Source organism: Schistocerca serialis, chromosome 3 (assembly GCF_023864345.2).
Source record: "Schistocerca serialis cubense isolate TAMUIC-IGC-003099 chromosome 3, iqSchSeri2.2, whole genome shotgun sequence".
NCBI lineage: Eukaryota > Metazoa > Arthropoda > Insecta > Orthoptera > Acrididae > Schistocerca > Schistocerca serialis.
In genome coordinates this window covers 971,129,989-971,202,077 of record NC_064640.1, presented here as the reverse complement: position 1 = coordinate 971,202,077, position 72,089 = coordinate 971,129,989, and positions in this window count along the sequence as shown.

Sequence of the window (72,089 nt, the reverse complement as noted above, 5' to 3'; positions counted from 1 at the left end):
GAGCAACAGACGGGAGTAACTATGACTCTCTTAAGGTAGCCAAATGCCTCGTCAACAGGCGAAATACATCGGCAAACTCGAAGAAAGCCCACCAGGAGTAATGTGACAGTCTATAGGTTGACAGATAATGGCGTATCGCTTCAGGGGAACTGGCTAGCGGAACCTTGAAAATGTGACTGTGGTAAAACGGGGAGCAACTAACAGGAGTAACTATGACTCTCTTAAGGTAGCCAAATGCCTCGTCAACAGGCGAAATACATCGGCAAACTCGAAGATGCTCCCACCAGGAGTACTGTGACAGTCTATAGGTTGACAGATAATGGCGTATCGCTTCAGGGGAACTGGCTAGCGGAACCTTGAAAATGTGACTGTGGTAAAACGGGGAGCAACTAACAGGAGTAACTATGACTCTCTTAAGGTAGCCAAATGCCTCGTCAACAGGCGAAATATATCGGCAAACTCGAGAAGCTCCCACCAGGAGTACTGTGACAGTCTATAGGTTGACAGATAATGGCGTATCGCTTCAGGGGAACTGGCTCGTGGAACGTTGAAAATGTGACTGTGGTAAAACGGGGAGCAACTGACAGGAGTAACTATGACTCTCTTAAGGTAGCCAAATGCCTCGTCAACAGGCGAAATACATCGGCAATCTCGAGAAGCTCCCACCAGGAGTACTGTGACAGTCTATAGGTTGACAGATAATGGCGTATCGCATCAGGGGAACTGGCTAGTGGAACCTTGAAAATGTGACTGTGGTAAAATGGGGAGCAACTGACAGGAGTACTATGACTCTCTTAAGGTAGCCAAATGCCTCGTCAACAGGCGAAATACATCGGCAAACTCGAGAAGCTCCCATCAGGAGTGCTGTGAAAGTCTTTAGGTTGACAGATAATGGCGTATCGCTTCAGGGGAACTGGCTAGTGGAACCTTGAAAATGTGACTGTGGTAAAACGGGGAGCAACTAACAGGAGTAACTATGACTCTCTTAAGGTAGCCAAATGCCTCGTCAACACGCGAAATACATCGGCAAACTCGAGAAGCTCCCACCAGGAGTACTGTGACAGTCTATAGGTTGACAGATAATGGCGTATCGCTTCAGGGGAACTGGCTAGTGGAACCTTGAAAATGTGACTGTGGTAAAACGGGGAGCAACTGACAGGAGTAACTATGACTCTCTTAAGGTAACCAAATGCCTCGTCAACCGGAGAAATACATCGGCAAACTCGAGAAGCTCCCATCAGGAGTGCTGTGAAAGTCTTTAGGTTGACAGATAATGGCGTATCGCTTCAGGGGAACTGGCTAGTGGAACCTTGAAAATGTGACTGTGGTAAAACGGGGAGCAACTGACGGGAGTAACTATGACTCTCTTAAGGTAGCCAAATGCCTCGTCAACAGGCGAAATACATCGGCAAACTCGAAGAAAGCCCACCAGGAGTAATGTGACAGTCTATAGGTTGACAGATAATGGCGTATCGCTTCAGGGGAACTGGCTAGCGGAACCTTGAAAATGTGACTGTGGTAAAACGGGGAGCAACTAACAGGAGTAACTATGACTCTCTTAAGGTAGCCAAATGCCTCGTCAACAGGCGAAATACATCGGCAAACTCGAAGATGCTCCCACCAGGAGTACTGTGACAGTCTATAGGTTGACAGATAATGGCGTATCGCTTCAGGGGAACTGGCTAGCGGAACCTTGAAAATGTGACTGTGGTAAAACGGGGAGCAACTAACAGGAGTAACTATGACTCTCTTAAGGTAGCCAAATGCCTCGTCAACAGGCGAAATATATCGGCAAACTCGAGAAGCTCCCACCAGGAGTACTGTGACAGTCTATAGGTTGACAGATAATGGCGTATCGCTTCAGGGGAACTGGCTCGTGGAACGTTGAAAATGTGACTGTGGTAAAACGGGGAGCAACTGACAGGAGTAACTATGACTCTCTTAAGGTAGCCAAATGCCTCGTCAACAGGCGAAATACATCGGCAAACTCGAGAAGCTCACGGCAGGAGTACTGTGAAAGACATTAGGTTGACAGACAATGGCGTATCGCGTCAGGTGAACTGGCTAGAGGAAGCTTGAAAATGTGACTGTGGTAAAACGGGGAGCAACTGACAGGAGTAACTATGACTCTCTTAAGGTAGCCAAATGCCTCGTCAACAGGCGAAATATATCGGCAAACTCGAGAAGCTCCCACCAGGAGTACTGTGACAGTCTATAGGTTGACAGATAATGGCGTATCGCTTCAGGGGAACTGGCTCGTGGAACGTTGAAAATGTGACTGTGGTAAAACGGGGAGCAACTGACAGGAGTAACTATGACTCTCTTAAGGTAACCAAATGCCTCGTCAACAGGCGAAATACATCGGCAAACTCGAGAAGCTCACGGCAGGAGTACTGTGAAAGACATTAGGTTGACAGACAATGGCGTATCGCGTCAGGTGAACTGGATAGAGGAAGCTTGAAAATGTGACTGTGGTAAAACGGGGAGCAACAGACGGGAGTAACTATGACTCTCTTAAGGTAGCCAAATGCCTCGTCAACAGGCGAAATACATCGGCAAACTCGAAGAAAGCCCACCAGGAGTAATGTGACAGTCTATAGGTTGACAGATAATGGCGTATCGCTTCAGGGGAACTGGCTAGCGGAACCTTGAAAATGTGACTGTGGTAAAACGGGGAGCAACTAACAGGAGTAACTATGACTCTCTTAAGGTAGCCAAATGCCTCGTCAACAGGCGAAATACATCGGCAAACTCGAAGATGCTCCCACCAGGAGTACTGTGACAGTCTATAGGTTGACAGATAATGGCGTATCGCTTCAGGGGAACTGGCTAGCGGAACCTTGAAAATGTGACTGTGGTAAAACGGGGAGCAACTAACAGGAGTAACTATGACTCTCTTAAGGTAGCCAAATGCCTCGTCAACAGGCGAAATACATCGGCAAACTCGAGAAGCTCCCATCAGGAGTGCTGTGAAAGTCTTTAGGTTGACAGATAATGGCGTATCGCTTCAGGGGAACTGGCTAGTGGAACCTTGAAAATGTGACTGTGGTAAAACGGGGAGCAACTAACAGGAGTAACTATGACTCTCTTAAGGTAGCCAAATGCCTCGTCAACACGCGAAATACATCGGCAAACTCGAGAAGCTCCCACCAGGAGTACTGTGACAGTCTATAGGTTGACAGATAATGGCGTATCGCTTCAGGGGAACTGGCTAGTGGAACCTTGAAAATGTGACTGTGGTAAAACGGGGAGCAACTGACAGGAGTAACTATGACTCTCTTAAGGTAACCAAATGCCTCGTCAACCGGAGAAATACATCGGCAAACTCGAGAAGCTCCCATCAGGAGTGCTGTGAAAGTCTTTAGGTTGACAGATAATGGCGTATCGCTTCAGGGGAACTGGCTAGTGGAACCTTGAAAATGTGACTGTGGTAAAACGGGGAGCAACTGACGGGAGTAACTATGACTCTCTTAAGGTAGCCAAATGCCTCGTCAACAGGCGAAATACATCGGCAAACTCGAAGAAAGCCCACCAGGAGTAATGTGACAGTCTATAGGTTGACAGATAATGGCGTATCGCTTCAGGGGAACTGGCTAGCGGAACCTTGAAAATGTGACTGTGGTAAAACGGGGAGCAACTAACAGGAGTAACTATGACTCTCTTAAGGTAGCCAAATGCCTCGTCAACAGGCGAAATACATCGGCAAACTCGAAGATGCTCCCACCAGGAGTACTGTGACAGTCTATAGGTTGACAGATAATGGCGTATCGCTTCAGGGGAACTGGCTAGCGGAACCTTGAAAATGTGACTGTGGTAAAACGGGGAGCAACTAACAGGAGTAACTATGACTCTCTTAAGGTAGCCAAATGCCTCGTCAACAGGCGAAATATATCGGCAAACTCGAGAAGCTCCCACCAGGAGTACTGTGACAGTCTATAGGTTGACAGATAATGGCGTATCGCTTCAGGGGAACTGGCTCGTGGAACGTTGAAAATGTGACTGTGGTAAAACGGGGAGCAACTGACAGGAGTAACTATGACTCTCTTAAGGTAGCCAAATGCCTCGTGAACAGGCGAAATACATCGGCAATCTCGAGAAGCTCCCACCAGGAGTACTGTGACAGTCTATAGGTTGACAGATAATGGCGTATCGCTTCAGGGGAACTGGCTAGTGGAACCTTGAAAATGTGACTGTGGTAAAATGGGGAGCAACTGACAGGAGTACTATGACTCTCTTAAGGTAGCCAAATGCCTCGTCAACAGGCGAAATACATCGGCAAACTCGAGAAGCTCACGGCAGGAGTACTGTGAAAGACATTAGGTTGACAGACAATGGCGTATCGCGTCAGGTGAACTGGCTAGAGGAAGCTTGAAAATGTGACTGTGGTAAAACGGGGAGCAACTGACAGGAGTAACTATGACTCTCTTAAGGTAACCAAATGCCTCGTCAACAGGCGAAATACATCGGCAAACTCGAGAAGCTCACGGCAGGAGTACTGTGAAAGACATTAGGTTGACAGACAATGGCGTATCGCGTCAGGTGAACTGGATAGAGGAAGCTTGAAAATGTGACTGTGGTAAAACGGGGAGCAACTGACAGGAGTAACTATGACTCTCTTAAGGCAGCCAAATGCCTCGTCAACCGGAGAAATACATCGGCAAACTCGAGAAGCTCCCACCAGGAGTACTGTGAAAGACATTAGGTTGACAGACAATGGCGTATCGCGTCAGGTGAACTGGCTAGAGGAAGCTTGAAAATGTGACTTAGGTAAAACGGGGAGCAACTGATAGGAGTAACTATGACTCTCTTAAGGTAGCCAAATGCCTCGTCAACCGGAGAAATACATCGGCAAACTCGAAGAAGCTCCCATCAGGAGTGCTGTGAAAGTCTTTAGGTTGACAGATAATGGCGTATCGCTTCAGGGGAACTGGCTCGTGGAACGTTGAAAATGTGACTGTGGTAAAACGGGGAGCAACTGACAGGAGTAACTATGACTCTCTTAAGGTAACCAAATGCCTCGTCAACAGGCGAAATACATCGGCAAACTCGAGAAGCTCACGGCAGGAGTACTGTGAAAGACATTAGGTTGACAGACAATGGCGTATCGCGTCAGGTGAACTGGATAGAGGAAGCTTGAAAATGTGACTGTGGTAAAACGGGGAGCAACAGACGGGAGTAACTATGACTCTCTTAAGGTAGCCAAATGCCTCGTCAACAGGCGAAATACATCGGCAAACTCGAAGAAAGCCCACCAGGAGTAATGTGACAGTCTATAGGTTGACAGATAATGGCGTATCGCTTCAGGGGAACTGGCTAGCGGAACCTTGAAAATGTGACTGTGGTAAAACGGGGAGCAACTAACAGGAGTAACTATGACTCTCTTAAGGTAGCCAAATGCCTCGTCAACAGGCGAAATACATCGGCAAACTCGAAGATGCTCCCACCAGGAGTACTGTGACAGTCTATAGGTTGACAGATAATGGCGTATCGCTTCAGGGGAACTGGCTAGCGGAACCTTGAAAATGTGACTGTGGTAAAACGGGGAGCAACTAACAGGAGTAACTATGACTCTCTTAAGGTAGCCAAATGCCTCGTCAACAGGCGAAATACATCGGCAAACTCGAGAAGCTCCCATCAGGAGTGCTGTGAAAGTCTTTAGGTTGACAGATAATGGCGTATCGCTTCAGGGGAACTGGCTAGTGGAACCTTGAAAATGTGACTGTGGTAAAACGGGGAGCAACTAACAGGAGTAACTATGACTCTCTTAAGGTAGCCAAATGCCTCGTCAACACGCGAAATACATCGGCAAACTCGAGAAGCTCCCACCAGGAGTACTGTGACAGTCTATAGGTTGACAGATAATGGCGTATCGCTTCAGGGGAACTGGCTAGTGGAACCTTGAAAATGTGACTGTGGTAAAACGGGGAGCAACTGACAGGAGTAACTATGACTCTCTTAAGGTAACCAAATGCCTCGTCAACCGGAGAAATACATCGGCAAACTCGAGAAGCTCCCATCAGGAGTGCTGTGAAAGTCTTTAGGTTGACAGATAATGGCGTATCGCTTCAGGGGAACTGGCTAGTGGAACCTTGAAAATGTGACTGTGGTAAAACGGGGAGCAACTGACGGGAGTAACTATGACTCTCTTAAGGTAGCCAAATGCCTCGTCAACAGGCGAAATACATCGGCAAACTCGAAGAAAGCCCACCAGGAGTAATGTGACAGTCTATAGGTTGACAGATAATGGCGTATCGCTTCAGGGGAACTGGCTAGCGGAACCTTGAAAATGTGACTGTGGTAAAACGGGGAGCAACTAACAGGAGTAACTATGACTCTCTTAAGGTAGCCAAATGCCTCGTCAACAGGCGAAATACATCGGCAAACTCGAAGATGCTCCCACCAGGAGTACTGTGACAGTCTATAGGTTGACAGATAATGGCGTATCGCTTCAGGGGAACTGGCTAGCGGAACCTTGAAAATGTGACTGTGGTAAAACGGGGAGCAACTAACAGGAGTAACTATGACTCTCTTAAGGTAGCCAAATGCCTCGTCAACAGGCGAAATATATCGGCAAACTCGAGAAGCTCCCACCAGGAGTACTGTGACAGTCTATAGGTTGACAGATAATGGCGTATCGCTTCAGGGGAACTGGCTCGTGGAACGTTGAAAATGTGACTGTGGTAAAACGGGGAGCAACTGACAGGAGTAACTATGACTCTCTTAAGGTAGCCAAATGCCTCGTGAACAGGCGAAATACATCGGCAATCTCGAGAAGCTCCCACCAGGAGTACTGTGACAGTCTATAGGTTGACAGATAATGGCGTATCGCTTCAGGGGAACTGGCTAGTGGAACCTTGAAAATGTGACTGTGGTAAAATGGGGAGCAACTGACAGGAGTACTATGACTCTCTTAAGGTAGCCAAATGCCTCGTCAACAGGCGAAATACATCGGCAAACTCGAGAAGCTCACGGCAGGAGTACTGTGAAAGACATTAGGTTGACAGACAATGGCGTATCGCGTCAGGTGAACTGGCTAGAGGAAGCTTGAAAATGTGACTGTGGTAAAACGGGGAGCAACTGACAGGAGTAACTATGACTCTCTTAAGGTAACCAAATGCCTCGTCAACAGGCGAAATACATCGGCAAACTCGAGAAGCTCACGGCAGGAGTACTGTGAAAGACATTAGGTTGACAGACAATGGCGTATCGCGTCAGGTGAACTGGATAGAGGAAGCTTGAAAATGTGACTGTGGTAAAACGGGGAGCAACTGACAGGAGTAACTATGACTCTCTTAAGGCAGCCAAATGCCTCGTCAACCGGAGAAATACATCGGCAAACTCGAGAAGCTCCCACCAGGAGTACTGTGAAAGACATTAGGTTGACAGACAATGGCGTATCGCGTCAGGTGAACTGGCTAGAGGAAGCTTGAAAATGTGACTTAGGTAAAACGGGGAGCAACTGATAGGAGTAACTATGACTCTCTTAAGGTAGCCAAATGCCTCGTCAACCGGAGAAATACATCGGCAAACTCGAAGAAGCTCCCATCAGGAGTGCTGTGAAAGTCTTTAGGTTGACAGATAATGGCGTATCGCTTCAGTGGAACTGGCTAGTGGAACCTTGAAAATGTGACTGTGGTAAAACGGGGAGCAACTGACAGGAGTAACTATGACTCTCTTAAGGTAGCCAAATGCCTCGTCAACAGGCGAAATATATCGGCAAACTCGAGAAGCTCCCACAAGGAGTACTGTGACAGTCTATAGGGTGACAGATAATGGCGTATCGCTTCAGGGGAACTGGCTAGTGGAACCTTGAAAATGTGACTGTGGTAAAACGGGGAGCAACTGACAGGAGTAACTATGTCTCTCTTAAGGTAACCAAATGCCTCGTCAACCGGAGAAATACATCGGCAAACTCGAGAAGCTCCCATCAGGAGTGCTGTGAAAGTCTTTAGGTTGACAGATAATGGCGTATCGCTTCAGGGGAACTGGCTAGTGGAACCTTGAAAATGTGACTGTGGTAAAACGGGGAGCAACTGACGGGAGTAACTATGACTCTCTTAAGGTAGCCAAATGCCTCGTCAACAGGCGAAATACATCGGCAAACTCGAAGAAAGCCCACCAGGAGTAATGTGACAGTCTATAGGTTGACAGATAATGGCGTATCGCTTCAGGGGAACTGGCTAGCGGAACCTTGAAAATGTGACTGTGGTAAAACGGGGAGCAACTAACAGGAGTAACTATGACTCTCTTAAGGTAGCCAAATGCCTCGTCAACAGGCGAAATACATCGGCAAACTCGAAGATGCTCCCACCAGGAGTACTGTGACAGTCTATAGGTTGACAGATAATGGCGTATCGCTTCAGGGGAACTGGCTAGCGGAACCTTGAAAATGTGACTGTGGTAAAACGGGGAGCAACTAACAGGAGTAACTATGACTCTCTTAAGGTAGCCAAATGCCTCGTCAACAGGCGAAATATATCGGCAAACTCGAGAAGCTCCCACCAGGAGTACTGTGACAGTCTATAGGTTGACAGATAATGGCGTATCGCTTCAGGGGAACTGGCTCGTGGAACGTTGAAAATGTGACTGTGGTAAAACGGGGAGCAACTGACAGGAGTAACTATGACTCTCTTAAGGTACCCAAATGCCTCGTGAACAGGCGAAATACATCGGCAATCTCGAGAAGCTCCCACCAGGAGTACTGTGACAGTCTATAGGTTGACAGATAATGGCGTATCGCTTCAGGGGAACTGGCTAGTGGAACCTTGAAAATGTGACTGTGGTAAAACGGGGAGCAACTGACGGGAGTAACTATGACTCTCTTAAGGTAGCCAAATGCCTCGTCAACAGGCGAAATACATCGGCAAACTCGAAGAAAGCCCACCAGGAGTAATGTGACAGTCTATAGGTTGACAGATAATGGCGTATCGCTTCAGGGTAACTGGCTAGCGGAACCTTGAAAATGTGACTGTGGTAAAACGGGGAGCAACTAACAGGAGTAACTATGACTCTCTTAAGGTAGCCAAATGCCTCGTCAACAGGCGAAATATATCGGCAAACTCGAGAAGCTCCCACCAGGAGTACTGTGACAGTCTATAGGTTGACAGATAATGGCGTATCGCTTCAGGGGAACTGGCTCGTGGAACGTTGAAAATGTGACTGTGGTAAAACGGGGAGCAACTGACAGGAGTAACTATGACTCTCTTAAGGTACCCAAATGCCTCGTGAACAGGCGAAATACATCGGCAATCTCGAGAAGCTCCCACCAGGAGTACTGTGACAGTCTATAGGTTGACAGATAATGGCGTATCGCTTCAGGGGAACTGGCTAGTGGAACCTTAAAAATGTGACTGTGGTAAAATGGGGAGCAACTGACAGGAGTACTATGACTCTCTTAAGGTAGCCAAATGCCTCGTCAACAGGCGAAATACATCGGCAAACTCGAGAAGCTCACGGCAGGAGTACTGTGAAAGACATTAGGTTGACAGACAATGGCGTATCGCGTCAGGTGAACTGGCTAGAGGAAGCTTGAAAATGTGACTGTGGTAAAACGGGGAGCAACTGACAGGAGTAACTATGACTCTCTTAAGGTAACCAAATGCCTCGTCAACAGGCGAAATACATCGGCAAACTCGAGAAGCTCACGGCAGGAGTACTGTGAAAGACATTACGTTGACAGACAATGGCGTATCGCGTCAGGTGAACTGGATAGAGGAAGCTTGAAAATGTGACTGTGGTAAAACGGGGAGCAACTGACAGGAGTAACTATGACTCTCTTAAGGCAGCCAAATGCCTCGTCAACCGGAGAAATACATCGGCAAACTCGAGAAGCTCCCATCAGGAGTACTGTGAAAGACATTAGGTTGACAGACAATGGCGTATCGCGTCAGGTGAACTGGCTAGAGGAAGCTTGAAAATGTGACTTAGGTAAAACGGGGAGCAACTGATAGGAGTAACTATGACTCTCTTAAGGTAGCCAAATGCCTCGTCAACCGGAGAAATACATCGGCAAACTCGAAGAAGCTCCCATCAGGAGTGCTGTGAAAGTCTTTAGGTTGACAGATAATGGCGTATCGCTTCAGTGGAACTGGCTAGTGGAACCTTGAAAATGTGACTGTGGTAAAACGGGGAGCAACTGACAGGAGTAACTATGACTCTCTTAAGGTAGCCAAATGCCTCGTCAACAGGCGAAATATATCGGCAAACTCGAGAAGCTCCCACCAGGAGTACTGTGACAGTCTATAGGTTGACAGATAATGGCGTATCGCTTCAGGGGAACTGGCTAGTGGAACCTTGAAAATGTGACTGTGGTAAAACGGGGAGCAACTGACAGGAGTAACTATGACTCTCTTAAGGCAGCCAAATGCCTCGTCATCCGGAGAAATACATCGGCAAACTCGAGAAGCTCCCACCAGGAGTACTGTGAAAGACATTAGGTTGACAGACAATGGCGTATCGCGTCAGGTGAACTGGCTAGAGGAAGCTTGAAAATGTGACTTAGGTAAAACGGGGAGCAACTGATAGGAGTAACTATGACTCTCTTAAGGTAGCCAAATGCCTCGTCAACCGGAGAAATACATCGGCAAACTCGAAGAAGCTCCCATCAGGAGTGCTGTGAAAGTCTTTAGGTTGACAGATAATGGCGTATCGCTTCAGTGGAACTGGCTAGTGGAACCTTGAAAATGTGACTGTGGTAAAACGGGGAGCAACTGACAGGAGTAACTATGACTCTCTTAAGGTAGCCAAATGCCTCGTCAACAGGCGAAATATATCGGCAAACCCGAGAAGCTCCCACCAGGAGTACTGTGACAGTCTATAGGGTGACAGATAATGGCGTATCGCTTCAGGGGAACTGGCTAGTGGAACCTTGAAAATGTGACTGTGGTAAAACGGGGAGCAACTGACAGGAGTAACTATGACTCTCTTAAGGTAACCAAATGCCTCGTCAACCGGAGAAATACATCGGCAAACTCGAGAAGCTCCCATCAGGAGTGCTGTGAAAGTCTTTAGGTTGACAGATAATGGCGTATCGCTTCAGGGGAACTGGCTAGTGGAACCTTGAGAATGTGACTGTGGTAAAACGGGGAGCAACTGACGGGAGTAACTATGACTCTCTTAAGGTAGCCAAATGCCTCGTCAACACGCGAAATACATCGGCAAACTCGAGAAGCTCCCACCAGGAGTACTGTGACAGTCTATAGGTTGACAGATAATGGCGTATCGCTTCAGGGGAACTGGCTAGTGGAACCTTGAAAATGTGACTGTGGTAAAACGGGGAGCAACTGACAGGAGTAACTATGACTCTCTTAAGGTAACCAAATGCCTCGTCAACCGGAGAAATACATCGGCAAACTCGAGAAGCTCCCATCAGGAGTGCTGTGAAAGTCTTTAGGTTGACAGATAATGGCGTATCGCTTCAGGGGAACTGGCTAGTGGAACCTTGAAAATGTGACTGTGGTAAAACGGGGAGCAACTGACGGGAGTAACTATGACTCTCTTAAGGTAGCCAAATGCCTCGTCAACACGCGAAATACATCGGCAAACTCGAGAAGCTCCCACCAGGAGTACTGTGACAGTCTATAGGTTGACAGATAATGGCGTATCGCTTCAGGGGAACTGGCTAGTGGAACCTTGAAAATGTGACTGTGGTAAAACGGGGAGCAACTGACAGGAGTAATTATGACTCCCTTAAGGTAACCAAATGCTCGTCAACCGGAGAAATACATCGGCAAACTCGAGAAACTCCCATCAGGAGTGCTGTGAAAGTCTTTAGGTTGACAGATAATGGCGTATCGCTTCAGGGGAACTGGCTAGTGGAACCTTGAAAATGTGACTGTGGTAAAACGGGGAGCAACTGACGGGAGTAACTATGACTCTCTTAAGGTAGCCAAATGCCTCGTCAACACGCGAAATACATCGGCAAACTCGAGAAGCTCCCACCAGGAGTACTGTGACAGTCTATAGGTTGACAGATAATGGCGTATCGCTTCAGGGGAACTGGCTAGTGGAACCTTGAAAATGTGACTGTGGTAAAACGGGGAGCAACTGACAGGAGTAACTATGACTCTCTTAAGGTAACCAAATGCCTCGTGAACAGGCGAAATACATCGGCAATCTCGAGAAGCTCCCACCAGGAGTACTGTGACAGTCTATAGGTTGACAGATAATGGCGTATCGCTTCAGGGGAACTGGCTAGTGGAACCTTAAAAATGTGACTGTGGTAAAATGGGGAGCAACTGACAGGAGTACTATGACTCTCTTAAGGTAGCCAAATGCCTCGTCAACAGGCGAAATACATCGGCAAACTCGAGAAGCTCACGGCAGGAGTACTGTGAAAGACATTAGGTTGACAGACAATGGCGTATCGCGTCAGGTGAACTGGCTAGAGGAAGCTTGAAAATGTGACTGTGGTAAAACGGGGAGCAACTGACAGGAGTAACTATGACTCTCTTAAGGTAACCAAATGCCTCGTCAACAGGCGAAATACATCGGCAAACTCGAGAAGCTCACGGCAGGAGTACTGTGAAAGACATTACGTTGACAGACAATGGCGTATCGCGTCAGGTGAACTGGATAGAGGAAGCTTGAAAATGTGACTGTGGTAAAACGGGGAGCAACTGACAGGAGTAACTATGACTCTCTTAAGGCAGCCAAATGCCTCGTCAACCGGAGAAATACATCGGCAAACTCGAGAAGCTCCCATCAGGAGTACTGTGAAAGACATTAGGTTGACAGACAATGGCGTATCGCGTCAGGTGAACTGGCTAGAGGAAGCTTGAAAATGTGACTTAGGTAAAACGGGGAGCAACTGATAGGAGTAACTATGACTCTCTTAAGGTAGCCAAATGCCTCGTCAACCGGAGAAATACATCGGCAAACTCGAAGAAGCTCCCATCAGGAGTGCTGTGAAAGTCTTTAGGTTGACAGATAATGGCGTATCGCTTCAGTGGAACTGGCTAGTGGAACCTTGAAAATGTGACTGTGGTAAAACGGGGAGCAACTGACAGGAGTAACTATGACTCTCTTAAGGTAGCCAAATGCCTCGTCAACAGGCGAAATATATCGGCAAACTCGAGAAGCTCCCACCAGGAGTACTGTGACAGTCTATAGGTTGACAGATAATGGCGTATCGCTTCAGGGGAACTGGCTAGTGGAACCTTGAAAATGTGACTGTGGTAAAACGGGGAGCAACTGACAGGAGTAACTATGACTCTCTTAAGGCAGCCAAATGCCTCGTCAACCGGAGAAATACATCGGCAAACTCGAGAAGCTCCCACCAGGAGTACTGTGAAAGACATTAGGTTGACAGACAATGGCGTATCGCGTCAGGTGAACTGGCTAGAGGAAGCTTGAAAATGTGACTTAGGTAAAACGGGGAGCAACTGATAGGAGTAACTATGACTCTCTTAAGGTAGCCAAATGCCTCGTCAACCGGAGAAATACATCGGCAAACTCGAAGAAGCTCCCATCAGGAGTGCTGTGAAAGTCTTTAGGTTGACAGATAATGGCGTATCGCTTCAGTGGAACTGTCTAGTGGAACCTTGAAAATGTGACTGTGGTAAAACGGGGAGCAACTGACAGGAGTAACTATGACTCTCTTAAGGTAGCCAAATGCCTCGTCAACAGGCGAAATATATCGGCAAACCCGAGAAGCTCCCACCAGGAGTACTGTGACAGTCTATAGGGTGACAGATAATGGCGTATCGCTTCAGGGGAACTGGCTAGTGGAACCTTGAAAATGTGACTGTGGTAAAACGGGGAGCAACTGACAGGAGTAACTATGACTCTCTTAAGGTAACCAAATGCCTCGTCAACCGGAGAAATACATCGGCAAACTCGAGAAGCTCCCATCAGGAGTGCTGTGAAAGTCTTTAGGTTGACAGATAATGGCGTATCGCTTCAGGGGAACTGGCTAGTGGAACCTTGAGAATGTGACTGTGGTAAAACGGGGAGCAACTGACGGGAGTAACTATGACTCTCTTAAGGTAGCCAAATGCCTCGTCAACACGCGAAATACATCGGCAAACTCGAGAAGCTCCCACCAGGAGTACTGTGACAGTCTATAGGTTGACAGATAATGGCGTATCGCTTCAGGGGAACTGGCTAGTGGAACCTTGAAAATGTGACTGTGGTAAAACGGGGAGCAACTGACAGGAGTAACTATGACTCTCTTAAGGTAACCAAATGCCTCGTCAACCGGAGAAATACATCGGCAAACTCGAGAAGCTCCCATCAGGAGTGCTGTGAAAGTCTTTAGGTTGACAGATAATGGCGTATCGCTTCAGGGGAACTGGCTAGTGGAACCTTGAAAATGTGACTGTGGTAAAACGGGGAGCAACTGACGGGAGTAACTATGACTCTCTTAAGGTAGCCAAATGCCTCGTCAACACGCGAAATACATCGGCAAACTCGAGAAGCTCCCACCAGGAGTACTGTGACAGTCTATAGGTTGACAGATAATGGCGTATCGCTTCAGGGGAACTGGCTAGTGGAACCTTGAAAATGTGACTGTGGTAAAACGGGGAGCAACTGACAGGAGTAATTATGACTCCCTTAAGGTAACCAAATGCCTCGTCAACCGGAGAAATACATCGGCAAACTCGAGAAACTCCCATCAGGAGTGCTGTGAAAGTCTTTAGGTTGACAGATAATGGCGTATCGCTTCAGGGGAACTGGCTAGTGGAACCTTGAAAATGTGACTGTGGTAAAACGGGGAGCAACTGACGGGAGTAACTATGACTCTCTTAAGGTAGCCAAATGCCTCGTCAACACGCGAAATACATCGGCAAACTCGAGAAGCTCCCACCAGGAGTACTGTGACAGTCTATAGGTTGACAGATAATGGCGTATCGCTTCAGGGGAACTGGCTAGTGGAACCTTGAAAATGTGACTGTGGTAAAACGGGGAGCAACTGACAGGAGTAACTATGACTCTCTTAAGGTAACCAAATGCCTCGTCAACCGGAGAAATACATCGGCAAACTCGAGAAGCTCCCATCAGGAGTGCTGTGAAAGTCTTTAGGTTGACAGATAATGGCGTATCGCTTCAGGGGAACTGGCTAGTGGAACCTTGAAAATGTGACTGTGGTAAAACGGGGAGCAACTGACGGGAGTAACTATGACTCTCTTAAGGTAGTCAAATGCCTCGTCAACACGCGAAATACATCGGCAAACTCGAGAAGCTCCCACCAGGAGTACTGTGACAGTCTATAGGTTGACAGATAATGGCGTATCGCTTCAGGGGAACTGGCTAGTGGAACCTTGAAAATGTGACTGTGGTAAAACGGGGAGCAACTGACGGGAGTAACTATGACTCTCTTAAGGTAGCCAAATGCCTCGTCAACAGGCGAAATACATCGGCAAACTCGAAGAAAGCCCACCAGGAGTAATGTGACAGTCTATAGGTTGACAGATAATGGCGTATCGCTTCAGGGGAACTGGCTAGCGGAACCTTGAAAATGTGACTGTGGTAAAACGGGGAGCAACTAACAGGAGTAACTATGACTCTCTTAAGGTAGCCAAATGCCTCGTCAACAGGCGAAATATATCGGCAAACTCGAGAAGCTCCCACCAGGAGTACTGTGACAGTCTATAGGTTGACAGATAATGGCGTATCGCTTCAGGGGAACTGGCTCGTGGAACGTTGAAAATGTGACTGTGGTAAAACGGGGAGCAACTGACAGGAGTAACTATGACTCTCTTAAGGTACCCAAATGCCTCGTGAACAGGCGAAATACATCGGCAATCTCGAGAAGCTCCCACCAGGAGTACTGTGACAGTCTATAGGTTGACAGATAATGGCGTATCGCTTCAGGGGAACTGGCTAGTGGAACCTTAAAAATGTGACTGTGGTAAAATGGGGAGCAACTGACAGGAGTACTATGACTCTCTTAAGGTAGCCAAATGCCTCGTCAACAGGCGAAATACATCGGCAAACTCGAGAAGCTCACGGCAGGAGTACTGTGAAAGACATTAGGTTGACAGACAATGGCGTATCGCGTCAGGTGAACTGGCTAGAGGAAGCTTGAAAATGTGACTGTGGTAAAACGGGGAGCAACTGACAGGAGTAACTATGACTCTCTTAAGGTAACCAAATGCCTCGTCAACAGGCGAAATACATCGGCAAACTCGAGAAGCTCACGGCAGGAGTACTGTGAAAGACATTAGGTTGACAGACAATGGCGTATCGCGTCAGGTGAACTGGATAGAGGAAGCTTGAAAATGTGACTGTGGTAAAACGGGGAGCAACTGACAGGAGTAACTATGACTCTCTTAAGGCAGCCAAATGCCTCGTCAACCGGAGAAATACATCGGCAAACTCGAGAAGCTCCCATCAGGAGTACTGTGAAAGACATTAGGTTGACAGACAATGGCGTATCGCGTCAGGTGAACTGGCTAGAGGAAGCTTGAAAATGTGACTTAGGTAAAACGGGGAGCAACTGATAGGAGTAACTATGACTCTCTTAGGGTAGCCAAATGCCTCGTCAACCGGAGAAATACATCGGCAAACTCGAAGAAGCTCCCATCAGGAGTGCTGTGAAAGTCTTTAGGTTGACAGATAATGGCGTATCGCTTCAGTGGAACTGGCTAGTGGAACCTTGAAAATGTGACTGTGGTAAAACGGGGAGCAACTGACAGGAGTAACTATGACTCTCTTAAGGTAGCCAAATGCCTCGTCAACAGGCGAAATATATCGGCAAACTCGAGAAGCTCCCACCAGGAGTACTGTGACAGTCTATAGGTTGACAGATAATGGCGTATCGCTTCAGGGGAACTGGCTAGTGGAACCTTGAAAATGTGACTGTGGTAAAACGGGGAGCAACTGACAGGAGTAACTATGACTCTCTTAAGGCAGCCAAATGCCTCGTCAACCGGAGAAATACATCGGCAAACTCGAGAAGCTCCCACCAGGAGTACTGTGAAAGACATTAGGTTGACAGACAATGGCGTATCGCGTCAGGTGAACTGGCTAGAGGAAGCTTGAAAATGTGACTTAGGTAAAACGGGGAGCAACTGATAGGAGTAACTATGACTCTCTTAAGGTAGCCAAATGCCTCGTCAACCGGAGAAATACATCGGCAAACTCGAAGAAGCTCCCATCAGGAGTGCTGTGAAAGTCTTTAGGTTGACAGATAATGGCGTATCGCTTCAGTGGAACTGGCTAGTGGAACCTTGAAAATGTGACTGTGGTAAAACGGGGAGCAACTGACAGGAGTAACTATGACTCTCTTAAGGTAGCCAAATGCCTCGTCAACAGGCGAAATATATCGGCAAACCCGAGAAGCTCCCACCAGGAGTACTGTGACAGTCTATAGGGTGACAGATAATGGCGTATCGCTTCAGGGGAACTGGCTAGTGTAACCTTGAAAATGTGACTGTGGTAAAACGGGGAGCAACTGACAGGAGTAACTATGACTCTCTTAAGGTAACCAAATGCCTCGTCAACCGGAGAAATACATCGGCAAACTCGAGAAGCTCCCATCAGGAGTGCTGTGAAAGTCTTTAGGTTGACAGATAATGGCGTATCGCTTCAGGGGAACTGGCTAGTGGAACCTTGAGAATGTGACTGTGGTAAAACGGGGAGCAACTGACGGGAGTAACTATGACTCTCTTAAGGTAGCCAAATGCCTCGTCAACACGCGAAATACATCGGCAAACTCGAGAAGCTCCCACCAGGAGTACTGTGACAGTCTATAGGTTGACAGATAATGGCGTATCGCTTCAGGGGAACTGGCTAGTGGAACCTTGAAAATGTGACTGTGGTAAAACGGGGAGCAACTGACAGGAGTAACTATGACTCTCTTAAGGTAACCAAATGCCTCGTCAACCGGAGAAATACATCGGCAAACTCGAGAAGCTCCCATCAGGAGTGCTGTGAAAGTCTTTAGGTTGACAGATAATGGCGTATCGCTTCAGGGGAACTGGCTAGTGGAACCTTGAAAATGTGACTGTGGTAAAACGGGGAGCAACTGACGGGAGTAACTATGACTCTCTTAAGGTAGCCAAATGCCTCGTCAACACGCGAAATACATCGGCAAACTCGAGAAGCTCCCACCAGGAGTACTGTGACAGTCTATAGGTTGGCAGATAATGGCGTATCGCTTCAGGGGAACTGGCTAGTGGAACCTTGAAAATGTGACTGTGGTAAAACGGGGAGCAACTGACAGGAGTAATTATGACTCCCTTAAGGTAACCAAATGCCTCGTCAACCGGAGAAATACATCGGCAAACTCGAGAAACTCCCATCAGGAGTGCTGTGAAAGTCTTTAGGTTGACAGATAATGGCGTATCGCTTCAGGGGAACTGGCTAGTGGAACCTTGAAAATGTGACTGTGGTAAAACGGGGAGCAACTGACGGGAGTAACTATGACTCTCTTAAGGTAGCCAAATGCCTCGTCAACACGCGAAATACATCGGCAAACTCGAGAAGCTCCCACCAGGAGTACTGTGACAGTCTATAGGTTGACAGATAATGGCGTATCGCTTCAGGGGAACTGGCTAGTGGAACCTTGAAAATGTGACTGTGGTAAAACGGGGAGCAACTGACAGGAGTAACTATGACTCTCTTAAGGTAACCAAATGCCTCGTCAACCGGAGAAATACATCGGCAAACTCGAGAAGCTCCCATCAGGAGTGCTGTGAAAGTCTTTAGGTTGACAGATAATGGCGTATCGCTTCAGGGGAACTGGCTAGTGGAACCTTGAAAATGTGACTGTGGTAAAACGGGGAGCAACTGACGGGAGTAACTATGACTCTCTTAAGGTAGTCAAATGCCTCGTCAACACGCGAAATACATCGGCAAACTCGAGAAGCTCCCACCAGGAGTACTGTGACAGTCTATAGGTTGACAGATAATGGCGTATCGCTTCAGGGGAACTGGCTAGTGGAACCTTGAAAATGTGACTGTGGTAAAACGGGGAGCAACTGACAGGAGTAACTATGACTCTCTTAAGGTAACCAAATGCCTCGTCAACCGGAGAAATACATCGGCAAACTCGAGAAGCTCCCATCAGGAGTGCTGTGAAAGTCTTTAGGTTGACAGATAATGGCGTATCGCTTCAGGGGAACTGGCTAGTGGAACCTTGAGAATGTGACTGTGGTAAAACGGGGAGCAACTGACGGGAGTAACTATGACTCTCTTAAGGTAGCCAAATGCCACGTCAACACGCGAAATACATCGGCAAACTCGAGAAGCTCCCACCAGGAGTACTGTGACAGTCTATAGGTTGACAGATAATGGCGTATCGCTTCAGGGGAACTGGCTAGTGGAACCTTGAAAATGTGACTGTGGTAAAACGGGGAGCAACTGACAGGAGTAACTATGACTCTCTTAAGGTAACCAAATGCCTCGTCAACCGGAGAAATACATCGGCAAACTCGAGAAGCTCCCATCAGGAGTGCTGTGAAAGTCTTTAGGTTGACAGATAATGGCGTATCGCTTCAGGGGAACTGGCTAGTGGAACCTTGAAAATGTGACTGTGGTAAAACGGGGAGCAACTGACGGGAGTAACTATGACTCTCTTAAGGTAGCCAAATGCCTCGTCAACACGCGAAATACATCGGCAAACTCGAGAAGCTCCCACCAGGAGTACTGTGACAGTCTATAGGTTGACAGATAATGGCGTATCGCTTCAGGGGAACTGGCTAGTGGAACCTTGAAAATGTGACTGTGGTAAAACGGGGAGCAACTGACAGGAGTAACTATGACTCTCTTAAGGCAGCCAAATGCCTCGTCAACCGGAGAAATACATCGGCAAACTCGAGAAGCTCCCACCAGGAGTACTGTGAAAGACATTAGGTTGACAGACAATGGCGTATCGCGTCAGGTGAACTGGCTAGAGGAAGCTTGAAAATGTGACTTAGGTAAAACGGGGAGCAACTGATAGGAGTAACTATGACTCTCTTAAGGTAGCCAAATGCCTCGTCAACCGGAGAAATACATCGGCAAACTCGAAGAAGCTCCCATCAGGAGTGCTGTGAAAGTCTTTAGGTTGACAGATAATGGCGTATCGCTTCAGTGGAACTGGCTAGTGGAACCTTGAAAATGTGACTGTGGTAAAACGGGGAGCAACTGACAGGAGTAACTATGACTCTCTTAAGGTAGCCAAATGCCTCGTCAACAGGCGAAATATATCGGCAAACCCGAGAAGCTCCCACCAGGAGTACTGTGACAGTCTATAGGGTGACAGATAATGGCGTATCGCTTCAGGGGAACTGGCTAGTGGAACCTTGAAAATGTGACTGTGGTAAAACGGGGAGCAACTGACAGGAGTAACTATGACTCTCTTAAGGTAACCAAATGCCTCGTCAACCGGAGAAATACATCGGCAAACTCGAGAAGCTCCCATCAGGAGTGCTGTGAAAGTCTTTAGGTTGACAGATAATGGCGTATCGCTTCAGGGGAACTGGCTAGTGGAACCTTGAAAATGTGACTGTGGTAAAATGGGGAGCAACTGACAGGAGTACTATGACTCTCTTAAGGTAGCCAAATGCCTCGTCAACAGGCGAAATACATCGGCAAACTCGAGAAGCTCACGGCAGGAGTACTGTGAAAGACATTAGGTTGACAGACAATGGCGTATCGCGTCAGGTGAACTGGCTAGAGGAAGCTTGAAAATGTGACTGTGGTAAAACGGGGAGCAACTGACAGGAGTAACTATGACTCTCTTAAGGTAACCAAATGCCTCGTCAACAGGCGAAATACATCGGCAAACTCGAGAAGCTCACGGCAGGAGTACTGTGAAAGACATTAGGTTGACAGACAATTGCGTATCGCGTCAGGTGAACTGGATAGAGGAAGCTTGAAAATGTGACTGTGGTAAAACGGGGAGCAACTGACAGGGGTAACTATGACTCTCTTAAGGCAGCCAAATGCCTCGTCAACCGGAGAAATACATCGGCAAACTCGAGAAGCTCCCACCAGGAGTACTGTGAAAGACATTAGGTTGACAGACAATGGCGTATCGCGTCAGGTGAACTGGCTAGTGGAACCTTGAAAATGTGACTGTGGTAAAACGGGGAGCAACTGACGGGAGTAACTATGACTCTCTTAAGGTAGCCAAATGCCTCGTCAACACGCGAAATACATCGGCAAACTCGAGAAGCTCCCACCAGGAGTACTGTGACAGTCTATAGGTTGACAGATAATGGCGTATCGCTTCAGGGGAACTGGCTAGTGGAACCTTGAAAATGTGACTGTGGTAAAACGGGGAGCAACTGACAGGAGTAACTATGACTCTCTTAAGGTAACCAAATGCCTCGTCAACCGGAGAAATACGTCGGCAAACTCGAGAAGCTCCCATCAGGAGTGCTGTGAAAGTCTTTAGGTTGACAGATAATGGCGTATCGCTTCAGGGGAACTGGCTAGTGGAACCTTGAAAATGTGACTGTGGTAAAACGGGGAGCAACTGACGGGAGTAACTATGACTCTCTTAAGGTAGCCAAATGCCTCGTCAACACGCGAAATACATCGGCAAACTCGAGAAGCTCCCACCAGGAGTACTGTGACAGTCTATAGGTTGACAGATAATGGCGTATCGCTTCAGGGGAACTGGCTAGTGGAACCTTGAAAATGTGACTGTGGTAAAACGGGGAGCAACTGACAGGAGTAACTATGACTCTCTTAAGGCAGCCAAATGCCTCGTCAACCGGAGAAATACATCGGCAAACTCGAGAAGCTCCCACCAGGAGTACTGTGAAAGACATTAGGTTGACAGACAATGGCGTATCGCGTCAGGTGAACTGGCTAGAGGAAGCTTGAAAATGTGACTTAGGTAAAACGGGGAGCAACTGATAGGAGTAACTATGACTCTCTTAAGGTAGCCAAATGCCTCGTCAACCGGAGAAATACATCGGCAAACTCGAAGAAGCTCCCATCAGGAGTGCTGTGAAAGTCTTTAGGTTGACAGATAATGGCGTATCGCTTCAGTGGAACTGGCTAGTGGAACCTTGAAAATGTGACTGTGGTAAAACGGGGAGCAACTGACAGGAGTAACTATGACTCTCTTAAGGTAGCCAAATGCCTCGTCAACAGGCGAAATATATCGGCAAACCCGAGAAGCTCCCACCAGGAGTACTGTGACAGTCTATAGGGTGACAGATAATGGCGTATCGCTTCAGGGGAACTGGCTAGTGGAACCTTGAAAATGTGACTGTGGTAAAACGGGGAGCAACTGACAGGAGTAACTATGACTCTCTTAAGGTAACCAAATGCCTCGTCAACCGGAGAAATACATCGGCAAACTCGAGAAGCTCCCATCAGGAGTGCTGTGAAAGTCTTTAGGTTGACAGATAATGGCGTATCGCTTCAGGGGAACTGGCTAGTGGAACCTTGAAAATGTGACTGTGGTAAAATGGGGAGCAACTGACAGGAGTACTATGACTCTCTTAAGGTAGCCAAATGCCTCGTCAACAGGCGAAATACATCGGCAAACTCGAGAAGCTCACGGCAGGAGTACTGTGAAAGACATTAGGTTGACAGACAATGGCGTATCGCGTCAGGTGAACTGGCTAGAGGAAGCTTGAAAATGTGACTGTGGTAAAACGGGGAGCAACTGACAGGAGTAACTATGACTCTCTTAAGGTAACCAAATGCCTCGTCAACAGGCGAAATACATCGGCAAACTCGAGAAGCTCACGGCAGGAGTACTGTGAAAGACATTAGGTTGACAGACAATGGCGTATCGCGTCAGGTGAACTGGATAGAGGAAGCTTGAAAATGTGACTGTGGTAAAACGGGGAGCAACTGACAGGGGTAACTATGACTCTCTTAAGGCAGCCAAATGCCTCGTCAACCGGAGAAATACATCGGCAAACTCGAGAAGCTCCCACCAGGAGTACTGTGAAAGACATTAGGTTGACAGACAATGGCGTATCGCGTCAGGTGAACTGGCTAGAGGAAGCTTGAAAATGTGACTTAGGTAAAACGGGGAGCAACTGATAGGAGTAACTATGACTCTCTTAAGGTAGCCAAATGCCTCGTCAACCGGAGAAATACATCGGCAAACTCGAAGAAGCTCCCATCAGGAGTGCTGTGAAAGTCTTTAGGTTGACAGATAATGGCGTATCGCTTCAGTGGAACTGGCTAGTGGAACCTTGAAAATGTGACTGTGGTAAAACGGGGAGCAACTGACAGGAGTAACTATGACTCTCTTAAGGTAGCCAAATGCCTCGTCAACAGGCGAAATATATCGGCAAACCCGAGAAGCTCCCACCAGGAGTACTGTGACAGTCTATAGGGTGACAGATAATGGCGTATCGCTTCAGGGGAACTGGCTAGTGGAACCTTGAAAATGTGACTGTGGTAAAACGGGGAGCAACTGACAGGAGTAACTATGACTCTCTTAAGGTAACCAAATGCCTCGTCAACCGGAGAAATACATCGGCAAACTCGAGAAGCTCCCATCAGGAGTGCTGTGAAAGTCTTTAGGTTGACAGATAATGGCGTATCGCTTCAGGGGAACTGGCTAGTGGAACCTTGAAAATGTGACTGTGGTAAAACGGGGAGCAACTGACGGGAGTAACTATGACTCTCTTAAGGTAGCCAAATGCCTCGTCAACACGCGAAATACATCGGCAAACTCGAGAAGCTCCCACCAGGAGTACTGTGACAGTCTATAGGTTGACAGATAATGGCGTATCGCTTCAGGGGAACTGGCTAGTGGAACCTTGAAAATGTGACTGTGGTAAAACGGGGAGCAACTGACAGGAGTAACTATGACTCCCTTAAGGTAACCAAATGCCTCGTCAACCGGAGAAATACATCGGCAAACTCGAGAAGCTCCCATCAGGAGTGCTGTGAAAGTCTTTAGGTTGACAGATAATGGCGTATCGCTTCAGGGGAACTGGCTAGTGGAACCTTGAAAATGTGACTTTGGTAAAACGGGGAGCAACTGACGGGAGTAACTATGACTCTCTTAAGGTAGCCAAATGCCTCGTCAACAGGCGAAATACATCGGCAAACTCGAAGAAAGCCCACCAGGAGTAATGTGACAGTCTATAGGTTGACAGATAATGGCGTATCGCTTCAGGGGAACTGGCTAGCGGAACCTTGAAAATGTGACTGTGGTAAAACGGGGAGCAACTAACAGGAGTAACTATGACTCTCTTAAGGTAGCCAAATGCCTCGTCAACAGGCGAAATACATCGGCAAACTCGAAGATGCTCCCACCAGGAGTACTGTGACAGTCTATAGGTTGACAGATAATGGCGTATCGCTTCAGGGGAACTGGCTCGTGGAACGTTGAAAATGTGACTGTGGTAAAACGGGGAGCAACTGACAGGAGTAACTATGACTCTCTTAAGGTACCCAAATGCCTCGTGAACAGGCGAAATACATCGGCAATCTCGAGAAGCTCCCACCAGGAGTACTGTGACAGTCTATAGGTTGACAGATAATGGCGTATCGCTTCAGGGGAACTGGCTAGTGGAACCTTGAAAATGTGACTGTGGTAAAATGGGGAGCAACTGACAGGAGTACTATGACTCTCTTAAGGTAGCCAAATGCCTCGTCAACAGGCGAAATACATCGGCAAACTCGAGAAGCTCACGGCAGGAGTACTGTGAAAGACATTAGGTTGACAGACAATGGCGTATCGCGTCAGGTGAACTGGCTAGAGGAAGCTTGAAAATGTGACTGTGGTAAAACGGGGAGCAACTGACAGGAGTAACTATGACTCTCTTAAGGTAACCAAATGCCTCGTCAACAGGCGAAATACATCGGCAAACTCGAGAAGCTCACGGCAGGAGTACTGTGAAAGACATTAGGTTGACAGACAATGGCGTATCGCGTCAGGTGAACTGGATAGAGGAAGCTTGAAAATGTGACTGTGGTAAAACGGGGAGCAACTGACAGGAGTAACTATGACTCTCTTAAGGCAGCCAAATGCCTCGTCAACCGGAGAAATACATCGGCAAACTCGAGAAGCTCCCACCAGGAGTACTGTGAAAGACATTAGGTTGACAGACAATGGCGTATCGCGTCAGGTGAACTGGCTAGAGGAAGCTTGAAAATGTGACTTAGGTAAAACGGGGAGCAACTGATAGGAGTAACTATGACTCTCTTAAGGTAGCCAAATGCCTCGTCAACCGGAGAAATACATCGGCAAACTCGAAGAAGCTCCCATCAGGAGTGCTGTGAAAGTCTTTAGGTTGACAGATAATGGCGTATCGCTTCAGTGGAACTGGCTAGTGGAACCTTGAAAATGTGACTGTGGTAAAACGGGGAGCAACTGACAGGAGTAACTATGACTCTCTTAAGGTAGCCAAATGCCTCGTCAACAGGCGAAATATATCGGCAAACTCGAGAAGCTCCCACCAGGAGTACTGTGACAGTCTATAGGGTGACAGATAATGGCGTATCGCTTCAGGGGAACTGGCTAGTGGAACCTTGAAAATGTGACTGTGGTAAAACGGGGAGCAACTGACAGGAGTAACTATGACTCTCTTAAGGTAACCAAATGCCTCGTCAACCGGAGAAATACATCGGCAAACTCGAGAAGCTCACGGCAGGAGTACTGTGAAAGACATTAGGTTGACAGACAATGGCGTATCGCGTCAGGTGAACTGGCTAGAGGAAGCTTGAAAATTTGACTGTGGTAAAACGGGGAGCAACTGACAGGAGTAACTATGACTCTCTTAAGGTAACCGAATGCCTCGTCAACAGGCGAAATACATCGGCAAACTCGAGAAGCTCACGGCAGGAGTACTGTGAAAGACATTAGGTTGACAGACAATGGCGTATCGCGTCAGGTGAACTGGATAGAGGAAGCTTGAAAATGTGACAGTGGTAAAACGGGGAGCAACTGACAGGAGTAACTATGACTCTCTTAAGGCAGCCAAATGCCTCGTCAACCGGAGAAATACATCGGCAAACTCGAGAAGCTCCCACCAGGAGTACTGTGAAAGACATTAGGTTGACAGACAATGGCGTATCGCGTCAGGTGAACTGGCTAGAGGAAGCTTGAAAATGTGACTTAGGTAAAACGGGGAGCAACTGACAGGAGTAACTATGACTCTCTTAAGGTAGCCAAATGCCTCGTCAACAGGCGAAATATATCGGCAAACTCGAGAAGCTCCCACCAGGAGTACTGTGACAGTCTATAGGGTGACAGATAATGGCGTATCGCTTCAGGGGAACTGGCTAGTGGAACCTTGAAAATGTGACTGTGGTAAAACGGGGAGCAACTGACAGGAGTAACTATGACTCTCTTAAGGTAACCAAATGCCTCGTCAACCGGAGAAATACATCGGCAAACACGAGAAGCTCCCATCAGGAGTGCTGTGAAAGTCTTTAGGTTGACAGATAATGGCGTATCGCTTCAGGGGAACTGGCTAGTGGAACCTTGAAAATGTGACTGTGGTAAAACGGGGAGCAACTGACGGGAGTAACTATGACTCTCTTAAGGTAGCCAAATGCCTCGTCAACACGCGAAATACATCGGCAAACTCGAGAAGCTCCCACCAGGAGTACTGTGACAGTCTATAGGTTGACAGATAATGGCGTATCGCTTCAGGGGAACTGGCTAGTGGAACCTTGAAAATGTGACTGTGGTAAAACGGGGAGCAACTGACAGGAGTAACTATGACTCCCTTAAGGTAACCAAATGCCTCGTCAACCGGAGAAATACATCGGCAAACTCGAGAAGCTCCCATCAGGAGTGCTGTGAAAGTCTTTAGGTTGACAGATAATGGCGTATCGCTTCAGGGGAACTGGCTAGTGGAACCTTGAAAATGTGACTGTGGTAAAACGGGGAGCAACTGACGGGAGTAACTATGACTCTCTTAAGGTAGCCAAATGCCTCGTCAACACGCGAAATACATCGGCAAACTCGAGAAGCTCCCACCAGGAGTACTGTGACAGTCTATAGGTTGACAGATAATGGCGTATCGCTTCAGGGGAACTGGCTAGTGGAACCTTGAAAATGTGACTGTGGTAAAACGGGGAGCAACTGACAGGAGTAACTATGACTCTCTTAAGGTAACCAAATGCCTCGTCAACCGGAGAAATACATCGGCAAACTCGAGAAGCTCCCATCAGGAGTGCTGTGAAAGTCTTTAGGTTGACAGATAATGGCGTATCGCTTCAGGGGAACTGGCTAGTGGAACCTTGAAAATGTGACTGTGGTAAAACGGGGAGCAACTGACGGGAGTAACTATGACTCTCTTAAGGTAGCCAAATGCCTCGTCAACACGCGAAATACATCGGCAAACTCGAGAAGCTCCCACCAGGAGTACTGTGACAGTCTATAGGTTGACAGATAATGGCGTATCGCTTCAGGGGAACTGGCTAGTGGAACCTTGAAAATGTGACTGTGGTAAAACGGGGAGCAACTGACAGGAGTAACTATGACTCCCTTAAGGTAACCAAATGCCTCGTCAACCGGAGAAATACATCGGCAAACTCGAGAAGCTCCCATCAGGAGTGCTGTGAAAGTCTTTAGGTTGACAGATAATGGCGTATCGCTTCAGGGGAACTGGCTAGTGGAACCTTGAAAATGTGACTGTGGTAAAACGGGGAGCAACTGACGGGAGTAACTATGACTCTCTTAAGGTAGCCAAATGCCTCGTCAACAGGCGAAATACATCGGCAAACTCGAAGAAAGCCCACCAGGAGTAATGTGACAGTCTATAGGTTGACAGATAATGGCGTATCGCTTCAGGGGAACTGGCTAGCGGAACCTTGAAAATGTGACTGTGGTAAAACGGGGAGCAACTAACAGGAGTAACTATGACTCTCTTAAGGTAGCCAAATGCCTCGTCAACAGGCGAAATACATCGGCAAACTCGAAGATGCTCCCACCAGGAGTACTGTGACAGTCTATAGGTTGACAGATAATGGCGTATCGCTTCAGGGGAACTGGCTCGTGGAACGTTGAAAATGTGACTGTGGTAAAACGGGGAGCAACTGACAGGAGTAACTATGACTCTCTTAAGGTACCCAAATGCCTCGTGAACAGGGGAAATACATCGGCAATCTCGAGAAGCTCCCACCAGGAGTACTGTGACAGTCTATAGGTTGACAGATAATGGCGTATCGCTTCAGGGGAACTGGCTAGTGGAACCTTGAAAATGTGACTGTGGTAAAATGGGGAGCAACTGACAGGAGTACTATGACTCTCTTAAGGTAGCCAAATGCCTCGTCAACAGGCGAAATACATCGGCAAACTCGAGAAGCTCACGGCAGGAGTACTGTGAAAGACATTAGGTTGACAGACAATGGCGTATCGCGTCAGGTGAACTGGCTAGAGGAAGCTTGAAAATGTGACTGTGGTAAAACGGGGAGCAACTGACAGGAGTAACTATGACTCTCTTAAGGTAACCAAATGCCTCGTCAACAGGCGAAATACATCGGCAAACTCGAGAAGCTCACGGCAGGAGTACTGTGAAAGACATTAGGTTGACAGACAATGGCGTATCGCGTCAGGTGAACTGGATAGAGGAAGCTTGAAAATGTGACTGTGGTAAAACGGGGAGCAACTGACAGGAGTAACTATGACTCTCTTAAGGCAGCCAAATGCCTCGTCAACCGGAGAAATACATCGGCAAACTCGAGAAGCTCCCACCAGGAGTACTGTGAAAGACATTAGGTTGACAGACAATGGCGTATCGCGTCAGGTGAACTGGCTAGAGGAAGCTTGAAAATGTGACTTAGGTAAAACGGGGAGCAACTGATAGGAGTAACTATGACTCTCTTAAGGTAGCCAAATGCCTCGTCAACCGGAGAAATACATCGGCAAACTCGAAGAAGCTCCCATCAGGAGTGCTGTGAAAGTCTTTAGGTTGACAGATAATGGCGTATCGCTTCAGTGGAACTGGCTAGTGGAACCTTGAAAATGTGACTGTGGTAAAACGGGGAGCAACTGACAGGAGTAACTATGACTCTCTTAAGGTAGCCAAATGCCTCGTCAACAGGCGAAATATATCGGCAAACTCGAGAAGCTCCCACCAGGAGTACTGTGACAGTCTATAGGGTGACAGATAATGGCGTATCGCTTCAGGGGAACTGGCTAGTGGAACCTTGAAAATGTGACTGTGGTAAAACGGGGAGCAACTGACAGGAGTAACTATGACTCTCTTAAGGTAACCAAATGCCTCGTCAACCGGAGAAATACATCGGCAAACTCGAGAAGCTCCCATCAGGAGTGCTGTGAAAGTCTTTAGGTTGACAGATAATGGCGTATCGCTTCAGGGGAACTGGCTAGTGGAACCTTGAAAATGTGACTGTGGTAAAACGGGGAGCAACTGACGGGAGTAACTATGACTCTCTTAAGGTAGCCAAATGCCTCGTCAACACGCGAAATACATCGGCAAACTCGAGAAGCTCCCACCAGGAGTACTGTGACAGTCTATAGGTTGACAGATAATGGCGTATCGCTTCAGGGGAACTGGCTAGTGGAACCTTGAAAATGTGACTGTGGTAAAACGGGGAGCAACTGACAGGAGTAACTATGACTCTCTTAAGGTAACCAAATGCCTCGTCAACCGGAGAAATACATCGGCAAACTCGAGAAGTTCCCATCAGGAGTGCTGTGAAAGTCTTTAGGTTGACAGATAATGGCGTATCGCTTCAGGGGAACTGGCTAGTGGAACCTTGAAAATGTGACTGTGGTAAAACGGGGAGCAACTGACGGGAGTAACTATGACTCTCTTAAGGTAGCCAAATGCCTCGTCAACACGCGAAATACATCGGCAAACTCGAGAAGCTCCCACCAGGAGTACTGTGACAGTCTATAGGTTGACAGATAATGGCGTATCGCTTCAGGGGAACTGGCTAGTGGAACCTTGAAAATGTGAATGTGGTAAAACGGGGAGCAACTGACAGGAGTAACTATGACTCTCTTAAGGTAACCAAATGCCTCGTCAACCGGAGAAATACATCGGCAAACTCGAGAAGCTCCCATCAGGAGTGCTGTGAAAGTCTTTAGGTTGACAGATAATGGCGTATCGCCTCAGGGGAACTGGCTAGTGGAACCTTGAAAATGTGACTGTGGTAAAACGGGGAGCAACTGACGGGAGTAACTATGACTCTCTTAAGGTAGCCAAATGCCTCGTCAACAGGCGAAATACATCGGCAAACTCGAAGAAAGCCCACCAGGAGTAATGTGACAGTCTATAGGTTGACAGATAATGGCGTATCGCTTCAGGGGAACTGGCTAGCGGAACCTTGAAAATGTGACTGTGGTAAAACGGGGAGCAACTAACAGGAGTAACTATGACTCTCTTAAGGTAGCCAAATGCCTCGTCAACAGGCGAAATACATCGGCAAACTCGAAGATGCTCCCACCAGGAGTACTGTGACAGTCTATAGGTTGACAGATAATGGCGTATCGCTTCAGGGGAACTGGCTCGTGGAACGTTGAAAATGTGACTGTGGTAAAACGGGGAGCAACTGACAGGAGTAACTATGACTCTCTTAAGGTACCCAAATGCCTCGTGAACAGGCGAAATACATCGGCAATCTCGAGAAGCTCCCACCAGGAGTACTGTGACAGTCTATAGGTTGACAGATAATGGCGTATCGCTTCAGGGGAACTGGCTAGTGGAACCTTGAAAATGTGACTGTGGTAAAATGGGGAGCAACTGACAGGAGTACTATGACTCTCTTAAGGTAGCCAAATGCCTCGTCAACAGGCGAAATACATCGGCAAACTCGAGAAGCTCACGGCAGGAGTACTGTGAAAGACATTAGGTTGACAGACAATGGCGTATCGCGTCAGGTGAACTGGCTAGAGGAAGCTTGAAAATGTGACTGTGGTAAAACGGGGAGCAACTGACAGGAGTAACTATGACTCTCTTAAGGTAACCAAATGCCTCGTCAACAGGCGAAATACATCGGCAAACTCGAGAAGCTCACGGCAGGAGTACTGTGAAAGACATTAGGTTGACAGACAATGGCGTATCGCGTCAGGTGAACTGGATAGAGGAAGCTTGAAAATGTGACTGTGGTAAAACGGGGAGCAACTGACAGGAGTAACTATGACTCTCTTAAGGCAGCCAAATGCCTCGTCAACCGGAGAAATACATCGGCAAACTCGAGAAGCTCCCACCAGGAGTACTGTGAAAGACATTAGGTTGACAGACAATGGCGTATCGCGTCAGGTGAACTGGCTAGAGGAAGCTTGAAAATGTGACTTAGGTAAAACGGGGAGCAACTGATAGGAGTAACTATGACTCTCTTAAGGTAGCCAAATGCCTCGTCAACCGGAGAAATACATCGGCAAACTCGAAGAAGCTCCCATCAGGAGTGCTGTGAAAGTCTTTAGGTTGACAGATAATGGCGTATCGCTTCAGTGGAACTGGCTAGTGGAACCTTGAAAATGTGACTGTGGTAAAACGGGGAGCAACTGACAGGAGTAACTATGACTCTCTTAAGGTAGACAAATGCCTCGTCAACAGGCGAAATATATCGGCAAACTCGAGAAGCTCCCACCAGGAGTACTGTGACAGTCTATAGGGTGACAGATAATGGCGTATCGCTTCAGGGGAACTGGCTAGTGGAACCTTGAAAATGTGACTGTGGTAAAACGGGGAGCAACTGACAGGAGTAACTATGACTCTCTTAAGGTAACCAAATGCCTCGTCAACCGGAGAAATACATCGGCAAACTCGAGAAGCTCACGGCAGGAGTACTGTGAAAGACATTAGGTTGACAGACAATGGCGTATCGCGTCAGGTGAACTGGCTAGAGGAAGCTTGAAAATGTGACTGTGGTAAAACGGGGAGCAACTGACAGGAGTAACTATGACTCTCTTAAGGTAACCAAATGCCTCGTCAACAGGCGAAATACATCGGCAAACTCGAGAAGCTCACGGCAGGAGTACTGTGAAAGACATTAGGTTGACAGACAATGGCGTATCGCGTCAGGTGAACTGGATAGAGGAAGCTTGAAAATGTGACAGTGGTAAAACGGGGAGCAACTGACAGGAGTAACTATGACTCTCTTAAGGCAGCCAAATGCCTCGTCAACCGGAGAAATACATCGGCAAACTCGAGAAGCTCCCACCAGGAGTACTGTGAAAGACATTAGGTTGACAGACAATGGCGTATCGCGTCAGGTGAACTGGCTAGAGGAAGCTTGAAAATGTGACTTAGGTAAAACGGGGAGCAACTGATAGGAGTAACTATGACTCTCTTAAGGTAGCCAAATGCCTCGTCAACCGGAGAAATACATCGGCAAACTCGAAGAAGCTCCCATCAGGAGTGCTGTGAAAGTCTTTAGGTTGACAGATAATGGCGTATCGCTTCAGTGGAACTGGCTAGTGGAACCTTGAAAATGTGACTGTGGTAAAACGGGGAGCAACTGACAGGAGTAACTATGACTCTCTTAAGGTAGCCAAATGCCTCGTCAACAGGCGAAATATATCGGCAAACTCGAGAAGCTCCCACCAGGAGTACTGTGACAGTCTATAGGGTGACAGATAATGGCGTATCGCTTCAGGGGAACTGGCTAGTGGAACCTTGAAAATGTGACTGTGGTAAAACGGGGAGCAACTGACAGGAGTAACTATGACTCTCTTAAGGTAACCAAATGCCTCGTCAACCGGAGAAATACATCGGCAAACTCGAGAAGCTCCCATCAGGAGTGCTGTGAAAGTCTTTAGGTTGACAGATAATGGCGTATCGCTTCAGGGGAACTGGCTAGTGGAACCTTGAAAATGTGACTGTGGTAAAACGGGGAGCAACTGACGGGAGTAACTATGACTCTCTTAAGGTAGCCAAATGCCTCGTCAACACGCGAAATACATCGGCAAACTCGAGAAGCTCCCACCAGGAGTACTGTGACAGTCTATAGGTTGACAGATAATGGCTTATCGCTTCAGGGGAACTGGCTAGTGGAACCTTGAAAATGTGACTGTGGTAAAACGGGGAGCAACTGACAGGAGTAACTATGACTCCCTTAAGGTAACCAAATGCCTCGTCAACCGGAGAAATACATCGGCAAACTCGAGAAGCTCCCATCAGGAGTGCTGTGAAAGTCTTTAGGTTGACAGATAATGGCGTATCGCTTCAGGGGAACTGGCTAGTGGAACCTTGAAAATGTGACTGTGGTAAAACGGGGAGCAACTGACGGGAGTAACTATGACTCTCTTAAGGTAGCCAAATGCCTCGTCAACACGCGAAATACATCGGCAAACTCGAGAAGCTCCCACCAGGAGTACTGTGACAGTCTATAGGTTGACAGATAATGGCGTATCGCTTCAGGGGAACTGGCTAGTGGAACCTTGAAAATGTGACTGTGGTAAAACGGGGAGCAACTGACAGGAGTAACTATGACTCTCTTAAGGTAACCAAATGCCTCGTCAACCGGAGAAATACATCGGCAAACTCGAGAAGTTCCCATCAGGAGTGCTGTGAAAGTCTTTAGGTTGACAGATAATGGCGTATCGCTTCAGGGGAACTGGCTAGTGGAACCTTGAAAATGTGACTGTGGTAAAATGGGGAGCAACTGACAGGAGTACTATGACTCTCTTAAGGTAGCCAAATGCCTCGTCAACAGGCGAAATACATCGGCAAACTCGAGAAGCTCACGGCAGGAGTACTGTGAAAGACATTAGGTTGACAGACAATGGCGTATCGCGTCAGGTGAACTGGCTAGAGGAAGCTTGAAAATGTGACTGTGGTAAAACGGGGAGCAACTGACAGGAGTAACTATGACTCTCTTAAGGTAACCAAATGCCTCGTCAACAGGCGAAATACATCGGCAAACTCGAGAAGCTCACGGCAGGAGTACTGTGAAAGACATTAGGTTGACAGACAATGGCGTATCGCGTCAGGTGAACTGGATAGAGGAAGCTTGAAAATGTGACTGTGGTAAAACGGGGAGCAACTGACAGGAGTAACTATGACTCTCTTAAGGCAGCCAAATGCCTCGTCAACCGGAGAAATACATCGGCAAACTCGAGAAGCTCCCACCAGGAGTACTGTGAAAGACATTAGGTTGACAGACAATGGCGTATCGCGTCAGGTGAACTGGCTAGAGGAAGCTTGAAAATGTGACTTAGGTAAAACGGGGAGCAACTGATAGGAGTAACTATGACTCTCTTAAGGTAGCCAAATGCCTCGTCAACCGGAGAAATACATCGGCAAACTCGAAGAAGCTCCCATCAGGAGTGCTGTGAAAGTCTTTAGGTTGACAGATAATGGCGTATCGCTTCAGTGGAACTGGCTAGTGGAACCTTGAAAATGTGACTGTGGTAAAACGGGGAGCAACTGACAGGAGTAACTATGACTCTCTTAAGGTAGCCAAATGCCTCGTCAACAGGCGAAATATATCGGCAAACTCGAGAAGCTCCCACCAGGAGTACTGTGACAGTCTATAGGGTGACAGATAATGGCGTATCGCTTCAGGGGAACTGGCTAGTGGAACCTTGAAAATGTGACTGTGGTAAAACGGGGAGCAACTGACAGGAGTAACTATGACTCTCTTAAGGTAACCAAATGCCTCGTCAACCGGAGAAATACATCGGCAAACTCGAGAAGCTCCCATCAGGAGTGCTGTGAAAGTCTTTAGGTTGACAGATAATGGCGTATCGCTTCAGGGGAACTGGCTAGTGGAACCTTGAAAATGTGACTGTGGTAAAACGGGGAGCAACTGACGGGAGTAACTATGACTCTCTTAAGGTAGCCAAATGCCTCGTCAACACGCGAAATACATCGGCAAACTCGAGAAGCTCCCACCAGGAGTACTGTGACAGTCTATAGGTTGACAGATAATGGCGTATCGCTTCAGGGGAACTGGCTAGTGGAACCTTGAAAATGTGACTGTGGTAAAACGGGGAGCAACTGACAGGAGTAACTATGACTCCCTTAAGGTAACCAAATGCCTCGTCAACCGGAGAAATACATCGGCAAACTCGAGAAGCTCCCATCAGGAGTGCTGTGAAAGTCTTTAGGTTGACAGATAATGGCGTATCGCTTCAGGGGAACTGGCTAGTGGAACCTTGAAAATGTGACTGTGGTAAAACGGGGAGCAACTGACGGGAGTAACTATGACTCTCTTAAGGTAGCCAAATGCCTCGTCAACACGCGAAATACATCGGCAAACTCGAGAAGCTCCCACCAGGAGTACTGTGACAGTCTATAGGTTGACAGATAATGGCGTATCGCTTCAGGGGAACTGGCTAGTGGAACCTTGAAAATGTGACTGTGGTAAAACGGGGAGCAACTGACAGGAGTAACTATGACTCCCTTAAGGTAACCAAATGCCTCGTCAACCGGAGAAATACATCGGCAAACTCGAGAAGCTCCCATCAGGAGTGCTGTGAAAGTCTTTAGGTTGACAGATAATGGCGTATCGCTTCAGGGGAACTGGCTAGTGGAACCTTGAAAATGTGACTGTGGTAAAACGGGGAGCAACTGACGGGAGTAACTATGACTCTCTTAAGGTAGCCAAATGCCTCGTCAACACGCGAAATACATCGGCAAACTCGAGAAGCTCCCACCAGGAGTACTGTGACAGTCTATAGGTTGACAGATAATGGCGTATCGCTTCAGGGGAACTGGCTAGTGGAACCTTGAAAATGTGACTGTGGTAAAACGGGGAGCAACTGACAGGAGTAACTATGACTCTCTTAAGGTAACCAAATGCCTCGTCAACCGGAGAAATACATCGGCAAACTCGAGAAGTTCCCATCAGGAGTGCTGTGAAAGTCTTTAGGTTGACAGATAATGGCGTATCGCTTCAGGGGAACTGGCTAGTGGAACCTTGAAAATGTGACTGTGGTAAAATGGGGAGCAACTGACAGGAGTACTATGACTCTCTTAAGGTAGCCAAATGCCTCGTCAACAGGCGAAATACATCGGCAAACTCGAGAAGCTCACGGCAGGAGTACTGTGAAAGACATTAGGTTGACAGACAATGGCGTATCGCGTCAGGTGAACTGGCTAGAGGAAGCTTGAAAATGTGACTGTGGTAAAACGGGGAGCAACTGACAGGAGTAACTATGACTCTCTTAAGGTAACCAAATGCCTCGTCAACAGGCGAAATACATCGGCAAACTCGAGAAGCTCACGGCAGGAGTACTGTGAAAGACATTAGGTTGACAGACAATGGCGTATCGCGTCAGGTGAACTGGATAGAGGAAGCTTGAAAATGTGACTGTGGTAAAACGGGGAGCAACTGACAGGAGTAACTATGACTCTCTTAAGGCAGCCAAATGCCTCGTCAACCGGAGAAATACATCGGCAAACTCGAGAAGCTCCCACCAGGAGTACTGTGAAAGACATTAGGTTGACAGACAATGGCGTATCGCGTCAGGTGAACTGGCTAGAGGAAGCTTGAAAATGTGACTTAGGTAAAACGGGGAGCAACTGATAGGAGTAACTATGACTCTCTTAAGGTAGCCAAATGCCTCGTCAACCGGAGAAATACATCGGCAAACTCGAAGAAGCTCCCATCAGGAGTGCTGTGAAAGTCTTTAGGTTGACAGATAATGGCGTATCGCTTCAGTGGAACTGGCTAGTGGAACCTTGAAAATGTGACTGTGGTAAAACGGGGAGCAACTGACAGGAGTAACTATGACTCTCTTAAGGTAGCCAAATGCCTCGTCAACAGGCGAAATATATCGGCAAACTCGAGAAGCTCCCACCAGGAGTACTGTGACAGTCTATAGGGTGACAGATAATGGCGTATCGCTTCAGGGGAACTGGCTAGTGGAACCTTGAAAATGTGACTGTGGTAAAACGGGGAGCAACTGACAGGAGTAACTATGACTCTCTTAAGGTAACCAAATGCCTCGTCAACCGGAGAAATACATCGGCAAACTCGAGAAGCTCACGGCAGGAGTACTGTGAAAGACATTAGGTTGACAGACAATGGCGTATCGCGTCAGGTGAACTGGCTAGAGGAAGCTTGAAAATGTGACTGTGGTAAAACGGGGAGCAACTGACAGGAGTAACTATGACTCTCTTAAGGTAACCAAATGCCTCGTCAACAGGCGAAATACATCGGCAAACTCGAGAAGCTCACGGCAGGAGTACTGTGAAAGACATTAGGTTGACAGACAATGGCGTATCGCGTCAGGTGAACTGGATAGAGGAAGCTTGAAAATGTGACAGTGGTAAAACGGGGAGCAACTGACAGGAGTAACTATGACTCTCTTAAGGCAGCCAAATGCCTCGTCAACCGGAGAAATACATCGGCAAACTCGAGAAGCTCCCACCAGGAGTACTGTGAAAGACATTAGGTTGACAGACAATGGCGTATCGCGTCAGGTGAACTGGCTAGAGGAAGCTTGAAAATGTGACTTAGGTAAAACGGGGAGCAACTGATAGGAGTAACTATGACTCTCTTAAGGTAGCCAAATGCCTCGTCAACCGGAGAAATACATCGGCAAACTCGAAGAAGCTCCCATCAGGAGTGCTGTGAAAGTCTTTAGGTTGACAGATAATGGCGTATCGCTTCAGTGGAACTGGCTAGTGGAACCTTGAAAATGTGACTGTGGTAAAACGGGGAGCAACTGACAGGAGTAACTATGACTCTCTTAAGGTAGCCAAATGCCTCGTCAACAGGCGAAATATATCGGCAAACTCGAGAAGCTCCCACCAGGAGTACTGTGACAGTCTATAGGGTGACAGATAATGGCGTATCGCTTCAGGGGAACTGGCTAGTGGAACCTTGAAAATGTGACTGTGGTAAAACGGGGAGCAACTGACAGGAGTAACTATGACTCTCTTAAGGTAACCAAATGCCTCGTCAACCGGAGAAATACATCGGCAAACTCGAGAAGCTCCCATCAGGAGTGCTGTGAAAGTCTTTAGGTTGACAGATAATGGCGTATCGCTTCAGGGGAACTGGCTAGTGGAACCTTGAAAATGTGACTGTGGTAAAACGGGGAGCAACTGACGGGAGTAACTATGACTCTCTTAAGGTAGCCAAATGCCTCGTCAACACGCGAAATACATCGGCAAACTCGAGAAGCTCCCACCAGGAGTACTGTGACAGTCTATAGGTTGACAGATAATGGCGTATCGCTTCAGGGGAACTGGCTAGTGGAACCTTGAAAATGTGACTGTGGTAAAACGGGGAGCAACTGACAGGAGTAACTATGACTCCCTTAAGGTAACCAAATGCCTCGTCAACCGGAGAAATACATCGGCAAACTCGAGAAGCTCCCATCAGGAGTGCTGTGAAAGTCTTTAGGTTGACAGATAATGGCGTATCGCTTCAGGGGAACTGGCTAGTGGAACCTTGAAAATGTGACTGTGGTAAAACGGGGAGCAACTGACGGGAGTAACTATGACTCTCTTAAGGTAGCCAAATGCCTCGTCAACACGCGAAATACATCGGCAAACTCGAGAAGCTCCCACCAGGAGTACTGTGACAGTCTGTAGGTTGACAGATAATGGCGTATCGCTTCAGGGGAACTGGCTAGTGGAACCTTGAAAATGTGACTGTGGTAAAACGGGGAGCAACTGACAGGAGTAACTATGACTCTCTTAAGGTAACCAAATGCCTCGTCAACCGGAGAAATACATCGGCAAACTCGAGAAGTTCCCATCAGGAGTGCTGTGAAAGTCTTTAGGTTGACAGATAATGGCGTATCGCTTCAGGGGAACTGGCTAGTGGAACCTTGAAAATGTGACTGTGGTAAAACGGGGAGCAACTGACGGGAGTAACTATGACTCTCTTAAGGTAGCCAAATGCCTCGTCAACACGCGAAATACATCGGCAAACTCGAGAAGCTCCCACCAGGAGTACTGTGACAGTCTATAGGTTGACAGATAATGGCGTATCGCTTCAGGGGAACTGGCTAGTGGAACCTTGAAAATGTGACTGTGGTAAAACGGGGAGCAACTGACAGGAGTAACTATGACTCTCTTAAGGTAACCAAACGCCTCGTCAACCGGAGAAATACATCGGCAAACTCGAGAAGCTCCCATCAGGAGTGCTGTGAAAGTCTTTAGGTTGACAGATAATGGCGTATCGCTTCAGGGGAACTGGCTAGTGGAACCTTGAAAATGTGACTGTGGTAAAACGGGGAGCAACTGACGGGAGTAACTATGACTCTCTTAAGGTAGCCAAATGCCTCGTCAACACGCGAAATACATCGGCAAACTCGAGAAGCTCCCACCAGGAGTACTGTGACAGTCTATAGGTTGACAGATAATGGCGTATCGCTTCAGGGGAACTGGCTAGTGGAACCTTGAAAATGTGACTGTGGTAAAACGGGGAGCAACTGACAGGAGTAACTATGACTCCCTTAAGGTAACCAAATGCCTCGTCAACCGGAGAAATACATCGGCAAACTCGAGAAGCTCCCATCAGGAGTGCTGTGAAAGTCTTTAGGTTGACAGATAATGGCGTATCGCTTCAGGGGAACTGGCTAGTGGAACCTTGAAAATGTGACTGTGGTAAAACGGGGAGCAACTGACGGGAGTAACTATGACTCTCTTAAGGTAGCCAAATGCCTCGTCAACACGCGAAATACATCGGCAAACTCGAGAAGCTCCCACCAGGAGTACTGTGACAGTCTATAGGTTGACAGATAATGGCGTATCGCTTCAGGGGAACTGGCTAGTGGAACCTTGAAAATGTGACTGTGGTAAAACGGGGAGCAACTGACAGGAGTAACTATGACTCTCTTAAGGTAACCAAATGCCTCGTCAACCGGAGAAATACATCGGCAAACTCGAGAAGTTCCCATCAGGAGTGCTGTGAAAGTCTTTAGGTTGACAGATAATGGCGTATCGCTTCAGGGGAACTGGCTAGTGGAACCTTGAAAATGTGACTGTGGTAAAACGGGGAGCAACTGACGGGAGTAACTATGACTCTCTTAAGGTAGCCAAATGCCTCGTCAACACGCGAAATACATCGGCAAACTCGAGAAGCTCCCACCAGGAGTACTGTGACAGTCTATAGGTTGACAGATAATGGCGTATCGCTTCAGGGGAACTGGCTAGTGGAACCTTGAAAATGTGACTGTGGTAAAACGGGGAGCAACTGACAGGAGTAACTATGACTCTCTTAAGGTAACCAAACGCCTCGTCAACCGGAGAAATACATCGGCAAACTCGAGAAGCTCCCATCAGGAGTGCTGTGAAAGTCTTTAGGTTGACAGATAATGGCGTATCGCTTCAGGGGAACTGGCTAGTGGAACCTTGAAAATGTGACTGTGGTAAAACGGGGAGCAACTGACGGGAGTAACTATGACTCTCTTAAGGTAGCCAAATGCCTCGTCAACACGCGAAATACATCGGCAAACTCGAGAAGCTCCCACCAGGAGTACTGTGACAGTCTATAGGTTGACAGATAATGGCGTATCGCTTCAGGGGAACTGGCTAGTGGAACCTTGAAAATGTGACTGTGGTAAAACGGGGAGCAACTGACAGGAGTAACTATGACTCTCTTAAGGTAACCAAATGCCTCGTCAACCGGAGAAATACATCGGCAAACTCGAGAAGCTCCCATCAGGAGTGCTGTGAAAGTCTTTAGGTTGACAGATAATGGCGTATCGCTTCAGGGGAACTGGCTAGTGGAACCTTGAAAATGTGACTGTGGTAAAACGGGGAGCAACTGACGGGAGTAACTATGACTCTCTTAAGGTAGCCAAATGCCTCGTCAACAGGCGAAATACATCGGCAAACTCGAAGAAAGCCCACCAGGAGTAATGTGACAGTCTATAGGTTGACAGATAATGGCGTATCGCTTCAGGGGAACTGGCTAGCGGAACCTTGAAAATGTGACTGTGGTAAAACGGGGAGCAACTAACAGGAGTAACTATGACTCTCTTAAGGTAGCCAAATGCCTCGTCAACAGGCGAAATACATCGGCAAACTCGAAGATGCTCCCACCAGGAGTACTGTGACGGTCTATAGGTTGACAGATAATGGCGTATCGCTTCAGGGGAACTGGCTAGCGGAACCTTGAAAATGTGACTGTGGTAAAACGGGGAGCAACTAACAGGAGTAACTATGACTCTCTTAAGGTAGCCAAATGCCTCGTCAACAGGCGAAATATATCGGCAAACTCGAGAAGCTCCCACCAGGAGTACTGTGACAGTCTATAGGTTGACAGATAATGGCGTATCGCTTCAGGGGAACTGGCTCGTGGAACGTTGAAAATGTGACTGTGGTAAAACGGGGAGCAACTGACAGGAGTAACTATGACTCTCTTAAGGTAGCCAAATGCCTCGTCAACAGGCGAAATACATCGGCAATCTCGAGAAGCTCCCACCAGGAGTACTGTGACAGTCTATAGGTTGACAGATAATGGCGTATCGCTTCAGGGGAACTGGCTAGTGGAACCTTGAAAATGTGACTGTGGTAAAATGGGGAGCAACTGACAGGAGTACTATGACTCTCTTAAGGTAGCCAAATGCCTCGTCAACAGGCGAAATACATCGGCAAACTCGAGAAGCTCACGGCAGGAGTACTGTGAAAGACATTAGGTTGACAGACAATGGCGTATCGCGTCAGGTGAACTGGCTAGAGGAAGCTTGAAAATGTGACTGTGGTAAAACGGGGAGCAACTGACAGGAGTAACTATGACTCTCTTAAGGTAACCAAATGCCTCGTCAACAGGCGAAATGCATCGGCAAACTCGAGAAGCTCACGGCAGGAGTACTGTGAAAGACATTAGGTTGACAGACAATGGCGTATCGCGTCAGGTGAACTGGATAGAGGAAGCTTGAAAATGTGACTGTGGTAAAACGGGGAGCAACTGACAGGAGTAACTATGACTCTCTTAAGGCAGCCAAATGCCTCGTCAACCGGAGAAATACATCGGCAAACTCGAGAAGCTCCCACCAGGAGTACTGTGAAAGACATTAGGTTGACAGACAATGGCGTATCGCGTCAGGTGAACTGGCTAGAGGAAGCTTGAAAATGTGACTTAGGTAAAACGGGGAGCAACTGATAGGAGTAACTATGACTCTCTTAAGGTAGCCAAATGCCTCGTCAACCGGAGAAATACATCGGCAAACTCGAAGAAGCTCCCATCAGGAGTACTGTGAAAGTCTTTAGGTTGACAGATAATGGCGTATCGCTTCAGTGGAACTGGCTAGTGGAACCTTGAAAATGTGACTGTGGTAAAACGGGGAGCAACTGACAGGAGTAACTATGACTCTCTTAAGGTAGCCAAATGCCTCGTCAACAGGCGAAATATATCGGCAAACTCGAGAAGCTCCCACTAGGAGTACTGTGACAGTCTATAGGGTGACAGATAATGGCGTATCGCTTCAGGGGAACTGGCTAGTGGAACCTTGAAAATGTGACTGTGGTAAAACGGGGAGCAACTGACAGGAGTAACTATGTCTCTCTTAAGGTAACCAAATGCCTCGTCAACCGGAGAAATACATCGGCAAACTCGAGAAGCTCCCATCAGGAGTGCTGTGAAAGTCTTTAGGTTGACAGATAATGGCGTATCGCTTCAGGGGAACTGGCTAGTGGAACCTTGAAAATGTGACTGTGGTAAAACGGGGAGCAACTGACGGGAGTAACTATGACTCTCTTAAGGTAGCCAAATGCCTCGTCAACAGGCGAAATACATCGGCAAACTCGAAGAAAGCCCACCAGGAGTAATGTGACAGTCTATAGGTTGACAGATAATGGCGTATCGCTTCAGGGGAACTGGCTAGCGGAACCTTGAAAATGTGACTGTGGTAAAACGGGGAGCAACTAACAGGAGTAACTATGACTCTCTTAAGGTAGCCAAATGCCTCGTCAACAGGCGAAATACATCGGCAAACTCGAAGATGCTCCCACCAGGAGTACTGTGACAGTCTATAGGTTGACAGATAATGGCGTATCGCTTCAGGGGAACTGGCTAGCGGAACCTTGAAAATGTGACTGTGGTAAAACGGGGAGCAACTAACAGGAGTAACTATGACTCTCTTAAGGTAGCCAAATGCCTCGTCAACAGGCGAAATATATCGGCAAACTCGAGAAGCTCCCACCAGGAGTACTGTGACAGTCTATAGGTTGACAGATAACGGCGTATCGCTTCAGGGGAACTGGCTCGTGGAACGTTGAAAATGTGACTGTGGTAAAACGGGGAGCAACTGACAGGAGTAACTATGACTCTCTTAATGTACCCAAATGCCTCGTGAACAGGCGAAATACATCGGCAATCTCGAGAAGCTCCCACCAGGAGTACTGTGACAGTCTATAGGTTGACAGATAATGGCGTATCGCTTCAGGGGAACTGGCTAGTGGAACCTTGAAAATGTGACTGTGGTAAAATGGGGAGCAACTGACAGGAGTACTATGACTCTCTTAAGGTAGCCAAATGCCTCGTCAACAGGCGAAATACATCGGCAAACTCGAGAAGCTCACGGCAGGAGTACTGTGAAAGACATTAGGTTGACAGACAATGGCGTATCGCGTCAGGTGAACTGGCTAGAGGAAGCTTGAAAATGTGACTGTGGCAAAACGGGGAGCAACTGACAGGAGTAACTATGACTCTCTTAAGGTAACCAAATGCCTCGTCAACAGGCGAAATACATCGGCAAACTCGAGAAGCTCACGGCAGGAGTACTGTGAAAGACATTAGGTTGACAGACAATGGCGTATCGCGTCAGGTGAACTGGATAGAGGAAGCTTGAAAATGTGACTGTGGTAAAACGGGGAGCAACTGACAGGAGTAACTATGACTCTCTTAAGGCAGCCAAATGCCTCGTCAACCGGAGAAATACATCGGCAAACTCGAGAAGCTCCCACCAGGAGTACTGTGAAAGACATTAGGTTGACAGACAATGGCGTATCGCGTCAGGTGAACTGGCTAGAGGAAGCTTGAAAATGTGACTTAGGTAAAACGGGGAGCAACTGATAGGAGTAACTATGACTCTCTTAAGGTAGCCAAATGCCTCGTCAACCGGAGAAATACATCGGCAAACTCGAAGAAGCTCCCATCAGGAGTGCTGTGAAAGTCTTTAGGTTGACAGATAATGGCGTATCGCTTCAGTGGAACTGGCTAGTGGAACCTTGAAAATGTGACTGTGGTAAAACGGGGAGCAACTGACAGGAGTAACTATGACTCTCTTAAGGTAGCCAAATGCCTCGTCAACAGGCGAAATATATCGGCAAACTCGAGAAGCTCCCACCAGGAGTACTGTGACAGTCTATAGGGTGACAGATAATGGCGTATCGCTTCAGGGGAACTGGCTAGTGGAACCTTGAAAATGTGACTGTGGTAAAACGGGGAGCAACTGACAGGAGTAACTATGACTCTCTTAAGGTAGCCAAATGCCTCGTCAACGGGCGAAATATATCGGCAAACTCGAGAAGCTCCCACTAGGAGTACTGTGACAGTCTATAGGGTGACAGATAATGGCGTATCGCTTCAGGGGAACTGGCTAGTGGAACCTTGAAAATGTGACTGTGGTAAAACGGGGAGCAACTGACAGGAGTAACTATGTCTCTCTTAAGGTAACCAAATGCCTCGTCAACCGGAGAAATACATCGGCAAACTCGAGAAGCTCCCATCAGGAGTGCTGTGAAAGTCTTTAGGTTGACAGATAATGGCGTATCGCTTCAGGGGAACTGGCTAGTGGAACCTTGAAAATGTGACTGTGGTAAAACGGGGAGCAACTGACGGGAGTAACTATGACTCTCTTAAGGTAGCCAAATGCCTCGTCAACAGGCGAAATACTTCGGCAAACTCGAAGAAAGCCCACCAGGAGTAATGTGACAGTCTATAGGTTGACAGATAATGGCGTATCGCTTCAGGGGAACTGGCTAGCGGAACCTTGAAAATGTGACTGTGGTAAAACGGGGAGCAACTAACAGGAGTAACTATGACTCTCTTAAGGTAGCCAAATGCCTCGTCAACAGGCGAAATACATCGGCAAACTCGAAGATGCTCCCACCAGGAGTACTGTGACAGTCTATAGGTTGACAGATAATGGCGTATCGCTTCAGGGGAACTGGCTAGCGGAACCTTGAAAATGTGACTGTGGTAAAACGGGGAGCAACTAACAGGAGTAACTATGACTCTCTTAAGGTAGCCAAATGCCTCGTCAACAGGCGAAATATATCGGCAAACTCGAGAAGCTCCCACCAGGAGTACTGTGACAGTCTATAGGTTGACAGATAATGGCGTATCGCTTCAGGGGAACTGGCTCGTGGAACGTTGAAAATGTGACTGTGGTAAAACGGGGAGCAACTGACAGGAGTAACTATGACTCTCTTAAGGTACCCAAATGCCTCGTGAACAGGCGAAATACATCGGCAATCTCGAGAAGCTCCCACCAGGAGTACTGTGACAGTCTATAGGTTGACAGATAATGGCGTATCGCTTCAGGGGAACTGGCTAGTGGAACCTTGAAAATGTGACTGTGGTAAAATGGGGAGCAACTGACAGGAGTACTATGACTCTCTTAAGGTAGCCAAATGCCTCGTCAACAGGCGAAATACATCGGCAAACTCGAGAAGCTCACGGCAGGAGTACTGTGAAAGACATTAGGTTGACAGACAATGGCGTATCGCGTCAGGTGAACTGGCTAGAGGAAGCTTGAAAATGTGACTGTGGTAAAACGGGGAGCAACTGACAGGAGTAACTATGACTCTCTTAAGGTAACCAAATGCCTCGTCAACAGGCGAAATACATCGGCAAACTCGAGAAGCTCACGGCAGGAGTACTGTGAAAGACATTAGGTTGACAGACAATGGCGTATCGCGTCAGGTGAACTGGATAGAGGAAGCTTGAAAATGTGACTGTGGTAAAACGGGGAGCAACTGACAGGAGTAACTATGACTCTCTTAAGGCAGCCAAATGCCTCGTCAACCGGAGAAATACATCGGCAAACTCGAGAAGCTCCCACCAGGAGTACTGTGAAAGACATTAGGTTGACAGACAATGGCGTATCGCGTCAGGTGAACTGGCTAGAGGAAGCTTGAAAATGTGACTTAGGTAAAACGGGGAGCAACTGATAGGAGTAACTATGACTCTCTTAAGGTAGCCAAATGCCTCGTCAACCGGAGAAATACATCGGCAAACTCGAAGAAGCTCCCATCAGGAGTGCTGTGAAAGTCTTTAGGTTGACAGATAATGGCGTATCGCTTCAGTGGAACTGGCTAGTGGAACCTTGAAAATGTGACTGTGGTAAAACGGGGAGCAACTGACAGGAGTAACTATGACTCTCTTAAGGTAGCCAAATGCCTCGTCAACAGGCGAAATATATCGGCAAACTCGAGAAGCTCCCACCAGGAGTACTGTGACAGTCTATAGGGTGACAGATAATGGCGTATCGCTTCAGGGGAACTGGCTAGTGGAACCTTGAAAATGTGACTGTGGTAAAACGGGGAGCAACTGACAGGAGTAACTATGACTCTCTTAAGGTAGCCAAATGCCTCGTCAACAGGCGAAATATATCGGCAAACTCGAGAAGCTCCCACTAGGAGTACTGTGACAGTCTATAGGGTGACAGATAATGGCGTATCGCTTCAGGGGAACTGGCTAGTGGAACCTTGAAAATGTGACTGTGGTAAAACGGGGAGCAACTGACAGGAGTAACTATGTCTCTCTTAAGGTAACCAAATGCCTCGTCAACCGGAGAAATACATCGGCAAACTCGAGAAGCTCCCATCAGGAGTGCTGTGAAAGTCTTTAGGTTGACAGATAATGGCGTATCGCTTCAGGGGAACTGGCTAGTGGAACCTTGAAAATGTGACTGTGGTAAAACGGGGAGCAACTGACGGGAGTAACTATGACTCTCTTAAGGTAGCCAAATGCCTCGTCAACAGGCGAAATACTTCGGCAAACTCGAAGAAAGCCCACCAGGAGTAATGTGACAGTCTATAGGTTGACAGATAATGGCGTATCGCTTCAGGGGAACTGGCTCGTGGAACGTTGAAAATGTGACTGTGGTAAAACGGGGAGCAACTGACAGGAGTAACTATGACTCTCTTAAGGTACCCAAATGCCTCGTGAACAGGCGAAATACATCGGCAATCTCGAGAAGCTCCCACCAGGAGTACTGTGACAGTCTATAGGTTGACAGATAATGGCGTATCGCTTCAGGGGAACTGGCTAGTGGAACCTTGAAAATGTGACTGTGGTAAAATGGGGAGCAACTGACAGGAGTACTATGACTCTCTTAAGGTAGCCAAATGCCTCGTCAACAGGCGAAATACATCGGCAAACTCGAGAAGCTCACGGCAGGAGTACTGTGAAAGACATTAGGTTGACAGACAATGGCGTATCGCGTCAGGTGAACTGGCTAGAGGAAGCTTGAAAATGTGACTGTGGTAAAACGGGGAGCAACTGACAGGAGTAACTATGACTCTCTTAAGGTAACCAAATGCCTCGTCAACAGGCGAAATACATCGGCAAACTCGAGAAGCTCACGGCAGGAGTACTGTGAAAGACATTAGGTTGACAGACAATGGCGTATCGCGTCAGGTGAACTGGATAGAGGAAGCTTGAAAATGTGACTGTGGTAAAACGGGGAGCAACTGACAGGAGTAACTATGACTCTCATAAGGCAGCCAAATGCCTCGTCAACCGGAGAAATACATCGGCAAACTCGAGAAGCTCCCACCAGGAGTACTGTGAAAGACATTAGGTTGACAGACAATGGCGTATCGCGTCAGGTGAACTGGCTAGAGGAAGCTTGAGAATGTGACTTAGGTAAAACGGGGAGCAACTGATAGGAGTAACTATGACTCTCTTAAGGTAGCCAAATGCCTCGTCAACCGGAGAAATACATCGGCAAACTCGAAGAAGCTCCCATCAGGAGTGCTGTGAAAGTCTTTAGGTTGACAGATAATGGCGTATCGCTTCAGTGGAACTGGCTAGTGGAACCTTGAAAATGTGACTGTGGTAAAACGGGGAGCAACTGACAGGAGTAACTATGACTCTCTTAAGGTAGCCAAATGCCTCGTCAACAGGCGAAATATATCGGCAAACTCGAGAAGCTCCCACCAGGAGTACTGTGACAGTCTATAGGGTGACAGATAATGGCGTATCGCTTCAGGGGAACTGGCTAGTGGAACCTTGAAAATGTGACTGTGGTAAAACGGGGAGCAACTGACAGGAGTAACTATGACTCTCTTAAGGTAACCAAATGCCTCGTCAACCGGAGAAATACATCGGCAAACTCGAGAAGCTCCCATCAGGAGTGCTGTGAAAGTCTTTAGGTTGACAGATAATGGCGTATCGCTTCAGGGGAACTGGCTAGTGGAACCTTGAAAATGTGACTGTGGTAAAACGGGGAGCAACTGACGGGAGTAACTATGACTCTCTTAAGGTAGCCAAATGCCTCGTCAACACGCGAAATACATCGGCAAACTCGAGAAGCTCCCACCAGGAGTACTGTGACAGTCTATAGGTTGACAGATAATGGCGTATCGCTTCAGGGGAACTGGCTAGTGGAACCTTGAAAATGTGACTGTGGTAAAACGGGGAGCAACTGACAGGAGTAACTATGACTCTCTTAAGGTAACCAAATGCCTCGTCAACCGGAGAAATACATCGGCAAACTCGAGAAGCTCCCATCAGGAGTGCTGTGAAAGTCTTTAGGTTGACAGATAATGGCGTATCGCTTCAGGGGAACTGGCTAGTGGAACCTTGAAAATGTGACTGTGGTAAAACGGGGAGCAACTGACGGGAGTAACTATGACTCTCTTAAGGGAGCCAAATGCCTCGTCAACAGGCGAAATACATCGGCAAACTCGAAGAAAGCCCACCAGGAGTAATGTGACAGTCTATAGGTTGACAGATAATGGCGTATCGCTTCAGGGGAACTGGCTAGCGGAACCTTGAAAATGTGACTGTGGTAAAACGGGGAGCAACTAACAGGAGTAACTATGACTCTCTTAAGGTAGCCAAATGCCTCGTCAACAGGCGAAATACATCGGCAAACTCGAAGATGCTCCCACCAGGAGTACTGTGACAGTCTATAGGTTGACAGATAATGGCGTATCGCTTCAGGGGAACTGGCTAGCGGAACCTTGAAAATGTGACTGTGGTAAAACGGGGAGCAACTAACAGGAGTAACTATGACTTTCTTAAGGTAGCCAAATGCCTCGTCAACAGGCGAAATATATCGGCAAACTCGAGAAGCTCCCACCAGGAGTACTGTGACAGTCTATAGGTTGACAGATAATGGCGTATCGCTTCAGGGGAACTGGCTCGTGGATCGTTGAAAATGTGACTGTGGTAAAACGGGGAGCAACTGACAGGAGTAACTATGACTCTCTTAAGGTACCCAAATGCCTCGTGAACAGGCGAAATACATCGGCAATCTCGAGAAGCTCCCACCAGGAGTACTGTGACAGTCTATAGGTTGACAGATAATGGCGTATCGCTTCAGGGGAACTGGCTAGTGGAACCTTGAAAATGTGACTGTGGTAAAATGGGGAGCAACTGACAGGAGTACTATGACTCTCTTAAGGTAGCCAAATGCCTCGTCAACAGGCGAAATACATCGGCAAACTCGAGAAGCTCACGGCAGGAGTACTGTGAAAGACATTAGGTTGACAGACAATGGCGTATCGCGTCAGGTGAACTGGCTAGAGGAAGCTTGAAAATGTGACTGTGGTAAAACGGGGAGCAACTGACAGGAGTAACTATGACTCTCTTAAGGTAACCAAATGCCTCGTCAACAGGCGAAATACATCGGCAAACTCGAGAAGCTCACGGCAGGAGTACTGTGAAAGACATTAGGTTGACAGACAATGGCGTATCGCGTCAGGTGAACTGGATAGAGGAAGCTTGAAAATGTGACTGTGGTAAAACGGGGAGCAACTGACAGGAGTAACTATGACTCTCTTAAGGCAGCCAAATGCCTCGTCAACCGGAGAAATACATCGGCAAACTCGAGAAGCTCCCACCAGGAGTACTGTGAAAGACATTAGGTTGACAGACAATGGCGTATCGCGTCAGGTGAACTGGCTAGAGGAAGCTTGAAAATGTGACTTAGGTAAAACGGGGAGCAACTGATAGGAGTAACTATGACTCTCTTAAGGTAGCCAAATGCCTCGTCAACCGGAGAAATACATCGGCAAACTCGAAGAAGCTCCCATCAGGAGTGCTGTGAAAGTCTTTAGGTTGACAGATAATGGCGTATCGCTTCAGTGGAACTGGCTAGTGGAACCTTGAAAATGTGACTGTGGTAAAACGGGGAGCAACTGACAGGAGTACCTATGACTCTCTTAAGGTAGCCAAATGCCTCGTCAACAGGCGAAATATATCGGCAAACTCGAGAAGCTCCCACCAGGAGTACTGTGACAGTCTATTGGATGACAGATAATGGCGTATCGCTTCAGGGGAACTGGCTAGTGGAACCTTGAAAATGTGACTGTGGTAAAACGGGGAGCAACTGACAGGAGTAACTATGACTCTCTTAAGGTAACCAAATGCCTCGTCAACCGGAGAAATACATCGGCAAACTCGAGAAGCTCCCATCAGGAGTGCTGTGAAAGTCTTTAGGTTGACAGATAATGGCGTATCGCTTCAGGGGAACTGGCTAGTGGAACCTTGAAAATGTGACTGTGGTAAAACGGGGAGCAACTGACGGGAGTAACTATGACTCTCTTAAGGTAGCCAAATGCCTCGTCAACACGCGAAATACATCGGCAAACTCGAGAAGCTCCCACCAGGAGTACTGTGACAGTCTATAGGTTGACAGATAATGGCGTATCGCTTCAGGGGAACTGGCTAGTGGAACCTTGAAAATGTGACTGTGGTAAAACGGGGAGCAACTGACAGGAGTAACTATGACTCTCTTAAGGTAACCAAATGCCTCGTCAACCGGAGAAATACATCGGCAAACTCGAGAAGCTCCCATCAGGAGTGCTGTGAAAGTCTTTAGGTTGACAGATAATGGCGTATCGCTTCAGGGGAACTGGCTAGTGGAACCTTGAAAATGTGACTGTGGTAAAACGGGGAGCAACTGACGGGAGTAACTATGACTCTCTTAAGGGAGCCAAATGCCTCGTCAACAGGCGAAATACATCGGCAAACTCGAAGAAAGCCCACCAGGAGTAATGTGACAGTCTATAGGTTGACAGATAATGGCGTATCGCTTCAGGGGAACTGGCTAGCGGAACCTTGAAAATGTGACTGTGGTAAAACGGGGAGCAACTAACAGGAGTAACTATGACTCTCTTAAGGTAGCCAAATGCCTCGTCAACAGGCGAAATACATCGGCAAACTCGAAGATGCTCCCACCAGGAGTACTGTGACAGTCTATAGGTTGACAGATAATGGCGTATCGCTTCAGGGGAACTGGCTAGCGGAACCTTGAAAATGTGACTGTGGTAAAACGGGGAGCAACTAACAGGAGTAACTATGACTTTCTTAAGGTAGCCAAATGCCTCGTCAACAGGCGAAATATATCGGCAAACTCGAGAAGCTCCCACCAGGAGTACTGTGACAGTCTATAGGTTGACAGATAATGGCGTATCGCTTCAGGGGAACTGGCTCGTGGAACGTTGAAAATGTGACTGTGGTAAAACGGGGAGCAACTGACAGGAGTAACTATGACTCTCTTAAGGTACCCAAATGCCTCGTGAACAGGCGAAATACATCGGCAATCTCGAGAAGCTCCCACCAGGAGTACTGTGACAGTCTATAGGTTGACAGATAATGGCGTATCGCTTCAGGGGAACTGGCTAGTGGAACCTTGAAAATGTGACTGTGGTAAAATGGGGAGCAACTGACAGGAGTACTATGACTCTCTTAAGGTAGCCAAATGCCTCGTCAACAGGCGAAATACATCGGCAAACTCGAGAAGCTCACGGCAGGAGTACTGTGAAAGACATTAGGTTGACAGACAATGGCGTATCGCGTCAGGTGAACTGGCTAGAGGAAGCTTGAAAATGTGACTGTGGTAAAACGGGGAGCAACTGACAGGAGTAACTATGACTCTCTTAAGGTAACCAAATGCCTCGTCAACAGGCGAAATACATCGGCAAACTCGAGATGCTCACGGCAGGAGTACTGTGAAAGACATTAGGTTGACAGACAATGGCGTATCGCGTCAGGTGAACTGGATAGAGGAAGCTTGAAAATGTGACTGTGGTAAAACGGGGAGCAACTGACAGGAGTAACTATGACTCTCTTAAGGCAGCCAAATGCCTCGTCAACCGGAGAAATACATCGGCAAACTCGAGAAGCTCCCACCAGGAGTACTGTGAAAGACATTAGGTTGACAGACAATGGCGTATCGCGTCAGGTGAACTGGCTAGAGGAAGCTTGAAAATGTGACTTAGGTAAAACGGGGAGCAACTGATAGGAGTAACTATGACTCTCTTAAGGTAGCCAAATGCCTCGTCAACCGGAGAAATACATCGGCAAACTCGAAGAAGCTCCCATCAGGAGTGCTGTGAAAGTCTTTAGGTTGACAGATAATGGCGTATCGCTTCAGTGGAACTGGCTAGTGGAACCTTGAAAATGTGACTGTGGTAAAACGGGGAGCAACTGACAGGAGTAACTATGACTCTCTTAAGGTAGCCAAATGCCTCGTCAACAGGCGAAATATATCGGCAAACTCGAGAAGCTCCCACCAGGAGTACTGTGACAGTCTATTGGATGACAGATAATGGCGTATCGCTTCAGGGGAACTGGCTAGTGGAACCTTGAAAATGTGACTGTGGTAAAACGGGGAGCAACTGACAGGAGTAACTATGACTCTCTTAAGGTAACCAAATGCCTCGTCAACCGGAGAAATACATCGGCAAACTCGAGAAGCTCCCATCAGGAGTGCTGTGAAAGTCTTTAGGTTGACAGATAATGGCGTATCGCTTCAGGGGAACTGGCTAGTGGAACCTTGAAAATGTGACTGTGGTAAAACGGGGAGCAACTGACGGGAGGAACTATGACTCTCTTAAGGTAGCCAAATGCCTCGTCAACACGCGAAATACATCGGCAAACTCGAGAAGCTCCCACCAGGAGTACTGTGACAGTCTATAGGTTGACAGATAATGGCGTATCGCTTCAGGGGAACTGGCTCGTGGAACGTTGAAAATGTGACTGTGGTAAAACGGGGAGCAACTGACAGGAGTAACTATGACTCTCTTAAGGTAGCCAAATGCCTCGTCAACAGGCGAAATACATCGGCAATCTCGAGAAGCTCCCACCAGGAGTACTGTGACAGTCTATAGGTTGACAGATAATGGCGTATCGCTTCAGGGGAACTGGCTAGTGGAACCTTGAAAATGTGACTGTGGTAATACGGGGAGCAACTGACAGGAGTAACTATGACTCTCTTAAGGTAGCCAAATGCCTCGTCAACAGGCGAAATACATCGGCAAACTCGAGAAGCTCACGGCAGGAGTACTGTGAAAGACATTAGGTTGACAGACAATGGCGTATCGCGTCAGGTGAACTGGCTAGAGGAAGCTTGAAAATGTGACTGTGGTAATACGGGGAGCAACTGACAGGAGTAACTATGACTCTCTTAAGGTAGCCAAATGCCTCGTCAACAGGCGAAATACATCGGCAATCTCGAGAAGCTCCCACCAGGAGTACTGTGACAGTCTATAGGTTGACAGAAAATGGCGTATCGCTTCAGGGGAACTGGCTAGTGGAACCTTGAAAATGTGACTGTGGTAAAATGGGGAGCAACTGACAGGAGTACTATGACTCTCTTAAGGTAGCCAAATGCCTCGTCAACAGGCGAAATACATCGGCAAACTCGAGAAGCTCACGGCAGGAGTACTGTGAAAGACATTAGTTTGACAGACAATGGCGTATCGCGTCAGGTGAACTGGCTAGAGGAAGCTTGAAAATGTGACTGTGGTAAAACGGGGAGCAACTGACAGGAGTAACTATGACTCTCTTAAGGTAACCAAATGCCTCGTCAACAGGCGAAATACATCGGCAAACTCGGGAAGCTCACGGCAGGAGTACTGTGAAAGACATTAGGTTGACAGACAATGGCGTATCGCGTCAGGTGAACTGGATAGAGGAAGCTTGAAAATGTGACTGTGGTAAAACGGGGAGCAACTGACAGGAGTAACTATGACTCTCTTAAGGTAGCCAAATGCCTCGTCAACCGGAGAAATACATCGGCAAACTCGAGAAGCTCCCACCAGGAGTACTGTGAAAGACATTAGGTTGACAGACAATGGCGTATCGCGTCAGGTGAACTGGCTAGAGGAAGCTTGAAAATGTGACTTAGGTAAAACGGGGAGCAACTGATAGGAGTAACTATGACTATCTTAAGGTAGCCAAATGCCTCGTCAACCGGAGAAATACATCGGCAAACTCGAAGAAGCTCCCATCAGGAGTGCTGTGAAAGTCTTTAGGTTGACAGATAATGCCGTATCGCTTCAGTGGAACTGGCTAGTGGAACCTTGAAAATGTGACTGTGGTAAAACGGGGAGCAACTGACAGGAGTAACTATGACTCTCTTAAGGTAGCCAAATGCCTCGTCAACAGGCGAAATATATCGGCAAACTCGAGAAGCTCCCACCAGGAGTACTGTGACAGTCTATTGGATGACAGATAATGGCGTATCGCTTCAGGGGAACTGGCTAGTGGAACCTTGAAAATGTGACTGTGGTAAAACGGGGAGCAACTGACAGGAGTACCTATGACTCTCTTAAGGTAGCCAAATGCCTCGTCAACAGGCGAAATATATCGGCAAACTCGAGAAGCTCCCACCAGGAGTACTGTGACAGTCTATTGGATGACAGATAATGGCGTATCGCTTCAGGGGAACTGGCTAGTGGAACCTTGAAAATGTGACTGTGGTAAAACGGGGAGCAACTGACAGGAGTAACTATGACTCTCTTAAGGTAACCAAATGCCTCGTCAACCGGAGAAATACATCGGCAAACTCGAGAAGCTCCCATCAGGAGTGCTGTGAAAGTCTTTAGGTTGACAGATAATGGCGTATCGCTTCAGGGGAACTGGCTAGTGGAACCTTGAAAATGTGACTGTGGTAAAACGGGGAGCAACTGACGGGAGTAACTATGACTCTCTTAAGGTAGCCAAATGCCTCGTCAACACGCGAAATACATCGGCAAACTCGAGAAGCTCCCACCAGGAGTACTGTGACAGTCTATAGGTTGACAGATAATGGCGTATCGCTTCAGGGGAACTGGCTAGTGGAACCTTGAAAATGTGACTGTGGTAAAACGGGGAGCAACTGACAGGAGTAACTATGACTCTCTTAAGGTAACCAAATGCCTCGTCAACCGGAGAAATACATCGGCAAACTCGAGAAGCTCCCATCAGGAGTGCTGTGAAAGTCTTTAGGTTGACAGATAATGGCGTATCGCTTCAGGGGAACTGGCTAGTGGAACCTTGAAAATGTGACTGTGGTAAAACGGGGAGCAACTGACGGGAGTAACTATGACTCTCTTAAGGGAGCCAAATGCCTCGTCAACAGGCGAAATACATCGGCAAACTCGAAGAAAGCCCACCAGGAGTAATGTGACAGTCTATAGGTTGACAGATAATGGCGTATCGCTTCAGGGGAACTGGCTAGCGGAACCTTGAAAATGTGACTGTGGTAAAACGGGGAGCAACTAACAGGAGTAACTATGACTCTCTTAAGGTAGCCAAATGCCTCGTCAACAGGCGAAATACATCGGCAAACTCGAAGATGCTCCCACCAGGAGTACTGTGACAGTCTATAGGTTGACAGATAATGGCGTATCGCTTCAGGGGAACTGGCTAGCGGAACCTTGAAAATGTGACTGTGGTAAAACGGGGAGCAACTAACAGGAGTAACTATGACTTTCTTAAGGTAGCCAAATGCCTCGTCAACAGGCGAAATATATCGGCAAACTCGAGAAGCTCCCACCAGGAGTACTGTGACAGTCTATAGGTTGACAGATAATGGCGTATCGCTTCAGGGGAACTGGCTCGTGGAACGTTGAAAATGTGACTGTGGTAAAACGGGGAGCAACTGACAGGAGTAACTATGACTCTCTTAAGGTACCCAAATGCCTCGTGAACAGGCGAAATACATCGGCAATCTCGAGAAGCTCCCACCAGGAGTACTGTGACAGTCTATAGGTTGACAGATAATGGCGTATCGCTTCAGGGGAACTGGCTAGTGGAACCTTGAAAATGTGACTGTGGTAAAATGGGGAGCAACTGACAGGAGTACTATGACTCTCTTAAGGTAGCCAAATGCCTCGTCAACAGGCGAAATACATCGGCAAACTCGAGAAGCTCACGGCAGGAGTACTGTGAAAGACATTAGGTTGACAGACAATGGCGTATCGCGTCAGGTGAACTGGCTAGAGGAAGCTTGAAAATGTGACTGTGGTAAAACGGGGAGCAACTGACAGGAGTAACTATGACTCTCTTAAGGTAACCAAATGCCTCGTCAACAGGCGAAATACATCGGCAAACTCGAGAAGCTCACGGCAGGAGTACTGTGAAAGACATTAGGTTGACAGACAATGGCGTATCGCGTCAGGTGAACTGGATAGAGGAAGCTTGAAAATGTGACTGTGGTAAAACGGGGAGCAACTGACAGGAGTAACTATGACTCTCTTAAGGCAGCCAAATGCCTCGTCAACCGGAGAAATACATCGGCAAACTCGAGAAGCTCCCACCAGGAGTACTGTGAAAGACATTAGGTTGACAGACAATGGCGTATCGCGTCAGGTGAACTGGCTAGAGGAAGCTTGAAAATGTGACTTAGGTAAAACGGGGAGCAACTGATAGGAGTAACTATGACTCTCTTAAGGTAGCCAAATGCCTCGTCAACCGGAGAAATACATCGGCAAACTCGAAGAAGCTCCCATCAGGAGTGCTGTGAAAGTCTTTAGGTTGACAGATAATGGCGTATCGCTTCAGTGGAACTGGCTAGTGGAACCTTGAAAATGTGACTGTGGTAAAACGGGGAGCAACTGACAGGAGTAACTATGACTCTCTTAAGGTAGCCAAATGCCTCGTCAACAGGCGAAATATATCGGCAAACTCGAGAAGCTCCCACCAGGAGTACTGTGACAGTCTATTGGATGACAGATAATGGCGTATCGCTTCAGGGGAACTGGCTAGTGGAACCTTGAAAATGTGACTGTGGTAAAACGGGGAGCAACTGACAGGAGTAACTATGACTCTCTTAAGGTAACCAAATGCCTCGTCAACCGGAGAAATACATCGGCAAACTCGAGAAGCTCCCATCAGGAGTGCTGTGAAAGTCTTTAGGTTGACAGATAATGGCGTATCGCTTCAGGGGAACTGGCTAGTGGAACCTTGAAAATGTGACTGTGGTAAAACGGGGAGCAACTGACGGGAGGAACTATGACTCTCTTAAGGTAGCCAAATGCCTCGTCAACACGCGAAATACATCGGCAAACTCGAGAAGCTCCCACCAGGAGTACTGTGACAGTCTATAGGTTGACAGATAATGGCGTATCGCTTCAGGGGAACTGGCTCGTGGAACGTTGAAAATGTGACTGTGGTAAAACGGGGAGCAACTGACAGGAGTAACTATGACTCTCTTAAGGTAGCCAAATGCCTCGTCAACAGGCGAAATACATCGGCAATCTCGAGAAGCTCCCACCAGGAGTACTGTGACAGTCTATAGGTTGACAGATAATGGCGTATCGCTTCAGGGGAACTGGCTAGTGGAACCTTGAAAATGTGACTGTGGTAATACGGGGAGCAACTGACAGGAGTAACTATGACTCTCTTAAGGTAGCCAAATGCCTCGTCAACAGGCGAAATACATCGGCAAACTCGAGAAGCTCACGGCAGGAGTACTGTGAAAGACATTAGGTTGACAGACAATGGCGTATCGCGTCAGGTGAACTGGCTAGAGGAAGCTTGAAAATGTGACTGTGGTAATACGGGGAGCAACTGACAGGAGTAACTATGACTCTCTTAAGGTAGCCAAATGCCTCGTCAACAGGCGAAATACATCGGCAATCTCGAGAAGCTCCCACCAGGAGTACTGTGACAGTCTATAGGTTGACAGAAAATGGCGTATCGCTTCAGGGGAACTGGCTAGTGGAACCTTGAAAATGTGACTGTGGTAAAATGGGGAGCAACTGACAGGAGTACTATGACTCTCTTAAGGTAGCCAAATGCCTCGTCAACAGGCGAAATACATCGGCAAACTCGAGAAGCTCACGGCAGGAGTACTGTGAAAGACATTAGTTTGACAGACAATGGCGTATCGCGTCAGGTGAACTGGCTAGAGGAAGCTTGAAAATGTGACTGTGGTAAAACGGGGAGCAACTGACAGGAGTAACTATGACTCTCTTAAGGTAACCAAATGCCTCGTCAACAGGCGAAATACATCGGCAAACTCGGGAAGCTCACGGCAGGAGTACTGTGAAAGACATTAGGTTGACAGACAATGGCGTATCGCGTCAGGTGAACTGGATAGAGGAAGCTTGAAAATGTGACTGTGGTAAAACGGGGAGCAACTGACAGGAGTAACTATGACTCTCTTAAGGTAGCCAAATGCCTCGTCAACCGGAGAAATACATCGGCAAACTCGAGAAGCTCCCACCAGGAGTACTGTGAAAGACATTAGGTTGACAGACAATGGCGTATCGCGTCAGGTGAACTGGCTAGAGGAAGCTTGAAAATGTGACTTAGGTAAAACGGGGAGCAACTGATAGGAGTAACTATGACTATCTTAAGGTAGCCAAATGCCTCGTCAACCGGAGAAATACATCGGCAAACTCGAAGAAGCTCCCATCAGGAGTGCTGTGAAAGTCTTTAGGTTGACAGATAATGCCGTATCGCTTCAGTGGAACTGGCTAGTGGAACCTTGAAAATGTGACTGTGGTAAAACGGGGAGCAACTGACAGGAGTAACTATGACTCTCTTAAGGTAGCCAAATGCCTCGTCAACAGGCGAAATATATCGGCAAACTCGAGAAGCTCCCACCAGGAGTACTGTGACAGTCTATTGGATGACAGATAATGGCGTATCGCTTCAGGGGAACTGGCTAGTGGAACCTTGAAAATGTGACTGTGGTAAAACGGGGAGCAACTGACAGGAGTAACTATGACTCTCTTAAGGTAACCAAATGCCTCGTCAACCGGAGAAATACATCGGCAAACTCGAGAAGCTCCCATCAGGAGTGCTGTGAAAGTCTTTAGGTTGACAGATAATGGCGTATCGCTTCAGGGGAACTGGCTAGTGGAACCTTGAAAATGTGACTGTGGTAAAACGGGGAGCAACTGACGGGAGTAACTATGACTCTCTTAAGGTAGCCAAATGCCTCGTCAACAGGCGAAATACATCGGCAAACTCGAAGAAAGCCCACCAGGAGTACTGTGACAGTCTATAGGTTGACAGATAATGGCGTATCGCTTCAGGGGAACTGGCTAGCGGAACCTTGAAAATGTGACTGTGGTAAAACGGGGAGCAACTAACAGGAGTAACTATGACTCTCTTAAGGTAGCCAAATGCCTCGTCAACAGGCGAAATATATCGACAAACTCGAGAAGCTCCCACCAGGAGTACTGTGACAGTCTATAGGTTGACAGATAATGGCGTATCGCTTCAGGGGAACTGGCTCGTGGAACGTTGAAAATGTGACTGTGGTAAAACGGGGAGCAACTGACAGGAGTAACTATGACTCTCTTAAGGTAGCCAAATGCCTCGTCAACAGGCGAAATACATCGGCAATCTCGAGAAGCTCCCACCAGGAGTACTGTGACAGTCTATAGGTTGACAGATAATGGCGTATCGCTTCAGGGGAACTGGCTAGTGGAACCTTGAAAATGTGACTGTGGTAAAACGGGGAGCAACTGACAGGAGTAACTATGACTCTCTTAAGTTAGCCAAATGCCTCGTCAACAGGCGAAATACATCGGCAATCTCGAGAAGCTCCCACCAGGAGTACTGTGACAGTCTATAGGTTGACAGATAATGGCGTATCGCTTCAGGGGAACTGGCTAGTGGAACCTTGAAAATGTGACTGTGGTAAAACGGGGAGCAACTGACAGGAGTAACTATGACTCTCTTAAGTTAGCCAAATGCCTCGTCAACAGGCGAAATACATCGGCAATCTCGAGAAGCTCCCACCAGGAGTACTGTGACAGTCTATAGGTTGACAGATAATGGCGTATCGCTTCAGGGGAACTGGCTAGTGAAACCTTGAAAATGTGACTGTGGTAAAACGGGGAGCAACTGACAGGAGTAACTATGACTCTCTTAAGGTAGCCAAATGCCTCGTCAACAGGCGAAATACATCGGCAAACTCGAGAAGCTCACGGCAGGAGTACTGTGAAAGACATTAGGTTGACAGACAATGGCGTATCGCGTCAGGTGAACTGGCTAGAGGAAGCTTGAAAATGTGACTGTGGTAATACGGGGAGCAACTGACAGGAGTAACTATGACTCTCTTAAGGTAGCCAAATGCCTCGTCAACAGGCGAAATACATCGGCAATCTCGAGAAGCTCCCACCAGGAGTACTGTGACAGTCTATAGGTTGACAGAAAATGGCGTATCGCTTCAGGGGAACTGGCTAGTGGAACCTTGAAAATGTGACTGTGGTAAAATGGGGAGCAACTGACAGGAGTACTATGACTCTCTTAAGGTAGCCTAATGCCTCGTCAACAGGCGAAATACATCGGCAAACTCGAGAAGCTCACGGCAGGAGTACTGTGAAAGACATTAGTTTGACAGACAATGGCGTATCGCGTCAGGTGAACTGGCTAGAGGAAGCTTGAAAATGTGACTGTGGTAAAACGGGGAGCAACTGACAGGAGTAACTATGACTCTCTTAAGGTAACCAAATGCCTCGTCAACAGGCGAAATACATCGGCAAACTCGGGAAGCTCACGGCAGGAGTACTGTGAAAGACATTAGGTTGACAGACAATGGCGTATCGCGTCAGGTGAACTGGATAGAGGAAGCTTGAAAATGTGACTGTGGTAAAACGGGGAGCAACTGACAGGAGTAACTATGACTCTCTTAAGGTAGCCAAATGCCTCGTCAACCGGAGAAATACATCGGCAAACTCGAGAAGCTCCCACCAGGAGTACTGTGAAAGACATTAGGTTGACAGACAATGGCGTATCGCGTCAGGTGAACTGGCTAGAGGAAGCTTGAAAATGTGACTTAGGTAAAACGGGGAGCAACTGATAGGAGTAACTATGACTCTCTTAAGGTAGCCAAATGCCTCGTCAACCGGAGAAATACATCGGCAAACTCGAGAAGCTCCCATCAGGAGTGCTGTGAAAGTCTTTAGGTAGACAGATAATGGCGTATCGCTTCAGTGGAACTGGATAGAGGAAGCTTGAAAATGTGACTGTGGTAAAACTGGGAGCAACTGACAGGAGTAACTATGACTCTCTTAAGGCAGCCAAATGCCTCGTCAACCGGAGAAATACATCGGCAAACTCGAGAAGCTCCCACCAGGAGTACTGTGAAAGACATTAGGTTGACAGACAATGGCGTATCGCGTCAGGTGAACTGGCTAGAGGAAGCTTGAAAATGTGACTTAGGTAAAACGGGGAGCAACTGATAGGAGTAACTATGACTCTCTTAAGGTAGCCAAATGCCTCGTCAACCGGAGAAATACATCGGCAAACTCGAAGAAGCTCCCATCAGGAGTGCTGTGAAAGTCTTTAGGTTGACAGATAATGGCGTATCGCTTCAGTGGAACTGGCTAGTGGAACCTTGAAAATGTGACTGTGGTAAAACGGGGAGCAACTGACAGGAGTAACTATGACTCTCTTAAGGTAGCCAAATGCCTCGTCAACAGGCGAAATATATCGACAAACTCGAGAAGCTCCCACCAGGAGTACTGTGACAGTCTATAGGTTGACAGATAATGGCGTATCGCTTCAGGGGAACTGGCTCGTGGAACATTGAAAATGTGACTGTGGTAAAACGGGGAGCAACTGACAGGAGTAACTATGACTCTCTTAAGGTAGCCAAATGCCTCGTCAACAGGCGAAATACATCGGCAATCTCGAGAAGCTCCCACCAGGAGTACTGTGACAGTCTATAGGTTGACAGATAATGGCGTATCGCTTCAGGGGAACTGGCTAGTGGAACCTTGAAAATGTGACTGTGGTAAAACGGGGAGCAACTGACAGGAGTAACTATGACTCTCTTAAGTTAGCCAAATGCGTCGTCAACAGGCGAAATACATCGGCAATCTCGAGAAGCTCCCACCAGGAGTACTGTGACAGTCTATAGGTTGACAGATAATGGCGTATCGCTTCAGGAGAACTGGCTAGTGGAACCTTGAAAATGTGACTGTGGTAAAACGGGGAGCAACTGACAGGAGTAACTATGACTCTCTTAAGTTAGCCAAATGCCTCGTCAACAGGCGAAATACATCGGCAATCTCGAGAAGCTCCCACCAGGAGTACTGTGACAGTCTATAGGTTGACAGATAATGGCGTATCGCTTCAGGGGAACTGGCTAGTGAAACCTTGAAAATGTGACTGTGGTAAAACGGGGAGCAACTGACAGGAGTAACTATGACTCTCTTAAGGTAGCCAAATGCCTCGTCAACAGGCGAAATACATCGGCAAACTCGAGAAGCTCACGGCAGGAGTACTGTGAAAGACATTAGGTTGACAGACAATGGCGTATCGCGTCAGGTGAACTGGCTAGAGGAAGCTTGAAAATGTGACTGTGGTAATACGGGGAGCAACTGACAGGAGTAACTATGACTCTCTTAAGGTAGCCAAATGCCTCGTCAACAGGCGAAATACATCGGCAATCTCGAGAAGCTCCCACCAGGAGTACTGTGACAGTCTATAGGTTGACAGAAAATGGCGTATCGCTTCAGGGGAACTGGCTAGTGGAACCTTGAAAATGTGACTGTGGTAAAATGGGGAGCAACTGACAGGAGTACTATGACTCTCTTAAGGTAGCCAAATGCCTCGTCAACAGGCGAAATACATCGGCAAACTCGAGAAGCTCACGGCAGGAGTACTGTGAAAGACATTAGTTTGACAGACAATGGCGTATCGCGTCAGGTGAACTGGCTAGAGGAAGCTTGAAAATGTGACTGTGGTAAAACGGGGAGCAACTGACAGGAGTAACTATGACTCTCTTAAGGTAACCAAATGCCTCGTCAACAGGCGAAATACATCGGCAAACTCGGGAAGCTCACGGCAGGAGTACTGTGAAAGACATTAGGTTGACAGACAATGGCGTATCGCGTCAGGTGAACTGGATAGAGGAAGCTTGAAAATGTGACTGTGGTAAAACGGGGAGCAACTGACAGGAGTAACTATGACTCTCTTAAGGTAGCCAAATGCCTCGTCAACCGGAGAAATACATCGGCAAACTCGAGAAGCTCCCACCAGGAGTACTGTGAAAGACATTAGGTTGACAGACAATGGCGTATCGCGTCAGGTGAACTGGCTAGAGGAAGCTTGAAAATGTGACTTAGGTAAAACGGGGAGCAACTGATAGGAGTAACTATGACTCTCTTAAGGTAGCCAAATGCCTCGTCAACCGGAGAAATACATCGGCAAACTCGAGAAGCTCCCATCAGGAGTGCTGTGAAAGTCTTTAGGTAGACAGATAATGGCGTATCGCTTCAGTGGAACTGGATAGAGGAAGCTTGAAAATGTGACTGTGGTAAAACGGGGAGCAACTGACAGGAGTAACTATGACTCTCTTAAGGCAGCCAAATGCCTCGTCAACCGGAGAAATACATCGGCAAACTCGAGAAGCTCCCACCAGGAGTACTGTGAAAGACATTAGGTTGACAGACAATGGCGTATCGCGTCAGGTGAACTGGCTAGAGGAAGCTTGAAAATGTGACTTAGGTAAAACGGGGAGCAACTGATAGGAGTAACTATGACTCTCTTAAGGTAGCCAAATGCCTCGTCAACCGGAGAAATACATCGGCAAACTCGAAGAAGCTCCCATCAGGAGTGCTGTGAAAGTCTTTAGGTTGACAGATAATGGCGTATCGCTTCAGTGGAACTGGCTAGTGGAACCTTGAAAATGTGACTGTGGTAAAACGGGGAGCAACTGACAGGAGTAACTATGACTCTCTTAAGGTAGCCAAATGCCTCGTCAACAGGCGAAATATATCGGCAAACTCGAGAAGCTCCCACCAGGAGTACTGTGACAGTCTATTGGATGACAGATAATGGCGTATCGCTTCAGGGGAACTGGCTAGTGGAACCTTGAAAATGTGACTGTGGTAAAACGGGGAGCAACTGACAGGAGTAACTATGACTCTCTTAAGGTAACCAAATGCCTCGTCAACCGGAGAAATACATCGGCAAACTCGAGAAGCTCCCATCAGGAGTGCTGTGAAAGTCTTTAGGTTGACAGATAATGGCGTATCGCTTCAGGGGAACTGGCTAGTGGAACCTTGAAAATGTGACTGTGGTAAAACGGGGAGCAACTGACGGGAGTAACTATGACTCTCTTAAGGTAGCCAAATGCCTCGTCAACACGCGAAATACATCGGCAAACTCGAGAAGCTCCCACCAGGAGTACTGTGACAGTCTATAGGTTGACAGATAATGGCGTATCGCTTCAGGGGAACTGGCTAGTGGAACCTTGAAAATGTGACTGTGGAATAACGGGGAGCAACTGACAGGAGTAACTATGACTCTCTTAAGGTAACCAAATGCCTCGTCAACCGGAGAAATACATCGGCAAACTCGAGAAGCTCCCATCAGGAGTGCTGTGAAAGTCCTTAGGTTGACAGATAATGGCGTATCGCTTCAGGGGAACTGGCTAGTGGAACCTTGAAAATGTGACTGTGGTAAAACGGGGAGCAACTGACGGGAGTAACTATGACTCTCTTAAGGTAGCCAAATGCCTCGTCAACAGGCGAAATACATCGGCAAACTCGAAGAAAGCCCACCAGGAGTACTGTGACAGTCTATAGGTTGACAGATAATGGCGTATCGCTTCAGGGGAACTGGCTAGCGGAACCTTGAAAATGTGACTGTGGTAAAACGGGGAGCAACTAACAGGAGTAACTATGACTCTCTTAAGGTAGCCAAATGCCTCGTCAACAGGCGAAATATATCGGCAAACTCGAGAAGCTCCCACCAGGAGTACTGTGACAGTCTATAGGTTGACAGATAATGGCGTATCGCTTCAGGGGAACTGGCTCGTGGAACGTTGAAAATGTGACTGTGGTAAAACGGGGAGCAACTGACAGGAGTAACTATGACTCTCTTAAGGTAGCCAAATGCCTCGTCAACAGGCGAAATACATCGGCAATCTCGAGAAGCTCCCACCAGGAGTACTGTGACAGTCTATAGGTTGACAGATAATGGCGTATCGCTTCAGGGGAACTGGATAGAGGAAGCGTGAAAATGTGACTGTGGTAAAACGGGGAGCAACTGACAGGAGTAACTATGACTCTCTTAAGGCAGCCAAATGCCTCGTCAACCGGAGAAATACATCGGCAAACTCGAGAAGCTCCCACCAGGAGTACTGTGAAAGACATTAGGTTGACAGACAATGGCGTATCGCGTCAGGTGAACTGGCTAGAGGAAGCTTGAAAATGTGACTTAGGTAAAACGGGGAGCAACTGATAGGAGTAACTATGACTCTCTTAAGGTAGCCAAATGCCTCGTCAACCGGAGAAATACATCGGCAAACTCGAAGAAGCTCCCATCAGGAGTGCTGTGAAAGTCTTTAGGTAGACAGATAATGGCGTATCGCTTCAGTGGAACTGGATAGAGGAAGCTTGAAAATGTGACTGTGGTAAAACGGGGAGCAACTGACAGGAGTAACTATGACTCTCTTAAGGCAGCCAAATGCCTCGTCAACCGGAGAAATACATCGGCAAACTCGAGAAGCTCCCACCAGGAGTACTGTGAAAGACATTAGGTTGACAGACAATGGCGTATCGCGTCAGGTGAACTGGCTAGAGGAAGCTTGAAAATGTGACTTAGGTAAAACGGGGAGCAACTGATAGGAGTAACTATGACTCTCTTAAGGTAGCCAAATGCCTCGTCAACCGGAGAAATACATCGGCAAACTCGAAGAAGCTCCCATCAGGAGTGCTGTGAAAGTCTTTAGGTTGACAGATAATGGCGTATCGCTTCAGTGGAACTGGCTAGTGGAACCTTGAAAATGTGACTGTGGTAAAACGGGGAGCAACTGACAGGAGTAACTATGACTCTCTTAAGGTAGCCAAATGCCTCGTCAACAGGCGAAATATATCGGCAAACTCGAGAAGCTCCCACCAGGAGTACTGTGACAGTCTATTGGATGACAGATAATGGCGTATCGCTTCAGGGGAACTGGCTAGTGGAACCTTGAAAATGTGACTGTGGTAAAACGGGGAGCAACTGACAGGAGTAACTATGACTCTCTTAAGGTAACCAAATGCCTCGTCAACCGGAGAAATACATCGGCAAACTCGAGAAGCTCCCATCAGGAGTGCTGTGAAAGTCTTTAGGTTGACAGATAATGGCGTATCGCTTCAGGGGAACTGGCTAGTGGAACCTTGAAAATGTGACTGTGGTAAAACGGGGAGCAACTGACGGGAGTAACTATGACTCTCTTAAGGTAGCCAAATGCCTCGTCAACACGCGAAATACATCGGCAAACTCGAGAAGCTCCCACCAGGAGTACTGTGACAGTCTATAGGTTGACAGATAATGGCGTATCGCTTCAGGGGAACTGGCTAGTGGAACCTTGAAAATGTGACTGTGGAATAACGGGGAGCAACTGACAGGAGTAACTATGACTCTCTTAAGGTAACCAAATGCCTCGTCAACCGGAGAAATACATCGGCAAACTCGAGAAGCTCCCATCAGGAGTGCTGTGAAAGTCCTTAGGTTGACAGATAATGGCGTATCGCTTCAGGGGAACTGGCTAGTGGAACCTTGAAAATGTGACTGTGGTAAAACGGGGAGCAACTGACGGGAGTAACTATGACTCTCTTAAGGTAGCCAAATGCCTCGTCAACAGGCGAAATACATCGGCAAACTCGAAGAAAGCCCACCAGGAGTACTGTGACAGTCTATAGGTTGACAGATAATGGCGTATCGCTTCAGGGGAACTGGCTAGCGGAACCTTGAAAATGTGACTGTGGTAAAACGGGGAGCAACTAACAGGAGTAACTATGACTCTCTTAAGGTAGCCAAATGCCTCGTCAACAGGCGAAATATATCGGCAAACTCGAGAAGCTCCCACCAGGAGTACTGTGACAGTCTATAGGTTGACAGATAATGGCGTATCGCTTCAGGGGAACTGGCTCGTGGAACGTTGAAAATGTGACTGTGGTAAAACGGGGAGCAACTGACAGGAGTAACTATGACTCTCTTAAGGTAGTCAAATGCCTCGTCAACAGGCGAAATACATCGGCAATCTCGAGAAGCTCCCACCAGGAGTACTGTGACAGTCTATAGGTTGACAGATAATGGCGTATCGCTTCAGGGGAACTGGCTAGTGGAACCTTGAAAATGTGACTGTGGTAAAACGGGGAGCAACTGACAGGAGTAACTATGACTCTCTTAAGTTAGCCAAATGCCTCGTCAACAGGCGAAATACATCGGCAATCTCGAGAAGCTCCCACCAGGAGTACTGTGACAGTCTATAGGTTGACAGAAAATGGCGTATCGCTTCAGGGGAACTGGCTAGTGGAACCTTGAAAATGTGACTGTGGTAAAATGGGGAGCAACTGACAGGAGTACTATGACTCTCTTAAGGTAGCCAAATGCCTCGTCAACAGGCGAAATACATCGGCAAACTCGAGAAGCTCACGGCAGGAGTACTGTGAAAGACATTAGTTTGACAGACAATGGCGTATCGCGTCAGGTGAACTGGCTAGAGGAAGCTTGAAAATGTGACTGTGGTAAAACGGGGAGCAACTGACAGGAGTAACTATGACTCTCTTAAGGTAACCAAATGCCTCGTCAACAGGCGAAATACATCGGCAAACTCGGGAAGCTCACGGCAGGAGTACTGTGAAAGACATTAGGTTGACAGACAATGGCGTATCGCGTCAGGTGAACTGGATAGAGGAAGCTTGAAAATGTGACTGTGGTAAAACGGGGAGCAACTGACAGGAGTAACTATGACTCTCTTAAGGTAGCCAAATGCCTCGTCAACCGGAGAAATACATCGGCAAACTCGAGAAGCTCCCACCAGGAGTACTGTGAAAGACATTAGGTTGACAGACAATGGCGTATCGCGTCAGGTGAACTGGCTAGAGGAAGCTTGAAAATGTGACTTAGGTAAAACGGGGAGCAACTGATAGGAGTAACTATGACTCTCTTAAGGTAGCCAAATGCCTCGTCAACAGGCGAAATACATCGGCAATCTCGAGAAGCTCCCACCAGGAGTACTGTGACAGTCTATAGGTTGACAGAAAATGGCGTATCGCTTCAGGGGAACTGGCTAGTGGAACCTTGAAAACGTGACTGTGGTAAAATGGGAAGCAACTGACAGGAGTACTATGACTCTCTTAAGGTAGCCAAATGCCTCGTCAACAGGCGAAATACATCGGCAAACTCGAGAAGCTCACGGCAGGAGTACTGTGAAAGACATTAGGTTGACAGACAATGGCGTATCGCGTCAGGTGAACCGGCTAGAGGAAGCTTGAAAATGTGACTGTGGTAAAACGGGGAGCAACTGACAGGAGTAACTATGACTCTCTTAAGGTAACCAAATGCCTCGTCAACAGGCGAAATACATCGGCAAACTCGAGAAGCTCACGGCAGGAGTACTGTGAAAGACATTAGGTTGACAGACAATGGCGTATCGCGTCAGGTGAACTGGATAGAGGAAGCTTGAAAATGTGACTGTGGTAAAACGGGGAGCAACTGACAGGAGTAACTATGACTCTCTTAAGGTAGCCAAATGCCTCGTCAACAGGCGAAATACATCGGCAAACTCGAGAAGCTCCCACCAGGAGTACTGTGAAAGACATTAGGTTGACAGACAATGGCGTATCGCGTCAGGTGAACTGGCTAGAGGAAGCTTGAAAATGTGACTGTGGTAATACGGGGAGCAACTGACAGGAGTAACTATGACTCTCTTAAGGTAGCCAAATGCCTCGTCAACAGGCGAAATACATCGGCAATCTCGAGAAGCACCCACCAGGAGTACTGTGACAGTCTATAGGTTGACAGAAAATGGCGTATCGCTTCAGGGGAACTGGCTAGTGGAACCTTGAAAATGTGACTGTGGTAAAATGGGGAGCAACTGACAGGAGTACTATGACTCTCTTAAGGTAGCCAAATGCCTCGTCAACAGGCGAAATACATCGGCAAACTCGAGAAGCTCACGGCAGGAGTACTGTGAAAGACATTAGGTTGACAGACAATGGCGTATCGCGTCAGGTGAACTGGCTAGAGGAAGCATGAAAATGTGACTGTGGTAAAACGGGGAGCAACTGACAAGAGTAACTATGACTCTCTTAAGGTAACCAAATGCCTCGTCAACCGGCGAAATACATCGGCAAACTCGAGAAGCTCACGGCAGGAGTACTGTGAAAGACATTAGGTTGACAGACAATGGCGTATCGCGTCAGGTGAACTGGATAGAGGAAGCTTGAAAATGTGACTGTGGTAAAACGGGGAGCAACTGACAGGAGTAACTATGACTCTCTTAAGGTAGCCAAATGCCTCGTCAACCGGAGAAATACATCGGCAAACTCGAGAAGCTCCCACCAGGAGTACTGTGAAAGACATTAGGTTGACAGACAATGGCGTATCGCGTCAGGTGAACTGGCTAGAGGAAGCTTGAAAATGTGACTGTGGTAATACGGGGAGCAACTGACAGGAGTAACTATGACTCTCTTAAGGTAGCCAAATGCCTCGTCAACAGGCGAAATACATCGGCAATCTCGAGAAGCTCCCACCAGGAGTACTGTGACAGTCTATAGGTTGACAGAAAATGGCGTATCGCTTCAGGGGAACTGGCTAGTGGAACCTTGAAAATGTGACTGTGGTAAAATGGGGAGCAACTGACAGGAGTACTATGACTCTCTTAAGGTAGCCAAATGCCTCGTCAACAGGCGAAATACATCGGCAAACTCGGGAAGCTCACGGCAGGAGTACTGTGAAAGACATTAGGTTGACAGACAATGGCGTATCGCGTCAGGTGAACTGGATAGAGGAAGCTTGAAAATGTGACTGTGGTAAAACGGGGAGCAACTGACAGGAGTAACTATGACTCTCTTAAGGTAGCCAAATGCCTCGTCAACCGGAGAAATACATCGGCAAACTCGAGAAGCTCCCACCAGGAGTACTGTGAAAGACATTAGGTTGACAGACAATGGCGTATCGCGTCAGGTGAACTGGCTAGAGGAAGCTTGAAAATGTGACTTAGGTAAAACGGGGAGCAACTGATAGGAGTAACTATGACTCTCTTAAGGTAGCCAAATGCCTCGTCAACCGGAGAAATACATCGGCAAACTCGAGAAGCTCCCATCAGGAGTGCTGTGAAAGTCTTTAGGTTGACAGATAATGGCGTATCGCTTCAGTGGAACTGGCTAGTGGAACCTTGAAAATGTGACTGTGGTAAAACGGGGAGCAACTGACAGGAGTAACTATGACTCTCTTAAGTTAGCCAAATGCCTCGTCAAGAGGCGAAATACATCGGCAATCTCGAGAAGCTCCCACCAGGAGTACTGTGACAGTCTATAGGTTGACAGATAATGGCGTATCGCTTCAGGGGAACTGGCTAGTAAAACCTTGAAAATGTGACTGTGGTAAAACGGGGAGCAACTGACAGGAGTAACTATGACTCTCTTAAGGTAGCCAAATGCCTCGTCAACAGGCGAAATACATCGGCAAACTCGAGAAGCTCACGGCAGGAGTACTGTGAGAGACATTAGGTTGACAGACAATGGCGTATCGCGTCAGGTGAACTGGCTAGAGGAAGCTTGAAAATGTGACGGTGGTAATACGGGGAGCCACTGACAGGAGTAACTATGACTCTCTTAAGGTAGCCAAATGCCTCGTCAACAGGCGAAATACATCGGCAATCTCGAGAAGCTCCCACCAGGAGTACTGTGACAGTCTATAGGTTGACAGAAAATGGCGTATCGCTTCAGGGGAACTGGCTAGTGGAACCTTGAAAACGTGACTGTGGTAAAATGGGAAGCAACTGACAGGAGTACTATGACTCTCTTAAGGTAGCCAAATGCCTCGTCAACAGGCGAAATACATCGGCAAGCTCGAGAAGCTCACGGCAGGAGTACTGTGAGAGACATTAGGTTGACAGACAATGGCGTATCGCGTCAGGTGAACTGGCTAGAGGAAGCTTGAAAATGTGACTGTGGTAATACGGGGAGCCACTGACAGGAGTAACTATGACTCTCTTAAGGTAGCCAAATGCCTCGTCAACAGGCGAAATACATCGGCAATCTCGAGAAGCTCCCACCAGGAGTACTGTGACAGTCTATAGGTTGACAGAAAATGGCGTATCGCTTCAGGGGAACTGGCTAGTGGAACCTTGAAAACGTGACTGTGGTAAAATGGGAAGCAACTGACAGGAGTACTATGACTCTCTTAAGGTAGCCAAATGCCTCGTCAACAGGCGAAATACATCGGCAAACTCGAGAAGCTCACGGCAGGAGTACTGTGAAAGACATTAGGTTGACAGACAATGGCGTATCGCGTCAGGTGAACTGGCTAGAGGAAGCTTGAAAATGTGACTGTGGTAAAACGGGGAGCAACTGACAGGAGTAACTATGACTCTCTTAAGGTAACCAAATGCCTCGTCAACAGGCGAAATACATCGGCAAACTCGAGAAGCTCACGGCAGGAGTACTGTGAAAGACATTAGGTTGACAGACAATGGCGTATCGCGTCAGGTGAACTGGATAGAGGAAGCTTGAAAATGTGACTGTGGTAAAACGGGGAGCAACTGACAGGAGTAACTATGTCTCTCTTAAGGTAGCCAAATGAATCGTCAACCGGAGAAATACATCGGCAAACTCGAGAAGCTCCCACCAGGAGTACTGTGAAAGACATTAGGTTGACATACAATGGCGTATCGCGTCAGGTGAACTGGCTAGAGGAAGCTTGAAAATGTGACTTAGGTAAAACGGGGAGCAACTGATAGGAGTAACTATGACTCTCTTAAGGTAGCCAAATGCCTCGTCAACCGGAGAAATACATCGGCAAACTCGAGAAGCTCCCATCAGGAGTGCTGTGAAAGTCTTTAGGTTGACAGATAATGGCGTATCGCTTCAGTGGAACTGGCTAGTGGATCCTTGAAAATGTGACTGTGGTAAAACGGGGAGCAACTGACAGGAGTAACTATGACTCTCTTAAGGTAGCCAAATGCCTCGTCAACAGGCGAAATA